A 72,089-nucleotide genomic window follows, 5' to 3' on the forward strand; every position below is an offset into this window, starting at 1 on the left:
AAATGGGATAATAATACCAATGTCGCCAGAAAAGACCCTCCAAAAACACTTGATGAACTAGTAGACTTTCTGTATGTAGTACCTAACACAGTTCCACACGGAAATAGATACAATTAAAAACTTGATCATGGCAATCCAAAATGTAAGAATGATAGTATTGCCTTCTCCTCATCCCTTGGGATCTGTGAGAATAAATGAGAAAATCTCAAGGAGTAAGATTGTTAGGAGAAAGTTGCTTTTATAATTCTAAGGGGTTGCTATTAATGATCATCTTCAAATTAATAATAATAAATCTGATGTTGGACAAAGGGGAACTCATCATGCATAGCTTCATAAGGGAAGCCTATCAAGGCCTCTTTCAGTACACACATGCAGATCTGGACAGGAAGCCCAGTGCCTGAGGTTTTGAAGTCAAGGAACTATTGGAAGGGGAAGAAAATAAAGAGAAAGAAATCAGAAACTAAATTCAGCTGGTCACTTATACAGGGTCTTCTCTTCCATGGCCTCTTGCCTCTCTACCCTCCACACAGCTCATACCAAGTGCCCCTAATATATCAGCATCTCGTAAACATTTGGGAACACCAGAGTTTGCGTTCTAATCACCAGTTTCATAGGCCCAGGGACTCAAACACACCCACACATCCAGAGCTCATTGCTGCTCAGACTCACTCCCCTATGGGAAAGTCTCAGAGAACTGGGCAAACTGGGAGCACATTTCCCATGGTCTCCTGACACAAAGCTGCCTATTCATGGAGCCACAGTTGCAGCCCCAAAGGAAAAAGTCTGGCAAAAGTCTTGTTAGAACAAAACTAGCATCACAACACGGCGGCCAAGGACATGCAGATCTGGACAGGAAGCCCAGCTGCCTTGCTCAGATTTGGGGTAACAACCTCTGCAACCTCCATTTCCAGTAAACAGAAGCATCTCAGAGAGGAACTTTAAGAGTTAAAAGCCTGGCACAGCAACTGGCACATATGAAGCCCTCAGGTAATGACAGCAATCCTCATTGTGGCTATTGTGCTGCTAATGTTTTGATTTTGATTATTTCAAGAAAGAATGTGTGGCAGAGCCAGGCTAGTGTGAAGGAAAAGGAGCAGACGGGTCAGCTGTTCAGATGAAGGGTCTTCCCATATGTTCCAGAATTTGGTCTTCAGTTTGCTCAGAGGGAATCTACTGTGTCCTTAACAGAATTGTATCAGACTGGACAGACCTCCTCAACTCAGGAGATACTGACACAGAAACCAGACACAACATATCCACTTATAGATATAGATTTCCATTTCTAATACCCAAGGTATATCATTGTGCAGAGGAAACCAAGGTAGCCATGGCAAGAAGACTTGGTGGGTATGACATCATGAAGAAATGGGAGGTCAAAAAGATTTACCCAGGTGTGTCCAAAAGCTGATGCTCACCTGGTCTCTGTGTCTCTTTGTCTCTGTCATTCTCAATGCACTTCACAACCTAAGTAATCTGATTCCTTGACATTCATGTCAACCAAAATAATGTCTTCTCCTAGTGCACAGAGCTAAATTTTTGCTCCCCCCTTTCCCAAAATCTGCATAGAACAGTTCCATTCGTGTAGTAAAGGTTTTAAAGTACAAAAAATCTGTATTGGATACCCTGCTCTATCTCTGACAAGCTGTGTGACCTTGGAAGCTTCGCTCAACTCTGAACTGCAGTTAGCTGAGACTATAAAATAGTGACAAGGATCTCATCACAGACTGGTATGGGACCTAATAAGAATATATGTAAAACAAAACAGAGCATTTGCTATTGTAGTTACTATTTCAGTATTAAACCCATTCTTTCTTCCATTTGTGTGGCTCTGGTTCTGAAATAAATACTACACATTGTTTAAATCTAGAGCCATCCTATGGACTCAAGTCACCCAAATACATAACATCTCAGAGGTTGGACCATCTCAAAGTGGCTCAGCTCATTGATTTTTTTTTTTTTTTTTTTTTTTGCTAATTTTTATATATCTTATCTTTAGAGGGTGACCTCATTACCTAGTTCTAAGGACATCTCACTGTAGCTGATTTCTGCAGGGAAAAGAATTCTGAAGACCCAGAGGGTTGCCAAGGACTGAATATTCTGGAAATAGCAAGCAGCTTTGGGTCTCACAAAATATAAGCATTTCTATTTTTCTGCCCAGAGAATTTTCTTTTTCCCTGAGCCAGCCCCACTTTCAAGAGACAATTTCTTCCCATTGCTTCTCTTTGTCATGCAGCCAGCATTAATGAGAGCATTCATGGGATCATCTACAGTGATGTCACATTTTACTTTGGGCCATTCTTCATCTGCTATAAAATCTTTGGATAAAATGTCTCCGATAGCATTTTTTCTCTGTGTCTTTGAACAGTCACTTTCTTTTTATTTCCAAATGTGCAGATGAGCTCTGTTCAATGAGGAAACACATTAGCAGAAACCTCTCTATTCCCTCTAGGTTGCTTGCAACTCTTCCTATGTTTTTAATCTTCGCCGAGCTCCAAAACCAACCGTGTTGAGTGATGTGAATACCAGGTTTCTCATTTCAGCAAGATGACTGGATTGGAGTTGCAAAGATTAATAAAAGGGAAAAAAAATCCACACTCAGAAAAATCACCAGTTTGGGGGGAAAGAAAAGTAGATCATGATAAAGATTAAGAAGGGGATTCAAGAAAGGAAAACATAAAATATTTCCATCTTACCTAGAGGAGTGAAAAAACCACGGTATAAACGGAGCAACGCTGAGCTGCTCTTTAATAACACTGGAGATAAGGAACACAGACTACAAATGCAAAGCATATCTGCAGAGAAACGCAAGGTTGGGGCTTGGGATTCAGATCAGACAGAGAAAAGGGTTGTTGATTTAAGTGGTATGGGAGAGTGGAGAGGTATTGCTTAAAGCAGTAACCAATGTTGTTTGTTTGGGATACAAGCTAGAGAATATTATTATGGCAGAGAAAAGAAGTTATCTCTTGTGAATTGTCTTGAATTATGGGGGGAGCGAGAGAAGCTCACATCGTATGACATTTAGAATTGCAATTTCTAAGCAGAGCGCCATGTCTGATATATCATTTATTGTCTCTGTCTCCATCCTTCCAAAGCCGCATTAAGGACAGATGTGAACTTCACTTCCCTGGGTCTCCATTTTCACGTTGATTTGGAGGACATTTATTTTTCCTTCAGAACAGAATCATATTTTTTCCCCTCTCAGAAGGTTTAGTTCGTCACTAAATATTCAGGTCTGGGAAGCAATTTTCTTTTCTCTTTGTGCATGATTTGTCTCTCCCTGGAACTGAGTCCCTTTGCTTGAAAGTGAGAATCTATACAAATAAAGGGCACAGGTGAAGAGAGATAAATAAAGGGGTGGGTGAGTGGAGAAGAAGGTTTTTCAAGTTTAGATGGAAATTTGCACTTGAGTCCTCCCATTCTAGCTGATTTTACAGGAAGGGAGAAACAATAGTGGTATCTGATCCTGCTGGCTTAGAAGATTCAAAAGCAGATTCAATTACCACACAGCATTCTCCTACTTCCTGCTGAAAAACATTATACATATGTGCAGATTCTCATGGTCGGTCTTTTCAGATGGGGTTTCCCCACTATTCTCACTGCATTTCAGGTGGAAATGAGGTGATGTCCTGTACAGACATTTCAGGGTCATGGATTCAATGAATTTTAGAACTGGAAGGGATTCACATACCTATTTTTTTGGTATATAGAAAAACTGGAGTCTCAGAAGTTAACGGACAGTCAAGGAAATACATCCTCACAAATGACTGCATATGTATATCCACATGTTTTCTTTAGCAGGTTGGAGCTCTTTTTTTTTTTCTTTTTTTTTCCTCCTGCATGGATGTGGGCACCATTTTCCTCTGGTCTTTGTACTGGGTACCAGAAACCAGGATCCAGCTTCCCTAGATGTACCATGCTGTTCTTCTCTCCTCTTACAACCTTCCAGAGGCACTGTGAAAGTGCAGGGGACAGTTGCAGTCACCCTGATCAGCCTAAACAGTAGCCACTGGTAATTTTGGGGAAAATGTCTTCTCTGTTCCAATTGCTCTGCATTCAGCACAAAGGAACAAGCCACTCCCCCCTCTCCTTCTCATAGTCTGAGGCTTTTACAAACAAAAGCCAGAAACGTCTGTTGTCTTCAAATAATTTGTCCAAAATCTGTCCTGCAACTAAAGTTCTAGAGAAAAAGAGATCACAAAACACAAATTAATATCTCAGTAAAGAATTCTGCCACACTTGTCAACTATATCCCTACCTCGGGGACCTGTTTGCACTGTGCTTCTTTCCAGGGATGCTTTGCCCTTTCTCCAGAACCATCTTGCTGTGTTCACGTCCCTCCTCATCCAGAATCCCTCCTTGACCTCCTCACAGGATTCCTACGGCATCCTCAGTGTTTGCCACCGACTTGGTTATTTCCCATCTGACTTCTTTCTTTGATGGTATCCTTAGTTCCCCAGTGGTAGGCACTGGGTCTCTGACCCTTTTTGTATTCCTCAAACTATCTAATACAATAGCAGTCACATAGCTCAGAGTGCGATTTGGGTTTGAATCTTGAGCAAATTATTTCACCTCTTTGAAACATGGTAATAATCTCATATGCGGTTGGTTGTATTTTTTCTCAATAGCTTTTCATCATAACTTTATTGTTTTTCTTCTGATGGTATAAATGACACATTCTTATTGTAAAAAATTCAAGACCTGCATGATACCATAAAAAGAGAGAGTAAAGGTCACATGAAATTTCACCTTCTTTATGTAAGCACCATTAACATTTTCTCAGACATCTTTCACATTCTCTTTATGACTATATATATTATACACACATGACCCTATTCATATAAAATGACTTCACATTTTATACAATTATATGTAAAGCCATTTTCTATAAATAGGGTTATTTCATACATATCTTTTTTTTTTAAAGTGGAGAATATTCAAGATTATTTGCAAAAGTATCAACTCACATTAGTTGAACAAAAAAATATTAGGTGAACTTAAGCTTCAATGAATAGTCTTAAATTAATGAATAAACATTGTCCCCCATAGAATATGGAAGATAAAGCAGGAGATATCCCCTACACCATCTTCCTGTCTCTAGATAGGACTCCAATAATACTACTCCATTTAATCTAGCCCAAGGCCCAAAATATGTGTCGCAAAAGACAAATGAGCATTCTAATTGGAAATCCAATACCCTACATTAAGATTAGATTTCTTCAACCTACTGCTGCTTTCAGATGTCGGATGTATTCTCAGCTTACTGGTTGGAAGCATTGAAAGGGATGAACAGAGCTATGCACCTTGGGTAAAATGTTTACTGAAACTAAAACAAGCTCCACCTGACCGATGGGATTCTTCCCTAGAGATCTTCTAGAAGAGACTCCAGCCTCCAGGACCCAAAAAGAAACTCAGCTTTCCCTTAAATCCTCCCGTTCTCCTTTGAGCCTGCTTCCTCTTGTCCTACCCCTGGTGGAGAGAGAACAATCATTAAGTCGGCCTCCTTTCCCACTTCCTCCCCCACCCTGGCCACACGCACGCCTTTCTGCAGGCCTAATAATTTTGATTTCCCTTCCTCTGCAGGCCCTTTAATCACCTTTTGTGGCTGTGCTCTGAATACTCCCTACTCTACATCCCTTTTAAGGGTCTGTAAACTCCCCAGGCTCCGCCTGCCTTCAACTGCACTGAAAGAAACAAACATTTTACCACCCAGCTCACTCCTTAGACACGAGACTCGGCCATATCTCATCCATTAGTAATGAAATTAAAACAGATGGTAGAAAACAGTCACCTTTTAATAGTGCTCATTTAAAAATCAAACTCAGATCCAGGAGAAATTCTGTTTTCACGATGAGCAAATATGATCCTGGGCTCTGTCCCACACCATGACAACATCCACTGCCTGGCGAGCTTCCTCGGGCTTCGTCCCCCGTCCTGCGCAGAGGCTTAGGTCCACGTGTGAGTTAAAAGGATTCCTTGTTGCCCCTTTGCGACACTCACAATGTGACTAATAGATTACAAATGTCTCTTCCTCTGTGGACCAATCTGCTGGAATCTGATACCTGCTACAGCACATACCACCCCTGACATCCCGTTCACAGACATGCACGTTGTGACCATCTCCTAACAGGTGTGTGTTTGCGACAGAGACACTGATCAGCCAGATGGTGTTGATTGGCAGTGATCCGGGCTTCCCCCATGGAAAGGCACAAGCATCCGGGGCTAGAACCATGAATTTTTTCTTGCTACCTTCTTTTTCATGTCATTTATCACTATTTGAAGTGAAATTATTTATTTTTCTTACTTCTCATTTGTCCTGCTGGATAGTAAAAGGGAGGCCCAGTTGTGCTCATTACTAAAATCAACTCCCTCACCTCCTCCTAGTCTCTGCCAATGTCTAACTTTCTCAGTGAGAAACATACCAAATGGCAAAGCCCTGGCATCCCTGATCCCCTTTACCTTGTTCTACTTTTTTGTTTCATAGCTTCTATCAACTTTTCTCATATTATGTAATTAATGATATATAATGAATATCATTTATTGTCTGTTTCCCCCTGTGAGCTGAAATTCTTGTCTGTTTGGTTCACAGATATATCATAAAAACCTGGAATAATGACTGGCACAAAGAAGGTATTTGATAAATATTTATCAAATGTCTAGGCATGTTGGCACATGCCTGTAATCCTAGGTACACAGGAGGCTGAAGCAGGAGGATTGCAAGTTTGAGGCCAATCTTGGCAACTTAGCCCCTGTCTCAAAATTTTAAATTTTTAAAAAGAGCTGGGAAAGTGTCTCAGTGAGACAGTGTCTGCCTAGCATACCCAAGGCCCAAGGTTCAACCCCCAGTACCGTGGGCATGCAGGCACACAAACAATTACCAAGTGAACAAAAATTCACTTAATCCCTAGTTCCTATAACAGTGCTAGCATGTAATAGCTGTTCAATAAATAGTTCTTGGGTTTATGGTTCCAGCAGTAGGGACTTTGGCTTTTTCCTGGGCTTATTTTCTTCAGAGTTGAAGCTCTTAACCTTCTGATATCTTTCACTCATCTTCCTAAGTCTTACATTAATGGAATATGGTAGGAACTAAATAAATGTTTGACAGATTATTAACCAATTAATAAGTAATTTAATTGGTTTATTCATTGCTACATTAACAATGACTAATACTAATGTTTACCACTCATCTATTCCCCAAACATCGTTGACACTTATTCTATTTACAAGTCAATTCAACAAAAAATTTCCTGAATACCTAGTCTATTTTGATCACTATACTAGATACTAAGTAGGACAACCAACATCAACACTAACAAGTGTTATTAAGCACTTATTTACTACAGTTACCATGCTAAGCATTTCACATGTACGATCCCATTTAACCCTCATAATAACCATACAAGACAGAATTATTGTTAGGCCCATTTTATAAATAGAAACATGTCTTCACTGGTAACTTGTCCAAAGTCAGACACACAGCAAACCATGACAGTAAGTAGGCAAAGTCTGGATCCTTATCCGGCAGCCTTAACCAGTGCTCGTATTTTTGAGCCCCAAAACTACCTGAAGACAAAGAACAGATACCACTTTTTTTTTTTCAAAGAAAGTTGGATATATAAGGGGACTAAAAACATTTTCGAAAGTTCTGAATCATTCATCTTTTAATCCCCAATGCAAACATAGAACATAGCCTAGAATAAGTAATGAATACATTCTTTTTTCTAAAGGAATAAATGATACCAAGCAATAAAAAGAGGCAAAAGTACAAGAGGGAAATATTTCTAGCCAAAGGATGGCGGGGAACAATCCAGGACAATCAGAGTATTTAAATTAGACCTAAAAGACTATGCAGCATTCTAAAAAAACAAGAGAGCCATTCTTAGCAGAGGATGTCTTAGTTATCTATTGCTGTGTAACAAATCACTTCCCACATTTGTAAGTTAAAGCACTATCCTTACATTTCTGTGGGACTGGGATTCAGGAGCAAGTTTGCTGAGCAGTTTTAATTTGGGATCTCTTCTCAGGGGCTGCAGTCATTCGAAGTCTTGACTGGCAAGAAATTCCACCTTCATGGTGACTCACGCACCTTGCTGGAAACATAGGCGGGTGGTTGGTGGTAAAGTTCCTCCCCACACGGGCCTGTCCGTAGGCGGCTGCATGTCCTGATACATAGTGATTGGCTTCTCCAGATCAGAAAAGAGAAAGAGAGAACTGGGAAGAAGCTATCTTCTTCATGATCTAGTCTTGGAAGCCACGTAGAATCTCTTCTGCATCTTCCTCTTACTAGAGGCTAGTTCCTAAGTCTGATTCATATTCAAGGGGCAGAAATTAGTCTCCACCTCTTGAAGAGAGAAGTGTCAAGAATCTGCAGGCATATTTTAAGGCTACCACAAAGGTATCCTGTGAGAAAACACAGGCAAGTCATCCAATGTTCTAGTTAATGGACTTCTATAACCTGGTGACCTCTCTCTTTCTCACCATTTTTCGCATCACCCCATCTATCTCGATGCTTTGATCCTTTGATCTCTGTCATTTTGCAGAGGGGCTCTTTCAACATTTCTTACTCAGTTCATCCATTTCTCTATTTTATTTAAATATAATTATGTACTATATGTTCAGCACTGGAATTACCAAAAACAAAATAAGACATGGCTCTTGATCTCAAGCAGTTTGCAGTCTATTTGATAAATCACATGTGTAATCCATATAATGATCACATACAGTATTCCAAGGACCACATGAGAGTTATACACAAAGTGCATGAAAACATAGAAGAGACTAGATTCCTTCATGTAAGGGACCTTGTCTGGGGCATTAAAGATCTTGGGCTTCATTTGCTATGCAGTGAAGTTTTGGAAAGAGGTGTGTGCCAAGATTCAGATCTATATATTGTTTTGTTTTGCAGTGCTGGGACTTGAACCCAGGATCTCACATTATTAGGCAAACACGCTACCATTGAGCTACATCCCCAGCCAGATCTGTATCTTGAGAAGACAGTTTTGATGTCAGCAGAGAGGATGGCACTGGTGGAGGCTAGGTTAGCAAGGGTATGTGGAATGAAGAGGACAGCATACAAATGACAGACATGTCTTGAGCAGAATTGCCAGGATCTGGTTGTTGATTACATAGGCAGAAAAGAGGTTGAGACTAACTTCTAGATTTCAGGAAGGTGCATGATGGTATCATTAGCCAAGACAGGGAGTATAGGAGGAGAATCCAGGCATTCTGTGGCAAAGAAAATACATTCAATTTCAAACATGTTAAGTTTGAATTGCCTTTAGATACATCGTCGAAGGGTGTGTCACACAGTTGGTTTTAAACATGCAACTGAAGTTCCAAAAGAAATCTCAATTGGAAATACGCATTTTGGAAATACTGGCCTTCATGTGATAGTTAAGCTCCTACTGTTGAAGGCAATTACTAAAGAACTTGTAAAGTAGGAAAGATAGCCAAGAATGGAGCCTGACAGCCTACCAACACATTGACCGTGGTGAAGAAAGAGAAAGCAGAAAAAAAGTAATGAAAAAGATCAAAAGAGGAAAAAGACAGCTAAAAAAATATTCACGCATTCACCAAAAGTCAGCAAATGAAGAGCAGCAGAGATGGAATGTTATTTTCATAGGGAGGAGAAGTGAAGCAGGGTCTATATCATTCCATTCCAATAGAGTTATGTTCTCTGGATTGTATTCTGAGCCCAATCTCCCAGGAAAAAGAAAAAAAAAATGATTTTCATTTTCCCCTTGGGTTTTGCAGCTACTTCCACCAGAGCATGTCAGGAAGGGGCAAGCTACTTTAAAGGGCCAGGGGGAGACCTAAGACCAACACAGCATGTCACCCTCAAGATAGAATGCCAGCGACCCCAAGGATCTGGGCTTACCCATCTTGCTTATTGTATTCAGTGGACCAAATGGCCTCTTGATTCTCAATGGGATAGATGGCCAAAAATTCATAATGTTTTCAAAGTAAGAAAAGTCAACTAATTATTGGTGACACCAACCAAAGAAGAACAAAGTGTAGGTTTATTTTGGTTTATGGAAACCTTCACTTCATGACACAGCATGAACCTCTGAGTATAAAAATCTTAGATTTATAATATTTTTTCATCACAGCAATATTTTCATCATTTATCAAGACCTACCCAAGGAGAATAAGAACCTAAACATAAATTTCCACATTGTAGACCAAAGGACAAACCTTGGAGTTCCAAAAGGCAGAGGAGTGCCATCAAATGGCTCGGTAATTAGCTCTCTGGTGGGTGAATCTGGGCATTTTAGCAGAGCTTTATCAATCAATCTCAGGGATCAGAAAGAACACAGAATCAGAAACAAACTCTAAAGAATATAAGATCCAGCACAAAGAGGTCTTACCAACAGTCAATTCTTTCCCCCCTTAGTGAAAATATGAAAAACATGCAGAAAATAGAAAAGAATACCACCTCTAATTCCAGTATCCTGATATGATAATTGATATATATGTGCTTCTTTTTAATACAAAGGGGAAACCACAACAATTGATTATATTCTTTTATTTCACAAACATTGACCAAGCATTTCTCCACGTGCCAGTTTGTTTTAGATGCTGGCAAATCAAACTCCACCGTGGCCTCCTGTCTGTCACATTCTAAAGGGAAAGCAGACATTGAACAACTAAGTACCTAATTGTTCGACCGCAATTGAGATTGATAACATGAAAAAATAAGCCTAGGGTATTAAAAAAGGCTCACAATAGGATCTCAATTGCTTGCTAAAGTCTGGGTGCCCAAATGTCCCCAAGTTCCCTATATTTTGAGGGACCTCTCCCCTTTGCAACCGGAATAAAACTCAAGCCCCTTGTTAGACTGAACATCCTTTATCTACATGAATATTCCTGAGAAGTTCTAGGGCAGGTGCTTCCAAGTCTTCTGTATCCTCCTGACCCAAGTTCCACCTAAATGACCTTGGGCCTCCCCATCAGCATTTCCCATGCAGCTCCATCTTGCCCTGTTGGTTTCCTCATCTGCACAAGAGGGACCCTTGATTCTCCAAGAGAGATTTTACATAACGTTAACTCTTAGTCCATTTATACAGCTCTAAAGTCCTCCGGAGATGGGTGAGTGGAGGGAAAGAGAAAGAGGAAAACCAAAAGGAATCTCGGATGTTAGACATCATTGTATCAGCCACCCACACACCTTGTCGGAGGGAATCCCCCACCAGGAAGCTCCTTTCCATCTTCCTGGGTCCTTCATTTACTCAGAACCAGGTCCTCACTCACACTCCCTCTCCTCTTCCCAACGCCCCGATGCTCTTTACAAACTACCCATCAGGGAGGCACAGTGGCCAAAAATGATTATACAGCTGAACAACTTCTAACATTCACACCGTCCTGAAGAGAAGCTTAGTTGCCTTAAACAACACTTCATCACACCATCTCTTGAGCACAAGTTCCATTAATATATCTTCTGAAAGAAAAAAAGATGCATTTCTTCTTGAGAATAATTCCTCAACACTCCTAGAATGCAGAAGTGGATCCAGTCATTTTTTTTATTATTGTTTAATAGTAATTTTCCCTTTCAGCTACAACAGTTCATAACTGGGGGACAATGAGCTCTTTGTCGGTTGGGGAGTGGTGTGATCAAGTTACCAATTCCAAAGGTCATTTTGTTCTAAACATTGGGAAAAGATGGAGGCACAAAAATTCCTAACTAAAGTTACCTTTTTATGTGAATAAAAAAAAATGAAAGCAATCTAAATACACAGTAGTAGAGAAAGGGTCAAATGAATTATGGCAAATAATTTAATGGAATATTACATAGCCATTAAAATGATGTGCATTGGGACTTTGGCCAATAAAGGAAACAGATAAGTTACAATATTAAGTCAAATAACGCAGGATTCTGAGTTTCATGTACAACTGAATATCAGTTGTACAAACCATATGTAGTTCTAAGTCCTAACAAACTAGAAAAACAAATAGAGCAACTGGCTTTCTCCTACCCTCAAGAGCAATGATGGAGAAACTAAATAAGAAAGAAGAAAGTAAGTACCTGAGGAAATATCTAAATGCCACTCCAAAGGAGCCTGAGAATGCAGTACTCTTAGTGGAAAAAGGGCAGGGGAAGTGGTGCCATTTTAGGCTACATATTCCAGATCTAGCATAGATAAGTTGGAAGACAGCTTTTATATTCTGCTCCTACTTCTCCAGTTACGATCTTGACGAGATAGTAATTTAACCCATCACCCCTGTGAGATAAAAATCATGGCATCAAAGAGATAATACTATACCAAGGGAGACCCAAAGCCCTGCAGGGGGTAAAAGGTCACGGAACAAAAGGTGGACATGGGGGAGCAGCCTTCCCTGTTCCACTTTAAGGATGAGGGGTTAAATTCAAGACTGATTTCCAAAATGTTTGAGTTTTTATCTACAATAAGAAATATATTTTTCTCAATATTCCTTCTGGGGTATGTGTGAGTGTGTGTAGAGAGAGAGCTGAAACAAATGTTTCACTAAGTAGTACTTAGATTTATGGACTATGATGTGTTCTGATAATTGTGGGGGAAGGTTTGGGAAATTTTAACATCTTCCCCTCGAAGCTAGTAGATCAAAAAGCCATAAGATATACAGAAGATTTAAATAATATAATTTAAACCTTATATTTTTAGATATGGAGAGACTTTCCAACACTATAAAGGATACACTGCCTTTTCAAACACATATGTAATATTTACAGAAGTTTACCATGCAGTGGGCTACAAAGCACATTTAATAAATTCCAAATAGCTAGTGTTATACAGACCACAAAGCTATAAGATTTTAAATTCATACCAAAGGTATAAAATATAGAATTCTATGTCACCTTAATCACTACTGCCTCCACAGATTCCAGGATCCATAGACTACAGGGGGAAAGGATGATCAAAAATTAAGGGAAAAGATCAGTGTAATTCATGTCAGGGAATAATAGGGGATTGACATGCTACCCTATCAAGTTGCCTTTGCAGTTTGGTGAGCTTAACAGGTACCGCTACATGTGAATGGCTTTGGTGCTGAGAACATCTATTCCAACTCTTAATATTTCTATTCAAGTCACATGCTCTTCCTTCTTCATATGTAGTATGGAAGACTCTTTGATATTTACATATAACATGTGTGTGTGTGTGTGTGTGTAGCCTGCATCTAGAAATTTGCATACCTTCCAGTGACATCGGCAGCCATGTACCTATTTTCCTCTGGGACCTAGAAGAAGGCCTGGCTTAGGGAGCACCTGGGGGGTCTGCACAGTGCTAACCAACATATTCTGGATCTAATGCCTATAGTTATACATATGGTGACCATGCATTCTGTCAACCAATCCAAAACATCTCCAGATGAGAAACCAACATTGCCTAAATAGTCTAGAAACATTTCCAGGAAGCTGGAAACTTTCCAAATCACCCTGGTCAGAGGCAAATGTGTCTGAAAAGCCTCTGTGGGCAACCTTTGATTGTTCCCTGAAAAATATCTTTACAAATTTGAAGAAATATTTCTGGCTGATATTTTTTCAAAATAATTTAAACAACAGTGGACTGAAATGACAATTCCCAGGCCAGATGCATAGGGTTATTGAGATTTTTGTTCATACATTCTGATTAAATGAAAATGTGATTTCTCTGAACCCTGTTTTCACAGTCTCTAGACATGGTGTTAGAAAAATTAAAAAGATGATATTATTTTATGAGAAAAATTAAAGGAAAAAAGTTTTTTATTTGCATCAATAACTGTGGCCAAGATGATGCCAGAGGAAAAGAGAAAGTATTAGTCTCCTCTCCCGTAAAAGCCTTGGGACTGTGACTAAACTGGACTGGTACCTTGTGGGCTCAAGTGTGCCACCACAACCCAGAGGAAAGAAGGAGGAGAAGATTGCCTTACTGACTAGTGCATCCAATGGGAAGGGAACAAGCTCAGGAAAGGCCTCAAGGTCAGCTGGTCCCTGGGAAAGCTCATCTCTGATGATGAGACACAGTAGAGGAGACATCAGGGCCTCTGGGAAATGCTCATGCCCGGCCTTTGACTCTCTGGATCCCATTTACACAGAACAAGTACTTCAGTCTCTGGTAACCTTTCTGAGCCCCTCAGAGTGTGTCAAGGTTCCCACCAAATGCAGAACTTTGCAGCTCCTTCTCCATAAGCTTTCCTGCATCTGAAGTTGTTGCCGAACACAAAAGTGCCTCCACGGTGGGTAAAACTTCCACCTGAAGTTCATGTGTAGGGGTACAGCACCTACAGTCCCAAGGCTGAATATGCTGTTCCCACCAGAGCAATAGAACAGGAAAAAAAAAAAATACCAAGTTTCCCCCACTTGTGTAAATGCTGTCCTCAAACGTGGCTTGGAAAGTCACGAGAATGCAGGTGGAGGGAGGCGACCTTGGGCCTCCACCCACAGTGGATGGAGATCCCTTCTAAGAAGGGGGCAGGAGCTAGAACTTTCTTTCTCCATGGAGAAAGCGCTCCAGAAGGTGGGGTTTTTTGCTGTTATCTGCTAAACCAGAAAAGCAGATTTGTGGGTTCATTCATGCATTATTAACTCATGGTTTAAAGACATCTTCAATGCCCTACACACTTAAGTGCCAAAAAACACAAGGGTTTTCGGTAAATATTTAATAAGGCCAAGAGATGAATTATAAAAAAACCCTGAAATTTAACAATTATCAAAATCGATTTTCCAGGGTTTTTGTTATTAGCTTACCTAAGGGTAACCTTCTATTCCTTGTATGTCCCCGCCCCCACCCCGGGAAGGGGTTTGTTTGTTTATATTTCATGTATATAAAATTCATACCAAATGTTCTAAGTATAAAATGTTTCTTGATTATAAAATAAATCCTTCACTGAAAAAAAAAAATCCATGTATCTCATGTATCTGAAAACATGGTACTAAATAGCCCTTGAGTTTAAAAGACACTAGAAGAGAAATGAGAAAATGCTTAAAACCATGTAGCAATGAAATATAATATCCCAATATTTATGTATGGAGCTAAAGAGGTATTTAGAAGGTTATAGTTTGAGATGCATTTCATCAGTAAGAAGTGTGGGTATATATATATGTATAAAAAGGTAAGCTTTTAACTTGAGACGTTAAAAACAAACAAGGAACCAGAGTATGTGTTCCAAGAAACACAAAAGAAAAAAAATAGTGAAAGGTATGTGTGTAAATCAATAAAACAGGTAAAAGAAAAGGTAATGCAAATCTGGTTCTTTGAAAAAATTTAATAAGATTAAACTTTTAGCCAGACAGACAAGGTAAAAAGAGGAGAATTTAAATAAACAGAGTTAAAAGAATAATAGCTTTATGAAATTTTTTTAAATTTTATATATATTTCATATATGTATACATGCATATGCACGTATTCTCATGTATAAAAATATATATTGCCAAGTTGCTTAGGGCCTCACTAAATTATTGAGGTTGGCTTTGAACTCGAAATCTTCCCTGCCTCAGCTTCTGAACACTGAGACTATAGGCATGAGCCACTGTGTCAGGCCAATAAAAGTATGTGTAAAAGTTGTAAAATAATATTATAAATAATCATTGCTCAAGTAATTGAAATGTAGACATAATGAATACACTTTTTCAAAAATCATCATGAAATGCCAAAGTTGGTGCAATAAGAAACGGAAAATTTGACTACACCAATAAGCAGAAAGAACTGGCTGGTCGCAGTGGTGCATACCTATGATCTTAGCTAATTGGGAGCCTGAGGCAGGAGGATCACAATTTATAAAGACTCTGTCTCTAGTCAAAAATAAAAAGTCTGGGGATATAGTTCAGTGGTACAACAGCCCTTCTGGGTTCAATTCCCAGTACCAAAACACAAACAAAAAGTAAGCAAAAAGAAGATAAAATGACAAAGAAGTTAAAAAGATTTTACTGGAAAAAAAGTTCCAGGTTCACAAAGATTTATTGATAATTCCTACCAAATTTTCAAGAAATAGATAATGCCTTACAAATTCTTGCACAAAATAGATTGTTAGCAAACTATCTAGACTACTTTAATAAGGTCAGGGTAATTAATGTTGATTACCAAAGAAAACTTGGTGCCACAGTCAGTTAAAACATTTAGACAGACTTTACCATGTGCCAAGTAGTCTTCTAAATGCTTTCCATATTTTAGTTTATTCATTGTTCATGTCATTCTATCAATTTGGTATCATTAAGATCAATTCCATTACAAACCCATAATGATGAGAAAAGTTAAGCCAGAAAGGTGTACTACTTCCCTGGGTCACATCACACAACTTGTAAGTGGCAAAACTGGAAGTAAAATCCAGAGAGTCAAGTTCCAAAAAAACTATACTCTTAATCACTGTGTCATACTTACAAAGAAAGAAAATAGAGACCCAATTCACATCTTACAAACAAAAATACTCGTGAATCATATCCTCCAGTTTCCTAAACAAAATACATCACAATCATCAAGGTTTACTCTAAGAATGCAAAGATGGTTCACTATAAAAAATTTTTTCAAGAAAATACAACACATAATAGACTAAGTAAGAAAACTGATAATGTTTATCACCAATTTATGACACAAAGTTCTTACCATACTAAGATAGAAGCAAACATTATTAACGTAGAAAATATTTCATCTGAAAACTCACCATTGTGTTTTGTTATTAGAGAAAATTTAAGGGCATAAACAATACAAAAACAGCTGCTACTGATTATAGCAATTCTATAGATATTGACCAATGAAGTAAGAAAAGATCTAAGAGATGTGGAAACTATAAGGAAAGAAATGAAATGGTCAATACTTGAAAATGCTATGATCATTTACACAGAACAAAAACAATGAAATCATTAGGCTATTAAAATAATTGTAAGAGTCCAATGAAGTTATTAAACACAATTTGGACATATTAAAAATAAATAGCATTTTTCTTCTCTAGGAATTGCCAAATAAAAAATGTAATCAAATATAAGACACTACTTGATATAATAAGGAAAATATGCTTATCAAAGAACGAGGTTAGGTGTATAAATGCCTTCAGGAAGGTATTTTTAATTTGTGTTTTCAGGGGTGTTAACTAAGATCTGGATAATAATATTTATAGCATCAAAATACCAATTTTTTCTAAAATTTGCCTGAAAATGAAAATGCAAAACTATTTTTAGTTAGATGCTTCAGGAATCCAATTTATTCTAAAAATTTAAAGGAAAAATGCCTATGAATAACTAAGACAACTTTGAAAAAGTTGAGTAAAGAGTGGAGACCTGCTTTCTAGATATTAAGTTCAGCTACAAAGCCATTGCAATAAAGTCAGCACATAACACGAAAAAACAAACCAATGGAAGAGATTAGAGGGCTCCAAAACAGAGCCATGGACTTATAGGCAACCTGATATATAATAAAGGTAGCTCTACAAATCCGTCTAGAAAGTCCTGATGGAAAATATTTTATATGAAAACTCACTGTATATGTTTTCGATGGTATTTGCTATAGCATGAAAGTATGTGTCCCTCCAAAATTCATCGATTGGAACTTAAACTTCAAAGTGATAGTAATAAGAGTTGGGCCATTTGGGAAGTAGATAAGTCATGGAGCCCTGATGAATGCATTAGCACTCTTATAAAAGAGATTGGAAGGAGTGTCCATGTGCCCTGGGTGTGCCCTTTGCCCCTCTGCTAGGACACGGTATTTTTCCTGTCTGGAGTACATAGTATTCAAGGCACCATCTTGAAAGCAAAGATTGGACTCTCAATGGATACCACATCTACCAGTACCTTGGTTTTGACTTTTCCAACCTCCATAACTGTGAGTAGTAAATTTATGCCATTTATGAATTACCTAGTCTGTGATATTTTATTATATTAGTAGGAATAGACTATGAATTAAAAATAGCTAGTCTAAGATATGAAGGGAAAATAAAAACTAGATCTCTGCTTTATACCTATACAATAGGGTTGCAGGTGGATTAAAGATGTAGAAGAGAAAGATAGCTTAATATAAGATAATGTAGAATGCTTTTATGCCCAGGGGAAAGGACTTCTAATACAAAACTCTGAAAGTTTAATTCATAAGAAAGGGTGAAAAGTGTTTGTGTGCCCTTGATAATAATTAACAGGCAGATAACAGATGGGAGAAAATATTTTTTGTTGTCTAAAAACAAGAAAAAACTAATATCTAGTTTCATAGGTTGAATATTCAAGGAATTCCTAAAATCAATTATGAAAGAACAGAAAATCTAGCCAGAAAAATGAGACAAAGATATGAACTAGCAATATCATAAGAGGTGGTCCAACAGGAAGAACAAGCACATAAAAATATACTCAAATTTGTTTGTATTTATAGAAATGCAAGTTAAAATAACAAGTAAGTATTACTGTAAACTTACCAGATTGGCAGAAATTGGAAAGCTGGCTGGTACCAAATATTGGGATGAATGTTGTAATACAAGTCATCTAGAAGAGAGCTGGGAGTATACACAAGGACAGACACTCTGGTGTGCAATCTGACAGAGTTTGGATTAAATGTACATTTGTCCCTTGGCCCAGTAATTCCACTCCTGGGTTTATATCATAAAACAATCACACACTGATAAAGGAACATGTTCAAGAATATATCATTGAATTGTTTGTAACTAGCAATGAGTTGGAAGCAATTTAGCTGTTCATCACTGCAAGAACAGATAAGTAAAATGTATGGGATGCATATTATACAATAGCAAGCATTATTTAGAAGCAACAAACTATATATACACAAAGCAACATATGTGTGAAAAATGAGTGAATAAAAAGAGAGGATGTGACAAGGACCATTGTTGATGACATGCTGTGGATTGAGGAATCTGATTCATTAACATTTTGCATCAGAAAGTCTAAATAGTCAAGTGCACATTTTAAAACATACAGTTTTAACCTTTACATGTTTTGATATGTACACAATTAAATACAATGCTGTCATTGAAGAATAGGCCATTCTTCATGTAATGATGAATGACCTCCAAAATATTCAAAATGAAATGTACAAAATATAAAATGAACTGTATAGCATGCTACATATGTATTATGCATACATATCTTTGCATATGTACATAATCATAAATATATTCATATATATTTAGAGAGAAAGAAATGAAAAATAAGATTCTGGTATCTAGGGTTGACTCTGAGATGGGAAATTGAGTAGTTAAAAGACAGAGAGGAGAGGGATTTGCCTTTTACGCTACTCCCTTTTGTAACTTTTTAAAATATTTCTGTTTGCATATATTGCTTAATCAAGATAAAGAAGCAATAATTACAAAAATGAAGGGAGGCTAAACTACATTTATACACTGAAACAAAGCATTAGTCATGTGCCCAGATGTCTTTCCTTCCAGACTGAGGCTAAAGATCGGTCAGTTATCTTTGTATCTTCTAAAAACTGTTCCTGCCACCTCATAGAGCTCCATCAATGTTGAAAGAGGGAAGGATGGGAAAGACCAAAGGAGGAAGGAAATCACAATGTGCTGGGTGAGATACTGATTGCTACTTAGTTTCTTCACACTTTTCTGTACTTTTCACGTTTTCAAAATTCGTCCATTTTTTAAGAAAATAAACAACACAGTGGAGGATGGGCAGATGGATAGTGAGAAAGACGTCCGGACAGGAGATTCTGAGAAGCCTAACTTGGCTATTGCCCAGAAGTCAGAGGCTCTGCCCTGACATTCTCTCTCATGCTTGCTGGAGGCTGCCCCACCCATCATCTCGAATGCTGGTCCCTCGTCAGAGTGGATGTAGGGCGTGGACCAGGTGCCGTAAGAACACTAGTCTAAGTTGAGCTGTCCATGGCTGCTTCTTCCTCTCCCCCTTTTCAGCCAAAGTTTGAGTCGTTCTGATTACCTTCTAGAAGTAAAGCAAGGAAGGTGCCCAGCACCCGTGCAGCCGAACGCTGGGCTCCACATCTGTCTCTCTAGCATCCCCCTGGCTGTTCTTAAAGACTCCAGCCTTTAAACATCCATTTGACCTCCTTCTCCTCCAAGTCTTTTTCTCTCCATTTCTTGACCCTCCATTCCATCTTCACTTTCCTGCTGCTCTCCAAGGCTTCACCTTTTCGAGTACCTTTTATGTGTTAAATATTGGACTCTGTTGCCGGGTTCCAGTGAATGTTGCTTAAAACACAAAAGGTTAAGCAGAGAGCAACTTTATTGATTAAACATCCATTTTCTTTCCTTTTGTTTTTGTAAGAGCCCTTGATGTTGCCTCTGATTGACAGCCCCACCTGCACACCTCTGGCCCCAGATTCCCCTTGGTAATGTCACTGAGAGCTACAGAGCAGCTCACCCACTCCACACCAGCCACAGATCCTTCATGTACAGCTTTCAAAGGAAAGGATTTTTTAAAAAAAGAAATGTAGCTTTTCTCTCTTCATCTTTCTTTCTCCATTCCTTAGACAATATTTCCGGAAGTCCCTGTTGAATGAAGAAGAGTCAAATGGAGAGAGGGGGGGAAAAAAGCTTTCAGCAATGACCCCTCCCTTTTATTTGCAATTCTTCAGCTAGCTAGCAAGCCTTTGAATATGCTTTCAAGAAGGTGACAACCTTGTTAAATTAGCTTTTCCTTCTCACCTCTCACAATGTGACCTAAAGATTCCTTACTGCAAGACTAACAAAATTACACCCATTAACAAGCTCGGCATGAGAGGTATGGTACGATGGCGGCTCTGCCCTGTTGTCGGCTCATGATAATGACTACATCAGCTAGCTTTGACTCTTCCCTGCTCTCCCCTAAAAGTGTAATATTGCAAATAATAGGGTACCACATTGCCAGTAGAGAAGAGGATAAGCCTCCAAGCATAGAAGCCAAATGTCCAGTTACTAATACATAGCCAACAATAAATGAGGTCAAACAACTCAAAAAATCCATCTCCGTCTCCCCAGAGCTCTATTTACATCATCAAGTAAAGCCTGTGCATAAGAATCAATCCTCGGGATGATCACTAGAACTAGAAGGGCTACCCGGGGTGTCCCATGGTGAGAAGCACAGTTTTAGCAACATTCTCTATGTGGCTCCTTCTCTAGGGTTTCACCCCGCCACACACACACACACCCCTCAGCTAGTTCAGTCATCTTAAAACAAAGGCAACGAATATTTAAAACTCATCACTTCTTATTTTATTAAATTTTACTATTATCTTTGTGGTTATGGGCATCTTGTGGTCATTGACATCTTGATTCTACATGGTGGAAATATTCTGAGGGCACTACTGTGTATCTCTTCTAATTCTATATTGAATGATGACATGCTGGTAGCTCAAAATCAGCCATGGAACAGTTATACCACAGAAATTGGCAAATGCTACAGATAAGGGCTTCATTTATTGTTCTATTGATTATCAAGACCAGGGCTCAACAACATATGGCCCAATGAATAAATCCAGCTTTTAGCTTATGTTTGTATGATTCAAATGCTGAAGATAGTCTTTTAGTTTTTAAAGGATTATAAAAAGGACAAATATGAGGGGGAAGAAAGAAGAGGTGGGAGAAGAATAATCTGTCTTTTCTGTGAAGGGCCAGATAGTATATATTTTAGTCTTCCTGGCTTTTGTCTCACAACTATATAACTTTGTCATGGTAGTGTCATGGGCATGGCTATGTGTCAATAAAATTTTACTTGTAAGAATAAGTAGTAGGTCACATTTGACTGATGGGACATAATTTGCCAATTCCTGATCAAGAGTCAAGAAGCATTCTGAGAGACTCAATTGGCTCAATGGAATTGACAATAAATGGTATACTATATTTCCTGGTGATCTGTAAATCTGTGCTATAAAGCCTTTAGAGGAGTAAGATTTTATTGGTTAACAGTGGTTAAATATTTAACAGCAGTGGTATCATTGCTCAAAACCCTCTTCCTTTACCAAGTTGGTAACTTGTGCTGCCCTCTCAGAAAATCTTTGCTGAATGCTTACAACATGCAGACACAGGAGAGAAAAGATAGAAAGATGAAGTCCCTACTCTATAAGGACTCACAGTCCAGAACAAAGCACCCACAAGCACCAGATAATGGTGCAGGACAGAAAAATAACCAGAGAACACAAATCCCCAAGCACCATGGGGAAAAGAGATTGAAGAAAACAGTGTTCATTGTTCCAGATAATTCCACAGAGAGAGGCTAAACCAACCCACATAGCAACCCCACGAAGCAGGTGTGATCTCCATATCACACACATGGTCAAACTGAGTTGCAGAGGATTAGTTAGTTTGCCCGAGGTCATAAAGCAGTTAAGGGCAGAATTAAGGTTCAAAGTCAGGCTGTTTTGACACCCCAAACCTTGTCCCTTCACCCCTCTCCCAATTAGCCCCCTTGTTTATGAAAAAAACTTATCATATTCATGTCATGATATATTGCAAAATGTCTCTCTCATATGCTTCTCTTTATAGATTCCGTGCCTCTCTAGTATCTCTACATATAAGTTTATTATCTCTCCAAAAGTCAACAAGTTAATTTTAAAAAATTTGAAGGACATATGTCTCTGAATGGAGCTTCAAAGTGGTAACAATGGTGATTTAAACTGTGGCCAAATTAAAAACTCTGTCATTAAATAACATTAGCACAGGAAGATGTTTGCTCCTTGCAGAGACAGTTCTTTGAGACTCAGAATCAACCATTGTCTCCCCAGTGTCTAGCAGAGGACTGTTGGGCCAACGCACTTGAGGGACTGAACCTGAGTAGGGACTGCAGAGCCATAGTCCAAGCACTCACGTGCCTATCACCCACAGACCTGGCTGTCTTTAGGAGCCCCAAACCTCAGCTATCTGAATCTCCATCCTAGCTTCAGTGGGAGTCTGTTTGATGCAAAGTTGATACATTTATCTGTTCACAGAGATCTAAGGAAATTCAACATTTTCTTAAATATATTGAAAAGGAAATTTCACGATCTCCCTTGGAAATCTCTTCTACAGCAGAGGTTCTTAAATTTTGATGTGAATCAGAATCACCTGGGGAACTTGTTAAAAGCATCTTTTCCTGGTCCACTCCCAGATGGTCTGATTTACTAGGTCTCCAACCAGAACTGAAACCCTTGGTGAAGAATCTTCTAGAGTTTCTCAATTCCTGTGCTGAATAATTTTTTCCATGTTGCCTAACAAATTGATATGCTACAGATCCACAAACTCTTAATCTGCAATTCTGAAATCCAAAAGCTCTGAAATCTAAACATCTGTACATAACTCATATGGCAGCAAAACCTGTTGTGAACTTAACTCCTTTGGGAATAAAACCTGACATGAACTCACTAGAAACTTATTTTAGTCTTTGATTATCTAACTTTGTGTGAATATTCAAACACTTTACTATGGAAATACTGACAAGATGATTTCAAGGTACCACTCTGTACCCACTGGGAGTGTCCCAAAACATATAATAATACAAGCTTCCAGATTTCCTCAAATCATAAACATTTGACTTATTATTTAGCTCCAATTTAGATACAGAACTGTGGACCTAAAGGAAACTCCTTGTAATTTCAGTCACTCCTCAAGAGCAGGGGGCCCCTTGAGCATTTATCTGTTGAACTGCCTCAGTTTCCTTTAAGTGCTTGATCTTCAGATGGCAAAGGCAGAAATTCAGCAAATTGCAAGGAGTATAGGCACTCTTCGCCACCTGTCTGTAGAAGTCCTGTCATCTCCAGGACCATGTCCTAGGCCGGGTAAGACCGGCTCTTGTTTTCTGATGCTCCACATATTCATTGCATGAAAACAGTCAAGACCCTTCATAAGTCCATAGATGCTTTTGAGATTTCCTTTGGTGTAAGCCTTTACCATTCAGTCCCTTTTCTGCAGGTCCAGGGCAGAACAATCCAAAAATGCCAGGAAGGTTAATGGATAATAGGGTTGAATTGGGGAGACTGAATTACAATCAAGCCAGTACCACTCGCAAGGAAACACACACACACACACACACACACACACAGAGAGAGAGAGAGAGAGAGAGAGAGAGAGAGAGAGAGAGAAGGCATGAGGGGTCAAACCAGGAGATGCCTGATGCTGAGTAAGTATTCCAGATGCTAAGTAAATTTTACACTAATGACTCTGACCTTCAAAGTCCTCCATTACCTTGTCTCCACCTCCCTCTCCGATGTTCTGTCCCTCTTCTCTCCATTCACCTCTTCACGCCATGGTTTTTCAGAAAATTCTATTTTCTCTAACCCCTTCTGTTCATGCTGTTCTTTCTGTCTGGAATATTCCTCAAATCCCTGCTTCCCCTTCATCTCTTGGGTCTTCTACACACTATCCCTCACCACCCAGAGTTGTTCTCTGGGTTGTCTCTCCCAGAGTCCACTGCTCAGGAGTGTCCCCCCACACTCCACATCCCCTACATTTTAACTGTACACAAGCCTGAGGCTGTCACTGGAGTCAGAAAACAAACCGTGTGTTCCACCCATGTACCATGTTCCCAGCACAAGTCCTAGAAGTGATTTGATGCCCAACAACAAGTGTGGGCTGAATAAATGAGTGAACAAAGGAAAGAAAAGAGGCAAGAAGCAAGGCAGGAAGGCCAGGCATGGCCCAGAACCATTTCTGGGGACACGGCTGGCACAGGGAAGCCTCTGGCTGGCTGGGCCTTGAGTGGTGAGTGCGCCGAAAATACGCAGAGAGCTCTGAGCAACAACCTGGACCCTGCCTCTCTTACTTCCTTTGCTCTTCTCCTGAAGAGTCCTCCACTACTTGTTTATTTTCTGTCTCTCCCCGGATAGTAGGGATCATATATTTGCCTCCTTCCCCATGTCATAAATCCAGTCCCTAGAGAATGCTTAACGCAGGTAGGCACCGTAAATACTGCTGAATGAGTGGGTGATCCGTGAATGAATGGGTCCATGGTATTTAAACTCTGAGGTTCCAGAGAATCTACGTTTTGAGACCTCAGAGGCTCCCCAAAGAGCTGGTGTCCCAAGCTCCCTCTGAAGTAAGCAAGAAATGATTAATTGGGAGGACAGAATGATATCAATCTGACCCACAGGAATCTATCCCAGCCACCAATCCCAAATTGTTCTTCTGATTAATTACTGAACTATACCAAACTCTCTGATAATTCCACTCTAAAATTTTACTACACTCCAACTGATGTTCTGGAAAAAAAAAAAATCCCCTTCTCATCCCATGTTCATTTCATCCTTCATTCCATACAGTCCCAAGAGAGATTTCTCCAGAAGAGAAAAAACAAATACACATGTTTTCATGAAGTTTTCTGTAATGATGAAAAGCTTCTTGGCAAAGATTAGAAGAAAGAAGGAAGTGGTCTTCTCTGAACCCAACCTAAAAGAAAATGAGATGTCCTTCCACCCAGAAGGTCAAAGGGTATCAAGGAGGTGTCTCGCCTCAGCAAGGATTTGTCTTGTAAACTAAATAACTGCTGGAAGGAGCATCACTTTGCTCACATCGTGATCACTGCAGATCCTAATGAAGAGGAGAACTCAAAACATTTTCCACCAAAACAAAGATCTCTCATAATTTGTATTATACTCTCCTGAACTTCTAGATTCCAAATTCTCCTTACTTCCTCCAGTTAAAAATAAATACGTGAACAACCAAAGAAAGACAGTTTTAAAAGACTTCAACTCCAAAAGAATAACCAGTTCCCCAGAGATAATGCATACAATTCCAGAAATACAGTGGGATGAAAATAAGTCCTTTGATATAATTTTAGTAGAAGTGGGCTCCATTATATCACATGGCCTTTATATGTGAGAACTTTTCTGACAACCCCAATTTTTTACTACCTTACATGTCTGTAGCACATACTTGTCCAAATTTTCTTCATCCATAAAATAGAAATGCTAAAATTCATATCACTTTCTATGAATTTCTGTATATAAGAACTAAATAAGACCCCATAGTAAGCATAAACACCAAAATCACATGAAAATATAGGCACTGGGCAGCCTTTGCAGTTCACACTCGTGATACAGATTGATGTGTAACAATTACAAGTGATGACTCCCAGTCGTGGTAAAAAGTAGAAACATCAAATGATAAATCTAAACATATCAAGAGTTTCTTTGTGATTTTTCTCCATACCTTCAGCCCCCCTTGACCAAAAATAATCCATTTTGTACACATTCATGGATGGTGACTAACTTAAGACTAAAGGAACCTTGACTGACTTAGAATAAAGAGTCCTTCCCAGCACAAAGAGGTACTGAGGTTGATCCAAAAGAACTTGCTATCTGAAGACGTTTCCAGTAGCCTCACCATCACAATCGCAAAAAGTTGGAAAGACAAAACTATAGGAAGAATGAGGTAGAGGACAAAAGGGAATGTTACGTGGAATGAAACCGAGAAAAAATTCTTGATTGTCATGATTGATCATAACAACCATTTCTTTGTGTGAGCATGCAGAAAAGAACCAGACATCTGTGACATTTAGAATCACTATAACAAACCCATATTTTTTTCCTAAAGTCAACTCTTCCCAGGATTATAGCGATAAAATACTATGCACACAAATTATAACACTGGTTTCTCAAACTGGTAAGCTTTAAAAATATATGTACATATGTATTAATAAAAGTAAGGACAAAATAATATGCTGGTGGAAAATGATAAACAATTATCTGCTTTAAAGATATTTACTTTAAATACTCAAAGAATTCTAAATACCTGAGCAGACTTAATTCCATTATGAGGATCCCCATAATCGTCAGCTGCTTAATCACCAAGGAAAGACACATGCTTGGCACTGGATGGCTTACATTTAAACCCTGGATTCTCTCCTTATTATCTCTGTGACTTTTGGCAAGATGCCCAACCTCGCTGGTCCTGAATTTCTGGTTGTAAAATAGGGGCGCGATGACACTTACCTCATAGCACTATTGTGAATAGCAAATGAAGCAATAGAATAGTTCCAAAATACCAGAATATAAAAAACATTTTATGTTCTGCTGCAAAATGGAAGGAGGAGAAGAATATAGAGATTCCTGATAAAGCTATTTATTTAATTAAAGGCTGATCCTTTATTTTTGTAGTATGCCCTTCTACTTTCTCTGCTGTTAAAATCCCCTTTCTGATATTAAAGAGCTGGCAAAGGTCCAGCTCTCTCTCTCTGTATGGTTTCAGTAAACGGCTATTGTTTGGGTTTGTTCTGTCTCATTATTTTCCTTTGTTGGCAAAATAAACAGTTGGTAATTCAGTGTCATTTCCGCAAATTGTCACTGAACCCTTACTGATCTTTGAAATCCGTAAGTCATGGTATCACTGTGGCAGAGGTCTCAGCATGGACCTACGCTATGGTCACCTCAAGAGTCTATTGTTTGAAGACAAGTAGGGGCCACCGGATGGGAGCTTCTCTCCAAACCTCAAGAGAAGAAAAATGGCAAACACTAAGCAGCACCAGAAGGTAGCTTATTTGCTTGAGGGACTAAGGAAACTCAGAGGGAAAACTCATTGAAAGGTAAGAAACAGTTCAGGGAGCATTTCAGTTAATGATCACTAGTGGGAGTCAAGTTGATTCCAAAGTTGGCATGTTTATAACCTATTGCCTGCATTTGGCTTTTCCTTGATAAGACCTCCCTGGAACTTTCAAGAGGGTCAAACTAAATAAAAGTACTGTTTCCCTAACTTCCTTAAGCACCAGAGTTCAGAATAGGGCAGTACAACTTTAAGGTTGAGGAAAGGATTTTTAACACAGAAGAGAGAGAGGATTTCCCCCCACTAGGGTGGACTCACCATGGAGGAACCCTGAGCAACATCACCATGGCTTAGCTGGTATCCATGGTGAGCGGCAGCACCAGTACTTCGGGAATGCAATGAAACCACCCCCTCCACATAAGATCCTTTGATGGGGAGACTAGTAGCCATGGCAACAGGGTGGCATCCTTCAGGATGCTTCCATTCAGGCAGCAGAGCTCACTAAAATAAACCAAACCTGGAGAGGAGACAAATGGCAAACACTAAGCAGCAGCTAGGAGCATACATTTATGAGAACTTAGGAAAGAGTCCTCAGGAAATCCTGAAAATACAACGGGACCAGGAGAGCCAGTGGCAGCAAGGAGGCAGACTACAGAAGAGAGAAATAAGGTCATTACCAGAAAAGTACTCTTGTTAAGGTGCACTGGTGAAGCCATGCCTCTCTAGTCCTGTGACCTTAGTCAAGACTCATAACTTTATAGGGACCCAAAGACCTTGCCTGGAAAACGAAGTAACAACATGTACAAATAACTAGTTCACAGAATAATTTCAAGAATTAAACAGGATGATTTTTTTTCCAAGTGTTTCTCAAATGTTAAAGTGCAATAGAAGCACAGTTGGTCATGCATCATTATGCTGAGAAATAGCATCATCATCAGATATTTCTGCTGTGCAAACATCATAGAGTATACTTACCCAAACAGAGATGGTATAGACGACTATGAACCCAGACTGTATAATATAGTCATCACTATATTTTTGATTCACTGTGAACCAAAACATCGTCATGCAGTAAATGACCATTTTAGTTTTTAATATTTAACAGTGGACTATTATGCAACTTTCAGCACTGGGATTCCCGCAGGAGTAAACCTGTAGTACATCCACTTCAGATCTCACAGCTGAAAGTATGTCTTCAAGGAGAAAGAATGAGGAGGGAATGAGCTAACTGGATTATGAAGTGGGAGGAAAAGAAAAACCCACCCAGTTACACCCAGAGGACCCATAAGCCATCAACACAGGCTGGAATTGTGAAGGAAGGGAAGAAATACGCTATGCATATTCTGGTTACATATAAAACTCTATGAGGGAGGGATTATTATTACTGTTTTTAGATAAGGAAAATGAGACTCAGAGAGGTTCAATGGCACATCCAAGGTCATATAAGAAATAAAGGACAGGGCTGACATTTGTAACCCGGATATTTCTAACTCTAAAATCAGATGCCATTTTCTTTTTTCTCTTTTCTGTTTTCTTTTTTTCCCCCTTCTTGTTGTTCCCTTTCTACAAAAACTACATCATTTACAAGGACTCCAAGATCATAACAATGATTTCCCAAATAATATGACAATAAGTCACTAAGTGTGCCACCAAGCCCCGTGCCTCCCACAGGGTTGCTAGCCCACTCCAAGTCTTTCTGCACACCCAGTAGTTGGCTTTGGTTCCCCATAAAAGGCTCTTCCAGCTATGCTTATACTTGAACACTTTCTAAAAATGCTCTTTTGGGTGGTAAAACATTTCATTTGTTTGCATGGGTGTATCCTGAAAGCACTAAAACAAGCTTACTCAGTTGAAAAATAAACTCCCTTCCCTGGGTAAATGCAGCACATGGAGCCTGCCCGGAAAAGAACTTAAATTCAAGGCAAATAAGCAGAGTGAGGAAGAAATGAGCAGGGCACGGGGATGGGAGCGCCATGCTCTCGATGCCCTAGCACCAATGCGTGTTGTGAGACCACGTTCCTGGTGGGAAGACTCTCTTCCCTTATCCAGCTCTGCGTGAAGTGGGGTGCATGGGGAAGCACATGTGGTAGTAATAGGAAAGATGCAATTCCCCTTGGCTGCTTTTCAAGCATCACTACTTGGATAATTTGGGGACTTTTTTTTCTTTCTTTTTTTTTTTTTTTCCCAAACTTTGAGAGTTCTCCCAGGACTGGGCTGATTATAAGATGAGGATATGTCCTGGACTCTGCCAACAGAGAAAACTTGGCTGAATTAGATGCTTTATTTTTTTTTTCAAAGTTATGCATACTTTTGCTAGGGAGAGATGTGCTTCCTCTGGTCCACCCTTCCCTTCAGAAAGCAAACTCAGATCCTGCCTTGAAAGAGTTTTTAAATCTTTCCTTCACAGGATGAAGGACTTTCAATGTTCTTCCCAAATTATATCCCCAAGTGCTCCTTGTCAAGGTGCCAAGTCAAATGTTGAAGACAATCTCACTTTTGTGACCTAAAATGATGGGTAACTTTCTCCCAATGAATTAAAATCCTACACAATTCACTTATGTTCTGCAGTTCATTAAATAGCATCTGACTGGGGCAGTCCCAGGGTTCAAGGTCAAGAGCAAAGAGCTATCAAAACGATGAACCTACAACTTATTTGTACTGAAGCAAAAATCACCAGGGAAGAAGATAAACCTAAAATGTAATTTAAATGAAGCCAAGTTTTCAACAAAAGAGGCTGTGGGAACATGGAGGAAAGAAGATGGAAGAGCAGAAGAACTGGAGTGACTCTGTGATCCTGAGCATGTCACCAGTCACCAACCTCCGGGCCGCATCTGTAAAGCAGGATTAGAAATGCTTCCAACCTGAGGTTAACACACAAAAGAAATGACCCTTGTGAAAATTCCTGGCTCAGCTCCAGGTACTAAGTAATGCTCAATTATTGCTGGGTTCATTCCATCCCTCTTTATCTGTCTATAGGATTGATGAGGAGATCCAATGAGATCATTGGGAATGGATTAGAAGGCCATTTACATGTGGGATTGTTTTAAGAAAGAAAAAAATACAAGTTCCAAAATCTCAAAAGTCTTCCCATGTTGGCTGCAGCATTTTCCACAATAGTCGAGATGTGGAAACCACCCAATTGTCCATGGAGGGATGAATGGATAAAGACAACTTAATACATGCACACATGGAATATTACTTAGCCTTAAAAAGGAAGGAAATCCTGTCATTTGAGACAACATGGATGAACCTGGATGACATTATGCTAGGTGACATAAGCCAGACACAAAAGAAAAAAAATGCTGCGTTATAGTGATTATAACATGAATTTAAAATAGTCAATAATGTCTAGAAGCAGAGAGAGAGTGGACTGGTGGTTGCTGAAAGCTAGAAAGAAGGAACTGGGGGGTATTAGTCAAAGTGTACAGAGTTTCAATTATACAAGATAAATAAACCACAGAGATCTACTTCAGAACATATTGCCTCTATATAACAATGTCATATTATGTACTGAAAAATGTGCTAAGAAAATCAAAGAAAAAATCAGGAAAAGGACCTGGGATGGGAAATAGGGAAGGAGCAGGGAAATGCTTGGGAGTGATATTGTACAAATTATACTGTTATATTGTGTGCATATATGAATATGTAAAAATGAATCCCATCAATATGTACAACTATAATGCACCAAAAAAATGTGGGGAAAGAAGCTAACAGCAGGAAGATGTTGAGATTAAATAAAATATCTTAAGTAGAATATCCATCATTGTGTCTCAAAATGGAAATGTATCCTAATAAAGCAGTGGAATAATTATTATTATTATTTAGGGAAAAAATGTGCTAAGATAATTGATCCTATGTTAAGTGTTCTTGACCCCCCAAAATAATAATAATGATACAAGGGTTGGGGGAATGATCAGAGGTGATGAATAGATTTACAGCATAGACTGGTGATTGTTTCATGGGTATATACTTATCTCCAAACTCATTGAGTTTAAACATTAAGATACATACAGCTTTGTATTTGTCGATCATACCTCAATAAAGTGGTTTTTTAAACTATATAAGGGATATATGGCAACTTTCTGTACTGTCTTGCAATTTTCCTGTGAATCGAAAATTATTCCAAAATTTAAAAGTTTATCTTTAAAAAAAAGAAACCAAAAACCAAGACCTAACCTAGAGAACTCTCTAGGAATCAGATCTGAGTATTGCCCCAGATCTCAGATCTGACAGATTCAGATGGCTGGCAGACTCCTCAAGGAGAAAAAGAAGCCAAACAACATACACCCGAGCCCTTACATATAGTCCATTAGAGAATCCGGGGGAAATCAATGGAAAGAACATCAAAATTCTAGGCCATGCTGCTCACTCATTCAACAAATATTTATTGAGTGTCTACCACGTGTCAGACATAGTTCTAGGTGCCATGAATAAAGCAATGAACAAATAATAGTTTATGCCCAAATTGAGCTTCTATTTTAGCAGGGAAACAAGACAAAATATTTTAAATATTTAAAAATAACACAAATATTATGATGATAGAAAAGCCAAAGTAGAAAAGGATTGGAAATGTTGGGTTTTGTTATTTTTAAGCACAGTGATCAGAGAAGCTCCCATAGAGTATGGAAAGACCTGAGAGAGATTGGGCCCAAAGAATACTAGAGAGAGAGCGATCCAGAAGAACCCTCAAAAACAGGAAGGCAAGATAATGCCTGTGAATGCAAGGATCAAGGGAGAGAACATAGAAGGTAAAGTCACGTGGCACCGGGCACGGTAGTGCATGCCTGTAATCCCAGTAGCTCGGGAGGCTGAGGCAGGAGGATCACGAGTTCAAAACCAGCCTCAGCAACAGTGAAGCACTAAGCAACACAGTGAGACCCTGTCTCTAAATAAAATACAAAACAGGGCTGGGGATGTGGCTCAGCGGTTGAGTCCCCCTGAGTTCAATCCTTGGTACCAGAAAAAAAAAAAAAAATCACACGGAGCCAGATGAGCTTTTACGAGGTAAGGAGTGGGAAACCACAGAAGGGTGAGCAGAGGAGGGGACTTATCTGACAGCATCACTTTGGTTTATAGATTTAAGGGAAAAAAACAGAAGCAAGAAGATAAGTTGGAAGTTCATCACCACTTGCAATTGATAGGAAACCTACTGGTTCCATGAGGAATTATTTACTTATCCAACCTAACCACAGTGTCTGTAGAAGGGGAAATTATGCCTATAGTATCATCTTCTAAATGTATTTCACCACCTGAAAGTCTGCCATCATTCAAAAAACTGGTGGCAGATGGAGGGAGGTTTGCACAGGTGTGCATTAATTTGTAGGTGAGCATTTGCCCCCGAGATAACACATATTCGTTATCTATAAGTAGGTAATCTAGTCAACCTTCCAGATATTTTGAAATAGACACACCACTGTAATGGTGGAAATTAACTCTCAAGTTTTTGCTGTTGAGCACTGTGTAGTGTTTTTTAAACATCAAAGCATTGTAACGTGGGGGCGGGGGGAGGAGAAACAAAACCACTTCAATGATGTGGCCATCTGATCTGTTTGTCAACCGACTAGATCCTCAAATGTGAACAAAGGGAGTAGAGAAACCTAATTCGTCACTAGTGAAAATAAAACTTGGGCTGCCTGAGTCGCTGAACTGCATGGCAGGAAAGATACAGAGTGAAAGGAATCCTACTTTAGAGAAATTGTGTCTGAGGGACAGAAAGACTCTTTCCAGGCTGAAATCCAGAAGTGTTAAGGGACTAGATGTAGAAGATGTGTAAGTCAGAACAGACTTGGGAGCAGAGGACAGACACTGTTGGGAAATCATTCAGGCAGGAGGTACCCAGGACAAAGAAAGATTCAATAATGAGGATTTCTGTCTGTGGGAAACCAGGAAAATTTCACCAACTCAGGAACATGGGGCTACTCTGGGGGCAGTACAGTCGGAACCTGTTGGTGGGGCTGGAGAATCTGGGAGAGAAGAAAGATTTTTTGTTTCTTCCATGAGTAGGAGACACTTCTGGGGAGCTGTCTTGTGTGGCTTTTGAAGTGATACTGTGCCGATGGAGGACTATAAAGCCTAATAGAGTTTGCCATTAAAAATTTCTTATTTTTAACAAGCTGACTTGAATATCTCAACTCCCTGTTCATACCCAGAATTTCTTTATCTGATCACAAAATGAGTCCTAGGCTAGTGACCAGCAAAGAAGGCACAACAGTTTGCTTTCTGTGGAGAAAAAATACCAGTGAGAAGAAATGCATATGCCCTAGGGGCCAAGGGCATGGGAGGAGGTAGAGGTAATAGTGCAAAGTTACCAATAATTAACAAGGGTAAGTCCATGGAGAAAAAGGGGAAAAGAGGAGATACTTCAGACTCTATAGTTTGACCCCTATGGGTTGGAAACCTAGATCTGCCACTCACACATTTTTTGATCTTAGATATATTACTTAAGTTCTCTGCATCTGTTTCCTCAATTATACAATGGTACCAATAGCTTATAGGACAACTGTAATTATGATGATAAAGCATGATTATAAAGCATATAACAGATAGATAGTGCTCAATAAATCTTCACCTTCTTTTACCTTATTACCTCCAGAGATAATAGGTATTTAAACATAATATAGTTAAATATTAAAATAACAAAATTACAAATGACTATATAATTTGGTTAATCACTCTAACTGATTTTATTAGCAATAACTTCACCTTGGGCCCCTTATTCATCTTTAAATGAGTCACAAACTTTTGTACTGTTCATTCATTAATCCCATAAACATTTATTAAATCTGCACCATATGCCATGTATCAAATGAGAGACTATGGAAGATGAAAAGAACAACATTATTGTTTTTGTCTTCTGCAAGCCCACAACCCATAGGCATATAATCAAAATAATCATCACATCATAACAATCCTTATTATAGAAGAATATACTATGCAGATTCAGAAGAAGGAGTAGCTTCTGCAAGAGAAAAAATGTTAGCTGGTATTTATTAAGCACTTACAAAGTACATAACAATATTTTAAATACTTCACATATGCCAAATATTAAGCATCGTGATATCATTATGAAATAAATAATGACTACGATGATTTTCATTGCGTTTATCATGAAGCTGAGGCACGAAGTCGAGTCATTTGTCCAAGGTTATACAGCTAAGAAAAGACAGCCAGGATTTGAATCAGAGCATTGACTCCAGAACCCACACTGCAGCTGTCATATTCCCCAGCTCCTTGTGCAAGGGCAAGTTGGATAGGTTTCAGAGTGGCCAAAGAAAGTGCCCAAGTGGGAAAGTTCACCTGAGATGAATGACTTATTAGGGAAAGCTTACAAGAGATGAGTGACTGCTCCAACAAGAGTTCAGTGGCAGTAGGCTGAACAGATAGCACCTCTGCCCCTAGTGCTTCACCGAGAAGTAGCCCCTGTCCCTCAAAGTGTATTATCCAGTGGTGCCCCACTGCATGAGTGACACATATCCTTACCACAGTATCCTCAGTTCCATGCCCATCCCCACTTAGAGAGGGGTTTATACGTCAGGCTGCAGAAGCAGTAACATCATCAGCATATGCTTACTCAGCTGGCTGCTCTGACCAGCAACTGTCCTGATGTACATGCAAGAAAGTAGCTTTCCACAGATAACACTAACTTGCCTTCATTCTAGGGTACATAAGAGAAAGCCAACGTCCTTCAAGATAATATGCATCTGGACTTTTCAGTTCAGGCTTGCTCTCATTGGTCTCTTTATTTGGCTTAGTATTTTGTTGCGGGGGAGAAGGGGGCACTCAGGAACATCGTGTTTGACTGTCCCCCTTTTCTTTAGCCATAACACAACAGTGTACAACAGATATTGAGGAATGCTTTACAAAGAAGGTAACATTGGGAACAGCCCCTATGCCATAAGCAGTTTTCAAGTCAGAGTAGGGAAGCGTACACAGGGAAGAGAATGAGCAGAGTATGGAAGTTCAGGGTTTGAAGATGAGTTAGCAGAGTGTATTGGTAAATTAGGGCAATAGTTCAAATACTGGCAGAAGCTAAGACTGATAAAGATGCCTGTCTGATATTCCCTTCTAGATGTTCTTTTACAGTCGAGCTCTTCAAATGGCCCCTCCTGTGCCTCCAAAGCCAATCTTCCCCTGCAGCCTCCTTTAATTCAACAGATAGCCTTGTTGGCTCATCAGAACAAATATCCTACAAGGGCTAATCATGGAACTACCCACTTTTAATAAACAAGCTGTTTTAAAATGCCAACTATTAATGTTATTTGGATGACCACTCAACATTGGGTATTTAAAAATGATTCCAGGCATTTGGCCATGTGGTTAAGAAGGCTACATTTTTGCCATATCATAAGAGGCTACACTATAATTTATTCATTATCACGGTGGAAAACATTACCTAATTTTCCAGGCATTTGATGGGGGTGGGAGTGGAAATAATAAGGAAATAAGGAAAATGCTTGGCTTAAAGAACTTTGGGAACCTAGATTCTAGAAGCCTCTTAGACTAAATTCTAAGGAAGCAAAGGTTAGCTCCCGTTATACTTGTATCAGTTTTTGCCTCTTGGTAAGTCTCTACTAACAGAGGTAATGCAGCAAAGATACGACAAGAGGCAAAGTGTTCTGAACTGTTGAATAAATCATATAACTGGACAGCACTCAGGATGGCCCACATCACTCTTTGCTCATGAGACTTCAAGGTGAGAACATCTATTCTAAGAACAATCATGAAGAGTATAGATCACTTGCTGAAATGGCTTGCTTTCAAAGGATGATGGGGGATTGTGGGAGCAACTCAAGAGATAATATTGAGAGAAGGGTTTATGCTTCGGAATGGATACAACCTGAGTTTATCACATCTGTGAAGAAGGACACTAGGGGAGGAAAAGGTGAAGATACACAACAGAAAGTGGGTGAGAGATCATGCAGTACCAGAAAGAAGACCAAAACATGGCTAAAAATTGCATAATGGAAATGTTATATAGGAAAGGAATAAGGAGACAATTACCCCCTGAGGGGGAGGGGCGGGAGAGAGAGAAAGAAAGGGGATACACAGTGGTTCAAAGGTAAGAAAAAGAGAGCTCAGTGTCGAGGTGCTAGATGACCTCATCTGATCAATAAAAATGAAGGTCGAGTTCACTGGTCTCTATTAGAAAGCTGAGGCTTATCCTTGTCTCTGTCTCTTCCACCGCTCCTCAGCTCTACCCATCACTGGGTCCTATGGACCCTTCCTCCAAAGTGTATCCACAAGAGACTCACATGTCTTTATCCCCAATGCCACCATCACAGTCCAACCCACATGGTCCCTAGACTGGACCTCTTGCAAAAGTTTCCTGGCTTCTCTCCCCACTTTCTCTATTAACCCACAATCTATTCTCCATACATCTACCAGAAAGAGAGTCCAAAAGTGAAAACCAACTCCAACTCCCCATGGCTATTTGAAGACAATAAAAATCCCTTAATCTGACAAAACTGTCTTAGATCTGCCCGTCTGACTGTATGCCATTCCCTCTCAGTATCTGTGGTGCGTCCTGTTGACCTTCCTTCCATTTTTCAGATACACTTAGGCCTTTCTCCAGGCTGCTTGCTTTCACTGAAATGCTTCTCCCTGTCTGCTCCTTTATTTACATCTATGCGGGAGGGCTCCTTCTCTGATGGGAAGCCTCGGGCTAAATGCCTTCTTTTCAAAGTGTCCCTCAATGACCAGCTTGTCTATGAAAATGCCCTGACAGCTACACAAAGGCACGAGTTTAGTGATTAAGAGAATAGACTAAGGAAAGCTCCACCTGATAGCACTTTCACCCCAGTCTGAGATGCATCCTTTCATTCCACCCATCCCAGATCTACCATTTATGTGACTCTCCAGAAGGTAAATTACATTGTTTTGAATCTTAGTTCCCACTATAAAGTGGAAATAAAATAAAGTAGTTATTCAGAGGCTGAATGTATGGATTCAATAAATCAGTAAGGTTAAAGAATTTATAATAGGGTCTGGTCCATATAAATGTTCAATAAGTGTTTATTATTATTGTAGCATTCTGTTTGCTTCCCTCTAACACTGTAGTTTGTATTTTTGTATTTATGTTTATTGTCTGATTGATCCACTATTTCATAAGCTCCAGGAGAATAGGGAATGGATCCATACGCCCAGTACCTGTAAGATGCCAGCTGTTGAGTCAATATTTGATAAATGAATGAATGAATAAGTTCATAGCATTCCCATTACAGTGTGTAGGTTCTGAGAGAGCCCAGGCTGTGTTGAGAGGAGAGCTGAGCTCATTAACCATCATGACCCTGCTAGGTAAGGCTGCCTGTGAGGCCAGGAAGTATCTGAGAGAAAACAGAATGGTTCCCCAGCTTGAAGTCTTCATGTGGATCAACAGAAAACTCACTGAGGATGGCCGTGCATCAGGCAAAAATAGCTGAATTTGAGGTGAAAGCAAAATCAAAATGTAGTTATGTCTACCCTAGTGATCTGGGTTAGAGGACAGATGGAGGCCATGAGGGTTGAGAGGCCAAGAGAGGGAAAGAACAAATATGCTAACAGAATGGTGAGAAATCAAAACTTGAGCATCAGGTAAGGCAGACGTAAAGTAATAATATGCCAAGATGCTAAGGTCACTAAAGAGTTGAAGAGGATCCCAAAGGCCAGTCAATGACAGCCACAAGGATGGGAAATAAACAGCCCAAGTTGCAACATGAGTTTCTTTCTCAAGAACAAAGTTGATGAGTGCTAGTAGGAAAGTTATCCAGAGCAATGATGAAAGCGAAGAAATCACCAGCACTCCGCCTTGGCCCCATGAATTGTAAGAATGGGAGCCTGCTGACGTCAAGATCAGGGATGGAATACTCCCAAAGAATGCATTCGTGAAGGGAGAGGCAGAATGGGCAGCATTTGGGGGTCTTAGGCAGATCTCACCAATGTCAGGGTCGAGGAGATGCTGTGATATTGTGATGGTCATGATCCCCTGAGTCCTGTCCTCCGCTGTAGCACGGGAAGGGAAGCAGGCTGATTTTTAATGTAACCCAGATACCATCTCTGGCTGAATGGGATGTGACCACCTTAAGCTCACTTAACATTTCTCTCTCAATCTCAAACTCTCTCCCCCCTTTTCCTCTAGTTCAGAGGGGGACACAAACGTTCCACCACAAATTGATTGAAGCATCCTTCCTCTAGACCTCCCCAGGAGAGATCAGGAATGAAAGGACAGAAATCAAGTCCATATTTAGGAAGGAGAAAATACTCAAGTCTACTGACAATATCCTAATTCTCTTGGGAAAAACCTCAGGCTGGAATTTGTCTCCGCAGATTCATCAGGAGAGCTTTCCGTCTTTCTCAGCCTTCCTGCCTGGATGGCCTTTTCAGATCAGAGCCAAGACTACAGCCCGCCTCGGCCAGATCATGGGGAATAGTGAGGAGGAATTCTAGCACTCAGTCCTCCCTCATTTTGAGCAGGAGGTCAGGTGAATTACTTGAAATACATGCAAGGCCCTTCTGTTTCCATGGTAACTGCTCTAAGAACCGTAACAATGTCAATCACAGAAACGGTGAAATCATAACTTGAACCCATCTTGCTGACAAAGATATCTTGAGAAGTAGCCACCGCTCAGTGTCAGACTTCTTGCCTCTCGTTCTGGGGAGAATGTTTTGTTTACGTCCAATCAGTTATGGGAATAAGGGGAAATGGTGGTTACTCATTTTTTGCTTCTGCTTCACTGGGCCTACCTCTGTCTGTATTTTGCTGATATGCTTGTAACTCATTTTCCCTGCTCGAAATTACAGATGGAACAATTCATTTTTCCACCTCTCTTTCCTGCATAGGTGTGTAAGTACTTGAAGACAAAATATTGATTTTTTTCCCATATACTTTAAAAAAAAAAAAAAAAGAACAGCTTGTTCATTCTCAATACATTGTGCCAGTTGTTTTAATTCCTTTGTGCCTATTTTGACAAAGCCACCTCACAATATCTAGAGATGAAGTTCTAATCCAATGTCTTTTGTCTGTGCTGAGAAAGAGGGTAAGCATCTCAGTTGACTGACTCTTTACATAGAGAAGTTGAAGAGTAGTGCTTATTTCTTCTTTTCCTGTTCTTTCAAAATCCATACTCCAAATTCTAAAGTGATGTCCCTTACAGGTAACAGAGTAAAATGGCATATTCATAATATCTAGAGCCTAAATGATAATTCTCACCAAAAAAAAAAAAGTGATACACATTATCAATCAAAACTCTGTTGGTTATTTTATTTGCTTAGTTTTATTTTTTTAACGTAAATTCTAGAGCACTCTTACCCTGCATAATATTTTTATCTTTCCTTTATTCTCTAAAGAATCCCAAAGTAAAAACATTTCTGTGAGTTTATTAGAGCCTTCAGTTTGGATACCGAATTGTTACAAAACCAATATTTTTTACATTTTTCTTCTTAATAACATTCTTTGACCCAGAGAGAACTAAAAAATAAGCTATTTGATGTCTAAAATTGCAGAGATAAACTGACATTGTGTTCTGAAGGTGTCTTTTCAAGAGAAAAATGGAATTTTTAAAAAATGTAATCAAGTTATACAGAGCCTCTCACCCTTAGGTCATCAGTTCAGATTTGTCTGAGGTTGGAAAGTTACACAAAGTTGTAGTGGCTGCTGGAATCCTGGTGCCCTCTGAGAAATGAGTTGGAGGTCTCAGGGGAGGTCACTGCTTTGTAGTCACCACCCCGTAATTGACACCCATGAGTTCTTCAGAGAATAACAATTCCAACAAGTCCATAGAGTTGGCCTAAAAATCCTAAGTCAATCCTAAGCTCCCTTATGTTTATAAATTTATGTTCTCAAATGTAAAATCTATGGAAAAATAGAAGTTCTTTTTTTTAAAGTCACTCTGGAAAACCTGTGCCTGGTTTCCTACTTAATTTGTGCAGAGAAGATGGTAAAAATCCTAACGATGAAGATGAGCAAGAAGGAAAAGAGGAAGGAGGACAGATAAGGAGAATGAAAACTAAGCAAACAAGAAAAGGGGTAGAAAAATGAGAAGAGGCAGAGAAAGAGAAAAGAAAAAGGGAGAGGAGGAGTCAGGAGAAAGAAATGAAGTAGGAGATGTGAAATTCCATCACGGCAGTAAGTACAGGTCTTCATTTCAATAGGATTTTTGTTTGCTGGCTTTATCTTCATTGCGTTCTTACAAGAATCTTTCCTGTATAGGAATTTCGTTGTTTTTATGATTGCCAAATGTGCCCTAAAACCAAGATTCAATCAATCTTCTTCCTCCAAAGAAAGAAGTTACTGGGAATGACATTATTTCGCCTTACAATCTTACATGGAAAGATGCCTGGTGAAGTCTCATCTAAGTCTTATGATCACCCCAAGAAAGAAACCCCACACAGATGTGAGGTTAGAGAGAAGGTTAAATGTGTAGTCCCTACAACCCAAATGGACCTCTGTGAACTCCATTTCCACCAGAGGAGTAGTAATTTCAAGAGTGGTTCTTGATTTGTTTGGATTCCATTATTTTTGGTAAATGTATATGAAAAATTAATTTCTTTAGAGAAAAACAGCTCTTTTATTATATGCCTCAAGAACTAAATAACAAGCAGATACACCACAAGCCACAGATATAATATAAATTAATTACAGAGAAATGAGAGTTAGACAAAATTTCTATTAAAAAGTAATAAACAATGTTCTGAAGACAATAGGAACATGGCTCCACCGATGTGGTAGATCATGATCTACCATGATGTGGTAGATCATGGCTTTTGTTCTTTATGTCACTAATTCTTTCTACAGAGAATATTTATACCTCTGACCTTATAATTGTAGGTATTTTGGCTCCCCTTTCTATGGGACAGCTTAAAAGATTGATTTGGAGTTAACTTCTAGTTTCTCTTTTGTCCAGTTGATTCATGTTACAGAACCAATTTGGCTGGTGACAGCCTACTGTCCAGTGGTCATATTTCTAGCAGAATATAGGCTCCATGCACTAACAAGGTTACCATTATCTGAGATGTCTCTTCTCTCCTGCTTCCTCCTGGACTTGCCTGTGTTTAGATAGACTATTTGCACTTTTGGTGTCCAGGCAGGACAATGATTCCTGGGTGGGAATTCTGTAGAGCTCAGAAGAGGCCAGCCACTTTCCAACCTTTCTACCTACTTGCAATAGGTGGAAACTAGAAGATGGATGGAAAGATAGCAATTGACTTATCAGATCCATGATATAAGTATCCCAGAAATAAACCAATGCAGGAGGAAGAATACAGAGAGGCTCAGGAATCTCTGACTTCCTGTACCTTTGAAAGTTGGAGTGAAGATGATACTGAAATAGGAGACTTAGTTGAAATTCTGTATTAGAAACTACAGCTGGATTATCTCTCCTCCTATTCCAATAGAAGACTAGATGTGCATACTCTGATATGAAGAAAGTTCAAACAATAGTACAAGGATCTCAGAAAAAAGACAATACAGGAACAGAAGAAAACAGCTCCAAATAACTAACTTCTTCACAAAGGGAAGAAGGAATATTCTAAGAATAAATCAAGAGAAGGCATCTATTTTCAAAATGCTTAATGTGCATAAAATGAGATATTTTGATATTAGAATTAAGTGAGCAAAAATAAAATTGATGGAGGCTGGGGTTATGGCTCAGCAGTAGAGCACTTGCCTCACACGTGGGAGACACTGGGTTCGATCCTCAGCATCTCACATAAAATAAATAAATAAACAAAATAAAGGTATTGTGTCCATCTACAACTACAAAATAAAAAAGTAAAATCAATGGATGGGTTGAAAGATGAAGTTGGGAAAATCTCTCAGAAAGTATAAAATAAAGAGAAAGAGCTAGAACAGAAGAACAGGAGAAAATGAGAGCCATAGTCTGGGAGGTCCAACACTCAACAAGATTTCAAAAAGAAAAGAAAAATAATAGAAGAGGAAATTCAGGGTCATTCCTTCCCTTTCTTGAATAATAGCACACGATAATAAAAGCACACAATCACAGCCAAATAGCTTTGCTGTCCTGTCCTCTAGAATTAAAACTGGAAACCCTACCTTCACTATACACATTCACTTCAGTTCAAAATGTGAGCACTTCTGTTAGTATAATCCCACCTCGTCTCCTGGCTTCCAGTGGGGTAACTAATTAAATGTGTGGTTCACACTCTTATTAATCTCCTCATGAAATGGTTGTTCAGCCATACCTTAGTGTTTTCCTCTGAACAAGGGTTTTGTTTTTGTTTTTGTTTTGTAATGATTATTTTTATTGGGTTTTTGTTTGTTTGGGGTTTTATTGGGTTTTTGTTTGTTTGCTTGCTTTGTAATATGCACAGGCTGAGAATTTTTCAAATCAAGTTTTGGTTCATTTTTTTTACTTAACAATTCCCTTTTCAGTTTATGTCTCTCCTGTTTCATCTTACTAGAAGCAATCATGACCTAGGATGCACCACTTTCAACATTTTGTCTAGAAATCTATTCTGCTAAATATCCAGCTTTCTTGCTTGTAATTTATTTCTCCTGAAGAACACTAGAACAAAGGCAAGTTCTTTGCCACTTTATCCCAAGAATCACCTTCCTCTGGTTTCCAATAACCTGTTCCTTGTTTTCATCGAACACCTCACCTGACCTTTAATATCCATATTTCTACCAGTATGATTATTCTGTTCATGATTCTATAAGAAGATAGAGATGTTCTTTTTAGTTCTTTTCTTTCTGAGCTTTTACCATAATTTCCTTTAACGTCCATATTCCCATTAACAGTTCCTTTAACTGCTGTCATCTAGACTTTTTCTAACATGCACTACAAAACTCTTCCTGACTCTACCTATTACCCAGCTCCAAAGCCATCCCCAGGTATTTGTTACACATCTGACTTGGGATCAAAATCATCTTAGTCGGTTTGGCCTACCATAACAAAATATGATGGGCTTGAGGCATAAATAACAGACATTTTTTCATAGTTCTTGAGGTTAGAAATCCTAAATTAAGGTTCAGGAAGGGTCAGTTTCTGCTAGGGCACTCTTCCTGGTCTTTGGATGGCTTCCTCTCCCTGTAACTTCACTTGGCTGAGAGAAAGAGAGGTCACTTTCTCTTATTCTTCTTATAAGGCCACCAGTCCAACAGATCTGATCTCATTTAACTTTAATTACCTCCTGCCTTCTGAAGATCCATCTCCAAATACAGTCACAATAAGTGTTAAGATTTTCTCACGTGAATTTGTGGAGAACACAATCAATCCATGGCAGATGATAAGAATGATGTCATCAAAATATGAAACTGATAGATTGAGAAATCTGAATATAAAAGAAAGAGGTATATATGTCCAGCAAAGAGTTTAGGGATAAATTAGTGAAAGTTCACAGAACAACAACAACAAAAAAATTGTATTATTCACTCTAGGGAAGTGAAAAAAATCTAACTCTAAGAAAAATATAATCATACTACATGTAAATAATATTTACTTAGTCATAATTATGTAAATGATGAGTTTGTTTTTAGAGCTCAGGTGCAGATGGTTGAGTTAATCCTACACCTCAATCCCCAGCTCACTAGCAGTGGTCTTAGCACAGTTGCTCTCATTTATTTATGTATCCCCTTAAATTCCCACTTCTCCATATGCAAACATCCTGATACAGTTAAAGTATATCATTTCTATTTATATGAGTTCTTTTTAAGTGTGTACTATATTCTTTGCATGCACTTTTAATTTTTCACGTATTATTTTGCTACTGTCTTATTCTTTTTCTTATTTTTTTTCACTCAGAAGTAGTTTCTAGATCTATCCATAGTGCTCTGTCTTCGTTTACTTTGAACTGCCATAACAGACCATGTAATTTTAAATGAACAGAAATCTTTTTCTCATAGTTCTAGAGGTTTACAAGTTCAGGATGGAGGGACAGGCAAGAGACCTTTTGCCACTATGCTATGGTGGAAAGCGGAAGGGTAAAGGGAAATCAAGAAAGGAGCAGGGGCAAGCTCATCCTTTTATAAGGAATCCAGTGCAGCAAGAATGACCTTAATCCATTCATGAGGGTTGTGTCCCCATGACTGAAACACTCCCACTCAGCCCCACATCACGCAGATTAGACCGCATTGGTGATCAAGTTTCTGATATGTGAACTTTGGGAAACAGTCAAACCAAAGCATTGAGTACATATCTAATTCACTGTTTCTAGTTCACAAGCATTCCTTAGTACGAAGGCATCATATGTACTTATCTGGTCCATTATTGAACAACTCGATTGTCTCCAACTTCCAGCTACTATCACAAAATGGGGTGTAGGACACACATCCCAGTATGTGATGAACTTGACTAAGGGATGATGGAGAGCTCTTCAGAACTGCTGCTCTGGTCTACACTTCCATTTTATAGTTCTTGTATTGCCACCTGCCTGCCAACCACCATTCAACTCTTCAATTATCACTCATCTTAGAAGAGTAAAGTCATAGTTAGATGTTTTCTTTTTTAATCACCAGTGTGCTTGAGCATCTCATTTATTTGTAACCATGTGGCTTTTTTCTTCCTTGAATTGCCTGTTCATACCTTGGCCCACATTTCTACTCATTTCTCATCTTTTCCTTTTTGACATGCAGGAATTCCTGATGTAGTCTGGAATTTGGTCTCTTTTAACCTAGAAAAATAAGCAAAGAAAACACAACAACATTAATAATTCCATGAAAATCAAAAGTTGCACAGGAAAGAAAATTTAATGGAACTCACTACATGACTCAAATGTGAATGATAATTGTGTAATCTTAATAATGCAAACACTAAATCTTGATTAACAACAAAAAAAATTACCAGAAATTATGAAAGGAATAAAAGTAAGTGGAAGATGTAGAGAATAAGAACTAAATTCTCATCTTTAATGGTAAGAAGACAATAGATAATAATATTAGAGGTGGGGGGACTGGCTTATATCCCCAGAAAAGGATATGTTAGAGTCCTAACCCTCAGTATCTCAGAATGTGATCTTATTTAGAAAAAGAATGATTTATACAGAGATGATCAAGTAAGAATGAGGTCATTAGGTTGGAAACTCATCCATTGTGACTGGTGTCCTTATAAAACGGGGAAATATGGACACAGACAGATATGCACAGAGAGAAGGCTATAGAGAAGACACAAAAAGAATTCCATCTGAAGTTGAAGGAAGAAATTGGAATGATAGAGCTATAAGCCAGAGAATACCAAAGATTACCAGAAAACCACCAGAAGCTAAGGAGGAAGCACAGTTTAGATTCTTGTGCACACCCTCAGAAGACACTCACCCTCTCGACACCTTGATCCTCTAGCTCATGATCTGCTATTATGGAAGTCACCCACTTTTGGGCTTTGTCACAACAGCTCTAAGAAATTAATATGCTAACTTAAAAATAAAAATTAAGAAATGGGTAGAATACACATGATATTTTAAACATGGAGGAAACATAAACATGGTTGCCTTTGGGAAGTGGGAATAGGAGTAAGAACAGAGAAGGAATAGGAGGCCAGAGACAGCACTGTTTTCCATTATAAGTCATGTAAAATCACTTGGCTTTTTAAACTATGTGTTCTTGCAATGTTTATAAAAATATATCTCTAAAAAGTCATCTTGCCATATTTTAAGTCCCTGAAGCATCTTAGGAAAGATAATTTCTATATTATTACTTTCACAACATCAAAGACAACATTTTTGTTCTAGTAAGAAAATGTTGGTATGCAGGGTTCAAAGTACATTGTTGTATGGCTTCCTGGCCTTACATATTATTGAACAAGTCTTGGACTTGGGCCTAAATTCCAGTTATTATTAATGGGCAAAAGCATTTACATTTCAAGAGTTTGAATGGTGAGCAGCCAAGTAATATGGAAAGAGCACAAGGCAGATAGAAATAGATTTGAGTCCAAACAACCCCTGCTGATTAAGTGGTATGGCTTAAGGCAAGTCAATATAAGTCTCAGTACCTTGATTTCTTCATCTGTACAACTGGATGATCAGACAGTACTTCATGGGAATTTTGTGAGTCTTAATGAGAAATTCTTTTCACAATGCCTGGTTCCTGGTAAGCACTTGATAAATGATAGACATGTGATTTTGATATCCATATTCAGAAGCCTTTCCAATCTGTGCTGGCTCTATCTTCAGCCACAGCTTGAAATTCTCCCTTGTACTCCCACATCCTTTGCTCTTGGTTCAAACCATTAGTCAGTTTTGCTCACTTCTAACATGATTATGTTAAAGAACAAAAGTCTCTAGTTTTAAGTCCTAGATCTGCAACTAACTACACTGCGAGCATTGAGTAGTTCACTTAAACTTTCTGAGTCTCAGACTCTCACTTGTAAAGCAGGTCAAATAATATCTGTTGTAATGATTAAATCAAATGAAGAACATGGGAGAATCCAGTAAAATGGTGTGTAAAGTCTAGATATTCAAAAGCTGATAGGCAAGCTCATTTCCCAATATATAAAATTAAATAATGTTAAATAAACACTTCACATTCCTCAGCTATCTCATAGCAACGTTTTGTGAAAATTTCAGAGATTGTCCCACCCTTCAAAAGGATATTTGAGAGACATGAATGTTATACTGGATTATACATAAATTTCCAAACCCTTTTGCTTCATAATATACCAAATAATTGGATTTACACAGTGCTCCAAGTAGCACAAACTGTTCAGGTTACTATAATTGAATTAATTTCCAATGAAATCCAGAACTTTGCAATCTTGACAAAGTCTTTTATACTTATCTAATTTGAGCAAACTCTAGTATTTAAGACATCTGTAGCAATGCTTAAAACGAGCACATTTTGTTTGGTACTGCCCACCTTTCAAAAACAATCCAACTCCTAAAACTTCAAATTTATAAAACATCTAAAACTGCCATCACACAACGATTCTCAAGCTCTTCTGTGGATCCTTTCAAAGGGTGATCTTCTCAAGCAGCTTTTAAATTATCTGATTTAGGAAAATCTGTCTTGCACACAAATCTTCAGGAACGCAGCCGTCACCCAAATGAAGAAGACTGGCCGTCAGAACAAGACCCCCACTCCTGCTTGGATGTCCATTATCCTCGTGAGCAGTGGCTGAGTTTAAATCACACACTCCTGCCTGAACAGTCTGGTTTCTGCTCGTCCTCACCATTGCCGTGGTGTCCTGTCGGGGAAAAGACGTAGGGCTCTCTGAATAGTCAGTTCAGCATTCTTCTAAAACGCTGATGCAGCTCCCTCGGCTAAGTGAATGCAATATTTCTGTGACAACCTTCCATAATCCCAGGAGCAGCTCCCTTAGGTCAGCAGAGGTGAGAGTGGTTCTCTGTCAACTAGGAGAGATTACTCCAAGTTTCATTTGTAGCTAGGAAGAATTTCTCCCCACCACCACCCCCCTTTTTTTTTGTTGTTTGAATAAAATCCACAGCTAGCACAAAACACCGAAAGATATCTCTGCATCCATCTTCTCTCACAGTTCCTCCATGCCTGGGATAACTCCACACATCTGCTCTATGAGTACTAACTAATACAACATGGTCAGCCATTCCAGCACACTCAGAATTATTTTGATGCTGTGTTGCATGGGACTGAATTCCACCTTAGGTTATTGTTATAAAACAACAAAGATACAGATATCTCTTTTTTATTTATAAGGCACCTTGATGAACTTTATCTATATCATGTACTTTTTACAGAGATTATATAAAGTAGAGATTGTCTCACGATACAAACAGGAAAATTAGTTTCTGAACATGGTCCTCTTTGTTGATGCTACTCTGCAGAAACTGTACCCGGCCACCAGTCAACATTTTGATGACACATGAAAAGATTAGAGCAGAGGGAGGTCATGTGCCCTCATAAAGAGAGTGAAGGCCAGTGTCTCATTGGTGGGTTTTTCCTGCCCAGGAGAATGTAAGCCACCCTAAAACTTAAAGTCTCAAATAATTAGTGAATAACAAAACACAAATACTCAGCAATATATTTACAAATGCAAAGCCCCTGATAGATCTAGTCTACATGGGCTCTGGAACTAGACAAACAAAGATGACTCCGGTTGTTTATTTAAGGGGGTAGTTAAAGGCAGGGATAAGGTTGCAAGGGCAGAGTCTTGCTTCCTGAAGTCTAGTAGTCAGAAGGTTGATTGGCATATTCTCAGGTCTTACCCATCTCAGGTGCTGTGTGGGATCTTTGGCAGAGCTTGATGGGGAAGTTTACCTGCATCAAGGGGTCAATCCCTGTGGGGGGTGCCCCACGGAGTTCCCAATGCCAGACTTATCCACTCACTAGGCTACTATGCGCAACACATTCCCACGCACAGCCCACTGATGGCTCATGAAACCCTCGGGTCCCACTTACTCCTGTGGGAGCCACCGCAGCCCAGTGGAGGTTCCCATCCTGCCCACACATGTCCACTTAGGATGTATGTCCACTTAGGAGGGAGGAAGGCAACATCCAAGCTGTCAGGACTTTAAAAGTTCAGGGCTATTCAGGCCCACTGTGTGAAGATGAGACTGCACTTTAATTATGAGAACTGACATTTATCGAGCACTATGTACCAGACACTAAGTGTTTTCCATGCATCATCTTATTTAATTCTCAAAACAAACCAGCATAATTGATGCTATATTGGCCCCATTTCTCAAAAGAGGAAACAGATTAAATTGCTTACCCAGGTAATCCCAGAGCCTAGACTTCAGATCCCTGTACTCTGCTGTTCTACCACTATCCAGTCTGCTTTTTTCTTTTTCTTTTTTTTTTTTTTTTTTTTTTGTCTACAACAAAATGTCCACAAATAACTCTTGATGGTCCCTTCAATGCTCTAGCCAGGTACTAATGTGGGCTTAGACAATATCAGGCATATTTTTAGTTCTCAAAGGAAATTGGGAGCATCCATCCATCACCATTTGATATTCATAAAAGAAACAGGCTACTTCAACATTTTGCCTGGTATTTCACTATTTCCATCTTGGCTTTCCATAGCACAAGACATACCTGAGATCAAGATGAATTTTGAGAAAATTGTGTACTTCCATCACGGGTGTCCAAATTCAACCTTTGGTTAGATTGCATTTTTTATTCACATCTTGAAGCTAGATGGGCCTACAATGTGCTATTGATTTAAAGAAGAACAGTTTTTGCATTGGGAAGCTGCACTGAGAGGTGTTAGGCAGAACAAGCAAAGGCAGTACACCAAGCGCAGTATTAACGTGAGCTGAGTCCTGACCGTGAGTAAGAAAGGAGGGTATTCACAGTCAATGGCAAGCTATCACCACTTCATCCAGTGCTTCTTGGTGTGGCTTTAAGGTCTGTGTAGAAGTTATCTGTGGAAACAAGGAGAGGAGCAGGGAATCCCAGGCAGAGTTGTGGCCAAGGAATCACTGGAACAAAAGGCGGTGCTGGGTAAGTTGGAGGACATTTAAAAAAAGATTACCAATGGATGCGGAAGATGGCACAGAGCCCTGAACTATGATCACAGGAAAATGAGACATAAAATATTCCTATAGGGTTGCTATTTTATTTGCAAAAGTTCAGGGAGGGTGGGGTCAAGTCCTTCCATTTGAAGCTACAAACTTTAGTATTTGGCCTCTAAATTCCATACTCTATCCAATAATAATAATTAAAAAAAAAAAAAAAAAACAGACTGCCATGGGAGGTTGGAAAGCCCAGAGAAGAATCCAGGGGAGGAGCTCTCCGAAATGTTTACTTCTGGGCCCTGAGTCTTTGGAGTTCTGCACACAAGAATAAGAGATCAGTAGCCACACATTGGAATCCACTGCTCTTAGCCACTCTTGTCTCCATCCGTGTTGCCTCTCTCAGGGTGTGTGCATGAGGAAGAAGCCTGAAGTCAACTTCAGGGTTCCCCTCACTTGCTCATTCATTCCTTTAATTTGCTTACCCTGAGGCTTCTCTAGCAAGGTTTATTTACATCTATTTTTATTTACTTACATATATATTTGTCATTGCACAAAGATTTGGAAGCCATTCATACATGCAAAACAATGTTAAATTAATCATTTCTAAATCATAAAAACAAAAAATAAGTTGCATTACAATAAAAGAGATGCCAGAGGAAAAACAGAAGAAGCCAGTGACCACCGTGGTCAGCGCTGTAAATTTTGCTTCCTGACTTAACTCTAAACTAATTTTTTCTTAGAAAGCATCCTACCGGGGGGCTCCGGAAGATGCAGTGAGTACTATTAGCAATGAGATCTGTGCAGGCCTCAAATGCGATAGAGGGTTGCATCCAGCAGCCCTCACTGTGACCTAGCTACATGTAGTCTTAGCATCTATTACCCATGCTTCTTCCTGCTCCCATTTCCTCCTTCATCATGTTCCCTTCCTCATCTGCCCCTGCAAGTACCCTTTCCTCTCTCTCTCTCTCTACGGGAGCTCCTCTGTGCCCCAGAGGGCATTTCACATTGAATGCCTGCTTTTCTCCCACTTGTCTGTGACATATTTTTCAAATTAGCACTTGGTAGCTTTGAGGGAAACCCAGACATTGTAGAGAAGAGAGTGAGAGGCCAATTGGAAAAAATTTTTTTAAAAAAAGGCCTGCTCTTTTCTCAGCTTGTTATTAATTTGCAATACAAGCAAAGAAAAACAAACACTCAGATTCTGCAACTGATATAAAAGTTTCCTAGCTTGATGAGGTACCAAAACTTGGTCTTCCCCCAGATCCTCTGCTATTTACAAGCAGAGAGCTGTTTCTCATTCAGAAGAGGCATGGCATAGCAGCGTCCTCCTCCTCCTCCCTGTCCTCATGGCTAGGTGGACTGGCAGCAGCTGGACAGACAACGGATGAATGGAATGCTCAGCCAGAAGACCAGGGCTCCATCTGCACCGGCCACATCAGGGCCTGGGCCTTGAGAGACGTCTGCTTCTGAAGCGGCACTTTTAACTCTGAGATGCCTCCCTGCTCCTGGCAGCAGGAGAGGACCCCCGAGAGGCCCAGCTGATCTTCATTAGCAAATGGGAAGATCTGCACTCTTGCCAAGACCCTCCTGTGGCCTCTTTCCAGCCCCTCGTGAGGACTGCTCTGGTTGTGACTGAAAACTAAAGATGGAGTAAGGGCAAAAGGGGAGATATTCTCTTAATAAATGTTGGGAATGGATGGAGAGAAGCAGTGTCTCCTCTTGTCATGAGAGTTGCATTTAGGGTCCAGCAGGTGCTTTGGAGGAAGGAGTCTGGACTTTGTAGTCAGAAGACCCCCAGACTGAGCTCTGGCTCAGGCAATTGCTAACAACGTCCTTAAGCAAGTCCTTTTAACTTCTTAAACCCTAGTGTCTTCCTCTCTGTGAATGGAGACAGTGTCTCTGTATCTGGGAAAAATTAATTAAGTTAGTATTTGTGAAAAATACACCTTTATTTTTGGACCGGGGATTGAACCCAGGGCACCCAACCACTGAGCCACATCCGCAGCCCTTTCTATTTTTTATTTAGAGACATAGTCTTGCTAAGTTTCTGAGGCTGGCTTTGAACTAGCACTCCTCCTGCCTCAGCCTCCCAAGCCGCTGGGATTACAGGCATGCCCCACCGCGCACAGCTGGTGTGGATGCTTTTAACTAAGCACTTTGCAAATTCCAGTTGCTATTAGTGTAGGGACAATGTTCTTCCTCAAAAATGCTGATAATGTCAGCAGAAGATCTGGGTTCCAGACACTGTCAGAGCTTCCAGCTCTAACAATGACTTACTATCTGGACTATTTTAAGCAAAAATATTTATTTGAGCCTCAGTTTCCTACAGTAAAATTATTGACAAAGGAAGTCACCTCAGAGCACAGGATTGTTGTAAGAATCAAGTGAAACTAAACCTCAGGAAGTACTTTGGCAACTGTAAAATGCGAGACAAATATTAGTTGTTAATACTATTAAGCAACAGCCTAAAGGCCTACATTCTGGCGCCAGCCCTGCACGTGTCTTCGCCCTTGGCGCTTTCTCAGCTGAATTTATCACATTCTCCTACAAGCTGTCTCTTCCCCCCTGACAATTATTTAATTCCTTTCTCAGTAACCAAGTTCCCTGAGTGGAGCCCCAGAATCCATAGGGAAAATGAATCTATTCCAGTCTTTGGGGGCCTTATACCAATCAAGGTAAAGAATAAATAACTAAAACGGCTGAAAGAAGACAAAACGTAATGTAAAGGATGTACCTCTGGTGTTGGAAGATCTGTACTGATGTCAGCACTGGCTGTGTGAGCCTGAGTCTCCTGGCTCCCCTGAGCTTTAGCTTCTTTTTCTGTAAAATGGGCCCGATTATAATACCTGCCTCCAAACATTTGAAGTGAAGATTAAATAAAGCAATGTCTGTCTACCCATGGTGTTGCACAAATGCTGTTATCACTGTTACTCAAATGAACCAGCACCTTCACCACAGATGGCTACTGCTTCCTGAATGTTGCTATGTCTCCTGAATGTTGCACATGAGACTTTATATGTGTCATCGCATCTAGTCCTCACACTGGGAGGTGGGCATCACCTCTGTTTTACAAAGGAGAAACCTGATGTTCAGCAAGGCTCAGAAAGTAAGTTGTAGAGAAATTGCTGGATCCCGGGTTTGTCTGATTCTTGCCTGATTCAAAGCCTATATTCTTTCCACTATTTGATTTACTTTTACAAACTGATATAAAATGATAACTTCTCCAGGTTCACTCACTACAGTGAGAGTGGACCTTCTGAAGGTGCTCTCTGCTCACAGTAGATTCTCAATATGTGTTTTCTTATTTGGCTTCCCAAAGCAGACCCCAACACATAGACTGAGAGTGATTCCAGGAAATAGCAGTGGAGGAGCAGAGATAGGAGATAGTCAATGAAAGGTTTCTTGCCAAACAAGAAGGTGGGGAACTCTAGGATCACCATAGGAGATACACCTCAGAATTCTCTTTCCTTTAAGCAAAAAATAATAATATTTATACAGAAATCTCTGTAAATAATCTTTTAGTTCTTCTGCCTTGCAATTCACAAAGGCAACACACATACATATAGACAAATAGACACACACACACACACACACACACACACACACATACACACGCACTCATACACACACACTCCTCAGGGGAGGGAGGTCTTCCAAGCTTAAGATACAGATACTCTGGAAACTTTAGCTTCATAGAGTACACAAATGAACCAAAACCAAGTTAATGAGAAGCAATGGTAGTGTTGAGGGTAAGAGAAAAAAAGAACCAAGGAAAGAAAGAGGAAGACAAGGTACAAAAAATTACCCAAGCTCTTGCTTGAGGATTTAGTAGGTACTGTCCTTCTTACGATATGATGTCACACACATTAAGATACCTGGGGCAGATTCGATTATTGTTGCATTTTTTTGTTTTCTATCCAATACTAGCATTGCAAATCTACACCTCTTGCCATGTAACTTTTGCAGTGTCCTCCTGATTTGAATGGGATGTACTTCACCCTGGAACTTGGGACTTAATGACGTGACTTGCTTTGGGTCAATGGGATGGTAGCAGATACCACCCAAGCAAAGCAAAGTCTTAGAAAGTGTTGCTTATTTGGGCTTTTGCACTGTTACACATAAGGCCAGAGTTGTCCTTATGGTTGCAAAAGACAGAGAAGCTACTCCAACCGAGCCCAGCTGAGATGAGCTGACCCTAGGCAGTCACAGACACTCGAAAGAACCTCTTCAATCACCCAGCGGAGCCCAGCCTGAGTCAACCTAAATACACACCAGCAAAAAAATAAAGAATAAATGCTATGGTCATGTAATACTGAGATTTTTTTTTATTGATATTAAATGCTCTGAAGTTATAGGGAACTTCTGCAAAAGCTGTACTTATTTATTTTCTGATAACACCAAATATTCTTCCAAAAACTATACAGTTGTTGGGGTTGGGGATGTGGCTCAAGTGGTAGCATGCTCGCCTGGCATGCGCAGGGTGCTGGGTGCAATTCTCAGCACCACATAAAAATAAAGATGTTGTGTCCACCAAAAACTAAAAAATAAATATTAAAAAATTCTCTCTCTCTCTCTCTCTCTCTCTCTCTCTCTCTCTCTCTCAAAAAAAAATGTAGTTGATATGTGTTTTCCTTGAGTCACTACTTAAAATTATTTGTTTACTTGTCATCTATTATCCTATCACTGATCTGTGAGCTTCATGAAGTCAAGAAACCCATGACTGTCTCAAAGCCCCCGCTATCCCAAGTGTTTAGTACAATATTTGTCATATGGTAGCAGTTGAATAAGGTTTGTGGATTGAATGAATCAGTTATTGTACTATGTTCTTCATGCAATCAAAATGGCACTCCAATTACACTCAGTATATTTCAGAGACAAATATTCCCACACAAATATAATTAATTTCTTTTATTACATTGTAGAAACATAGAGGAATAAATAATTCTAAGTGGAAAACTAATGGAAGATTTTGCTGAAATAATGTGGTGGGAATCACTATTTGTTGATTCAGAATGAGCAGAAATCTCCCTGATGGAGGAGGGAAGAGAGGGCATTCCAATCGAAAGGGACAGCATGAATAGAAGTATGGTACGGGCAAGAATACCCAGTGGCTGCAGCATAGCAGTATGTGTTGGGAAACGATGGGTAACAATCAACTGTGAAGAACCATAGATGGCATCTTAAAAACGTATACTTTGTCCTCTAGAAAATACAGAGCTGTCAAAGATTTCAAATGATACTATTAACACAATCCTATAACTTTTACAAAGCTCTTTAAATAGGCAAGCGGATAAATAATTGGAATTATTACATTTTCAAAGAAATTTTGCCCATATGTGTTAGCTTTTTTTTTTTTTTTAATTAATTTTTGTGTTAGCTTTTTTGTTACAGTGATCAAAATACCTGACAAGAACAACTTAGAAGAGGAGAAGTTTATTTTTGGCTCGCAGTTCCAGAGGTTTGGTCCACCGTAGGCCAATTTCACTGCTCTGGATCCAAGATGAGGCAGAAAAAATCACGGCAGAAAGACACAGCAGGGGGAAAGAACTCAGTTCAGCTCATGGTGGCCAGGAAGCAGAGAGAGCAAGGGGAAGGGGCACAGGAAAGATGAACTCTTCTAAGGCATGCCCTCAATGACCACTTCCTCCAGTCACATCGCACCTGCCTACAGTTGCCACCCAGTTAGTCCTTTCAAACCACAATGCACTGATTGGGTTACGGCTCTCATTATTTAATCATCTCACATCTGAATATTCCTGCATTAAGACAAGGAATTTTTTGTGGGGGGGCCTCTTATATCTAAATCATAATACTGAAGTTACTATTATTCCAGAAGTCTTCCTTATCCTAGTAGAAAAATGAGCACTGTGAGTTCCAAGATCCAAGTTACATATGTTGCTTTAAGTCTCCTTACCCTCTTTCCCCTGACCCCTGCTCCTGAGTTTTCTACACCCCTACCCAACACCTATTACACGGACCCCATTCTAAATTAAATCTGATACCTATTCAAATCAAATTTTGGCCATCGGCGGAAATGTACAGACTTTAGAATTCTTATTGCACAGTTAAAATTGAGAATCTTAAAGGTGAATGAGGCAACCTCACTTGCAAGCCACTGGGGAGAAATACCCACGGGTAGAAGTCATAAGATTAATAATCTCCCCCACTGAGCATCTGTTTTCTGATCTTAGAATCCTCAGGGTGTTAGACTAAGGAGACCTAGTACACACCAAAGTATGTAAAAGCCATAAATCATAAGTACAAGGGCTTAACTAAAGTCACATGTGGCAGGAAAGATCTCCTCTAATGATCAGTATCATCATCATCAATATTTACTAAGGTTTCTCTCAACATGATTGCAAGCTGGACAATATAATGTTGTTTGTGGTCACTCACTTACAGCCTAATAGAAATTCTAAGTCTCTTCTTTTATGGACTGTGCAAGTGATCCATTGAATCTTAGGAGGGAAGTCCTATGAGGTAAATACAGACATCATACACTGGAAACAGTCATTCTTATGTACTCTATTGGCCCAAAGAATCAGAGAACCAGGTGTTTGTATAGAAGATGATCTCACATTAATTAGTCTGTACCATTGGAGGTTGGTAAAATACAATGTCCACTGGCATTTGGACCAGAATATGTTCACTATAATGAGCCCCAGTTCTAGATGTGAGAAAAGGTTTAACTATATGTAAGAAGATAAAGAAGTCAAAGTCAATCCATGCCACTTGCCAATACAAATATAGTCTACAAAGATATACCCTTATTTGCAGAAAAAATGAAAGACAAATCCAATAGAGAGCATGAAAAATAAAATTGCAACTAAAGGAAAGGATAGTATCAATACAAATACTCAGAGGAGTCTTACTTTGAAAAAAATATTCAATGAACCAAAAGGAACTTTTAGTAAAGTACAATGAATTTCCAATGGACTTCAAGATGGCATGACGGAGAACAGGCCCAGCGGCCCACCGGCGTGGTAGACACATCACCCCAATTGGAGGAGGGGCAGAGCAGAGCCGCCACCCGCGCCTGCAAGGTAGGCAGACCTGCAACCTGGAGAACAGGCCCAGTGGCTCACCAGCATGGTAGACACATCACCCCAATTGGAGGAAGGGCCCAGCTGCCGCCCACAAGGTAGGCAGACCGCGCGTCCCGGAAAAGGGGCCCAGCGGCCTACCGGCCTAGTTAAAATATCACCCCAATTGGAGGAGGGGCACAACCACCGCCTGCGCCTGCAAGGTAGGCAGACCTGTAACCTGGAGAACAGGCCCAGAGGCCCGCCAGTGTGGTAGACAGATCACCCCTATTGGAGGAGGGGCCCAGCCATTGCCCGCAAGGTAGGCAGACCACGCGACCCAGAGAAGGGGCCCAGCAGCCTGCCGGAGTGATAGACAGATCCCCCCAATTGGAGGAAGAGCACAGCTCCGCCCGCCCCTGCAAGGGAGACTTTGCAAGAGCAATATAAATATATAGGGGGGAAAATTCAATAACACAACAGTTTCAACAAGCAGAAAGAAACGCGAGCAGTATGAAAAGACAAGGAAAGAAAGGACCACAAGCAATGCAGGTCAACTCAACTTTAGAAGAAGTAATATCTGCAACAGATGGAATGTCAGATAAAGAATTCAGGATTTACATGCTTCAGATGATCTGGAGTCTCAAGGAAGACATTAGACAGCAAAATCAGACAATGAAAGACCACTTCGACAATGAATTACATAAACAAATCCAAGAAGCAAAAGATCAACTAAACCGGGAGATAGAGGTTATAAAAAACAAACAGAAATCCTAGAAATGCAGGAAGCAATAAACCAACTTAAAAACTCAAATGAGAATAGTACCAGCAGAGTAGAACACTTAGAAGATAGAACATCAGACAATGAAGACAAAATATTTCAACTTGAAAAGAACATAGACAGCTCAGCGAGACTGTTAAGAAACCATGAGCAGAACATCCAAGAAATATGGGATAACATAAAGAGACCAAACTTAAGAGTCATTGGGATACAGGAAGGTATAGAGGTCCAAACCAAAGGAATGAGCAATCTGTTCAACAAAATAATATGAGAAAACTTCCCAGACTTGAAGAATGAGACAGAATCCCAAATCCTAGAAGCCTACAGGACGCCAAATGTGCAAAATCATAAGAGATCCACACCTACACACATTATAATGAAGATGCCCAACATACAGAATAAGGAGAGAATTTTAAAAGCTACAAGAGAAAGGAAGCAGATTACATTTAGGGGTAAACCAATCAGGATAACAGCTGGTCTTTCAACACAGACTCTGAAAGCTAGAAGATCATGGAACAACATATTTCAAACGCTGAAAGAAAATGGGTTCCAACCAAGACTTGTGTATCTAGCGAAATTAAGCTTCAGAATGGAAGATGAAATTAAAACCTTTCACAATAAACAAAAGTTAAAAGAATTTGCAGCTAGAAAACCATCTCTTCAAAACATCCTCAGCAAAACATTACAGGAAGAGGAAATGGAAAATAACAATGAAAACCAACAGTGGGAGGTAGTACAGTAAAGGGAAAAAATAATCAAAGAGGAAAAGCAAACCATGTTAAGTAACATAAATAAACAAATATGGCTGGAAGAACAATCCATATCTCAATAATAACCCTAAATGTTAATGGCTTAAACTCAACAATTAAGAGACACAGGCTAGTAGAATGGATCAAAAAAAAAAAAAGATCCAACAATATGCTGCCTACAGGAGACGTATTTGATAGGAAAAGACATACATAGACTGAAGGTAAAAGGTTGGGAAAAATCATACCACTCATATGGACTTCGGAAACAAGTAGGAGTGTCCATACTCATATCAAATAAAATAGATTTCAAGCCAAAGTTAATCAAAAGGGATAAAGAGGGACACTACATACTGCTCAAGGGAACCATACACCAACAAGACATAACAATCATAAATATATATGCCCCAAACAATGGTGCAGCTATGTTCATCAAACAAACTCTTCTCAAGTTCAAGAGTCTAATAGACCACCATACAATAATTATGGGAGACTTCAACACACCTCTCTCACTACTGGACAGATCTTCCAAACAAAAGTTGAATAAAGAAACTATAGAACTCAATAATACAATTAATAACCTAGACTTAAATGACATATATAGAATATACCACCCAACATCAAGCAGTTACACTTTTTTCTCAGCAGCACATGGATCCTTCTCAAAAATAGATCATATATTATGTCACAGGGCAACTCTCACACATTATAAAGGAATAGAGATAATACCATGCATCTTATCTGATCATAATGGAATGGAACTGGAAATCAATGATAAAAGAAGGAAGGAAAAATCATGCATCACTTGAAGAATGAACAAGACAGGGATGCCCTCTCTCACCACTTCTGTTCAACATAGTTCTCGAAACACTGGCCAGAGCAATTAGACGAAAGAAATTAAAGGCATAAAAATAGGAAAAGAAGAACTTAAATTATCACTATTTGCACATGACATGATTCTATACCTAGCAGACCCAAAAGGGTCTACAAAGAAACTATTAGAGCTAATAAATGAATTCAGCAAAGTGGCAGGATATAAAATCAACATGCATAAATCAAAGGCATTCCTGTATATCAGCGACAAATCTTCTGAAATGGAAATGAGGACAACCACTCCATTCACAATATCCTCAAAAAAATAAAATACTTGGGAATCAACCTAACAAAAGAGGTGAAAGACTTATACAATGAAAACTATAGAACCCTAAAGAGAAAAACAGAAGAAGATCTTAGAAGATGGAAAAATATACCCTGTTCATGGATAGGCAGAACTAACATCATCAAAATGGCGATATTACCAAAAGTTCTCTATAGGTTTAATGCAATGCCAATTAAAATCCCAACAGCATTTCTTGTAGAAATAGATAAAGCAATCATGAAATTCATATGGAAAAATAAAAGACCCAGAATAGCAAAAAAAAACTCTAAGCAGGAAGTGTGAATCAGGCGGTATAGCGATACCAGATTTCAAACTATACTACAGAGCAATAGTAACAAAAACAGCATGGTACTGGTACCAAAACAGGCGGATGGACCAATGGTACAGAATAGAGGACACAGAAACCAATCCACAAAATTACAACTATCTTATATTTGATAAAGGGGCTAAAAGCATGCAATGGAGGAAGGATAGCATCTTCAACAAATGGTGCTAGGAAAATTGGAAATCCATATGCAACAAAATGAAACTGAATCCCTTTCTCTCGCCATGCACAAAAGTTAACTCAAAATGGATCAAGGAGCTTGATATCAAATCAGAGACATGGCGTCTGATAGAAGAAAAAATTGGCTACGATCTACATACTGTGGGGTCGGGCTCCAAATTCCTATAGCACAAGAGTTAATAACTAGAATCAACAAATGGGACTTACTCAAACTAAAAAGTTTTTTGTCAGCAAAAGAAACAATAAGAGAGGTAAATAGGGAGCCTACATCCTGGGAACAAATCTTTACTCCTCACACTTCAGATAGAGCCCTAATATCCAGAGTATACAAAGAACTCAAAAAATTAAATAAGAAAACAAATAACCCAATCAACAAATGGGCCAAGGACCTGAACAGACACTTCTCAGAGGAGGACATACAATCAATCAACAAGTATATGAAAAAATGCTCACCATCTCTAGCAGTCAGAGAAATGCAAATCAAAACCACCCTAAGATACCATCTCACTCCAGTAAGATTGGCAGCCATTAGGAAGTCAAACAACAACAAGTGCTGGCGAGGATGTGGGGAAAAGGGTACACTTGTACATTGCTGGTGGGACTGCAAATTGGTGCGGCCAATTTGGAAAGCAGTATGGAGATTCCTTGGAAAGCTGGGAATGGAACCACCATTTGACCCAGCTATTCCCCTTCTCGGTCTATTCCCTAAAGACCTAAAAAGAGCATACTACAGGGACACTGCTACATCCATGTTCATAGCAGCACAATTCACAATAGCAAGACTGTGGAACCAACCTAGATGCCCTTCAATAGACGAATGGATAAAAACAATGTGGCATTTATACACAATGGAGTATTACTCTGCATTAAAAAATGACAAAATCATGGAATTTGGAGGGAAATGGATGGCATTAGAGCAGATTATGCTAAGTGAAGCTAGCCAATTCCTAAAAAACAAATGCCAAATGTCTTCTTTGATATAAGGAGAGTAACTAAGAACAGAGTAGGGAGGAAGGGCATGAGAAGAAGATTAACATTAAACAGGGATGAGAGGTGGGAGGGAAAGGGAGAGAGAAGGGAAATTGCATGAAAATGGAAGGAGACCCTCAGGGGTATACAAAATTACATACAAGAGGAAGTGAGGGGAAAGGGGAAAAAAACAAGGGGGAGAAATGAATTACAGTAGAGGGGGTAGAGAGAGAAGAGAGGAGGGGAGGGGAGGGGAGGGGGGATAGTAGAGGATAGGAAAGGCAGCAGAATACAACAGACACTAGTATGGCAATAGGTAAATCAGTGGATGTGTAACCGATGTGATTCTGCAATCTGTATACGGGGTAAAAACGGGAGTTCATAACCCACTTGAATCAAAGTGTAAAATATGCTATGTCAAGAACTATGTAATGTTTTGAACAACCAACAATAAAAATTTTTAAAAAAAGATTAAAAATGGCATGATGTGTGTAAAACAAAAATAATAACTACAAGAATATATAAATGAATAAAAAAGGACTAAAAAGAAAAATAAATGGATAATAGGAAGTGCTAGGCAGTTAACTGAGATTAAAGTAGGAGCCAGGCAAGATTAGAAAGCAAAACTGGAAATGATATCTCAGAAATTAAATAAGCATTGTGAAACATTGAGACAAACTGACTTCCCTAAGAACCCAAAAGCAGAATAGTAAAAGTTTTAAGTAAATAATAAAAAGATAAAGTATGTGATTATACAATCTAAGAATAATAAATTATTCCAGAAATCTTGGGTAAAGAAAAAATAACTTATAGAAAAACTTGTTTTTATAAGCCCAAACCCAGTTATCTAGAATTTTTGTTAATTATATAAGTAAGGAAAAAAACTTCCCAGGAGAAAAAAAGTAGTCATCTTGAAAGACACAAAATTCAGATTGGCCTTAGAATTTTACTCTGTAACACTAAAATATCAGAAGGTAATAGAGCAATATCTATAAAGCTTTGAGGGGAAGATACTGTGAAATGAGGCTTTTGAGCCCAGGGAAATCATTTTCATCTGTGATCCTTATCCTGCATTATATATAATATTGAAAGAGCCCCCTAATTGGTGACCTTTCCACCCATGTCTCTATCTCCAGTCCATCTTCCTATCTTTTATATTCTGATCTTGCTTCCTTGATGCAAATCTTACAGAGCTGTGTGACTTTTTGAAGTACAGTAAAAGCGTTATGTGTACACAGCTATTCACCGTCTACCTTTTTTCAACTTGACTGTATGTAAGAACTTTTTGTTTTTATAATTTTAAAAAAGAAAAAGGAAATCTGCCAGGTCAACCTCATTGCCTACTGAAGAGAATGCAAATTTTTTTGCAAACCTCTTCATAGTCTTAATGTGCCTCTCCAGTGGCACCTTCTGCCCCTTATTCTTACCCATCTCCCCGTTCTGTCCATGAGTTCCTTACGGTTCCTTATGTGCACCCTTTTCTTTCACTGTCCTTGTACCCATATTCTTCCCTTGCCTGGGATCACCTTTCCCCAGCTGGCTTCCTTAGTTTGCAACTATTTATCTTCAGAGATCAGAACGAACATTTTGTCTTCATAAAAAGCAGACTGTTCCTCTACTGCCCCCAAGGTTCTTGCTTCACACTCTTCTCCAAGTACACATCACCTTGTGCCCTATTTGTGTTCTTAGCACCCACAGCAACATAAGTGGGCACCTGGAGGACAGGAACTGCTTTCTTCAGCTCTATTTCTATCTGGATTTGTAGACCAGAATTTGACACAGAATAGGTGTCCATAAAGGATCTGTGGTCTCTACAGGAGTAGGAGACAAAAGGGAGTTAGAGACAAAAGGGAGTTCCAAAAGAAGAATTTTGACTGAGGTAGCATTAAAATTAATTCATCTTGTAGCAGCTGAGTTTGTGGACAAAGAGGGACTCCTCTGATGTCTCAGACAAGTTAGGTTCTGTGGCAGTAGCAGCACAAGCTACATGACTTAGGAGGTCCAGTGCATAATGAGAAATCAGGGCCCCTCGTCCAAATATTAAGGTTTTCAAGATAGCAACAGCACCGTATTAAACTAAGTATGAGATCCTTTTAATGTAGGCAACTGTGTGGCTACAAGCTGTGGTTTGAAGATGGTTTGTGTCTCCCCAGTGGTCCACTTCCACGGTATACTAGGAGGTGTTGTGGAACCTTTAAAAGACAGGGCATACTGGAAGTCTTTGAGTCTTTGTAGGTGTTCCCAAAGAGGGGATCATGTGACCTATCCACCTCTCTCTGCCCCTGCCTAGAGATGCAACTGCTTTCTCTTCCACATATTTCTGCCCTGATATGCTGCCATACTCACTAGAGGCCAAACCAGTGAGACCACTCAATCTTGAACTCTGAAGCTCCAAAGCTGTAACTTAAATAAAATAAAAACTTTGCTTTCTATAAATTTAGTTGCTTCATGTGTTTCATTGTAGTAATTCAGAGCTGACTAACCTAATACCTAAGAGACCCACCCACGAAACCAGTCCTAGTTCCCAAGGATATCAAGCTGACTGAGACTTCCCAATTCTCTACCAGTTTCCCTGAGTGGTGGCAGTGGTTATCTGTCTATCCTTGGTGATGTATTGACAGGGAGTGGGAACACCCAAGTGGAAATTTACCAAAGCTCTTAAAGTCACTCTGAGACTTAATATGTTTTCAAAAACTGCCTTTACCAAGACACTGCTGAATCCGACATCTAGATACTGAACACAGTCACCAGTTCTCCCAGTATCAGAGTATTACCTACAGGTTATGTGATGGCACATGAATTGCAACAAGACCACAATGACTCAGCCATGATAAGACCTCATCTCTCATCTCATACTGGATAAGGATTAAAAATAACTGAGCGCAGCATCTTCAGAGAGAATAAGACACTTTCATGTAAGTCAGTCTCCTCATTTAAGAATATTGAACATGCTATGTCATTCTAGTAATCCAAAGACTCTTTATATTGCTCTGCATAATCTTTTAAATGGTTCCTTCATGCTTTAAAATCATTATTTTTATTGTCATGATTTTGTTATATTTTTCTCTATCATATCACCTAATATTTCATTATGTAGATAAAATCCAGTAATGCTTTTATGTTTATTATGTATGAATATTTTACTGAACTCATTAGTTCTAAGGGCTTTAGAGTTAATATTCTCAGGCTTTCTAGGAATATAAACACGTAAATAGTCATGACTTTGTCTCTTCCTTTGTAATACCCAGGTTTCTTATTTCTGTTTGATGTCCTCTTCTATGGCCCAGAACTTTTAGAAAAAAAATTTATAAAAATATCTTGTTCCTGATTTTGATGGCAGTGAGCCCAATGTTTCACTATGAAGCATTACCATGTTTATTTTTACATAGTGCATTTATAGCACATTGAAAACATCCTACTCTTAGTTTAAGAATTATTTTACAAAATCTGGAATAGCATGTTATAAAATGCCTTTCCACTATCTGCTAGAATTATCATATAACTCGATGTTTTGCCTAGAATTATGGATGTATTATGTTAATCAATTTCATTCCATTTTGAAATAAAGAAAATATCTTCATAGTCCCAGAACAAACCATATTTAGTAATGACAGATAATTCTTTTGATGTACTTGTATTCATATTGTTACCATTTTTTGGATCAAATTCATAGTGAAAATGGTCTATAGTTTTCTTTTGTAAACTATCAATATTATGCTGCTCCAAAACATTTATAAGATCTATTTATATTGTGCATTAACCATGCTGGAGAATTAAGTGTGAAATTATAGGAATTACCATCCCCACATTGTTCACTTCTTTGATGGAAGCACTAATCACTGCAAATTTCCCAAAGACAGAATACTGCTTTGATTTTATTTTTTTAGCAGAAAAGGAAAATTCCAGGGGTTTCCACTTGGCCTTTTATACCATTTCATCCATTTCTTTAAGAATCACAGAGCCAAACTGAGAATGCTCCTAGACTCTGGGATTATATAATCCAACTATACAGTCAGGAAATAGAAAAACACCTATGGAATCAGAGTCCCACTCAGCTCTCTGCGAGGCTGACTTGAAACAGAACTCTATCTCCTGAGCCCAATAAATTTCCACTCTGAATAGTTGAATGCAGTAGTATCCTGGCTTCCCAAGAATTAATGCAAGTTCAGAGTACTTATCTAATAATCCTAGAAGATTCTGGATATTCTTCATCCCCCAGTGCATAATTAACTTGTAAGGTATGGTAGGACATTTTGGGGAAGATTAGGAGGAAGACTTTTTCGTGCATAGCTGTGTTGTTATGGTAGGGTCAGCAGTATGTATACAGACTCCTCTTTAGTCAAGGCACGTGCCAACCTGCCTTGGGTCTGGGAATTTGGTTAGTGGCAATGATCTTTTCAGTAGCTCATGTCAGGCCATAGTTCATCAGATGGCCGTAGATCTTTTTCTTTCTTCAGTCATACAAGTCAAGAATAACTTCAGTGTGCTGCCTTCCATTTTGATCCTGGCCACTAACCAAAGATCTGCAGGTTCTGATAAGGGGTATGACCTCTGACCTTGCTCCCTGTGGTTGGTAAGTGCCATGAAAGGGTCTCTTGAACTCTGAATCTTCTCACACCGTTTTCACCACCAGTAAATGCCGATTTATCCCAGCAGTATCTTCTGCCTATAAAGAATAGGCTAGGAGTGCTCTTGTTTGCATTAAGTAAAGGAGATTTTGTATCTAAACTTCATTTGATATAGGACAAAACCATTAAAAAATACCCTAGTTTCAGCCAACCAACTAAATAAGAACTATTACCAGTTGCTAAATATGGCTCACTGAATCTAGAATTTCTGATAAACACAGCCATATCAAAGCATTCAGCCATATCTAAAGTTATGTTTTTCCTTCTTTGATTGAGCACCCAGACAAGCATTCTCACACACATTTTTCAGAGCTTTGCCAACATAAATTGGCAAATCTCTACCATTCTTTTGGTGTTGAAGTCTTCTTCTGGGTTAAGTCTCCCGAGACGTGCTGGATTCTAACTTTAAGTCTGTTTAGAAATGGGGAAGGACAGAAGTAGAAAACAAGGAAAATTAACTTACCCTATAAAATAATTCCCTCAGCTGACAAAGTTACAGTATCATCGAGTAAGATATAACCAGCATCAGCAGTAGCATGCAAGAGCGAGGGGGCTATTTGGTTCACAAGGAAAGCAGAGAGGTGGGATCTCCATTTCGTGTCCTAGTGTTTCACTACTTCCCAAGCAATGCACCAGCTTTCCCCACAGACCTTATTAAGACTATGCATTCAGTTGACATGGTACCTTAGTAAGCCACACTTTGTTTGGACTAGCAAGAGGACAGACACTAAAGTTTCCTGGGTTTCTGTTCATTCATTGAGCCAAGACATCTGAACAGGTCTTTTTCTTTAAGCTACCCAAAGCCATTAAAAGCGCACACTCTCTCTGACCACTCTTGTGTTTCACTTCCTCTCCACGCCTGGCTATTTTACAGTGATGGCTACTCGATTTCCTGAACCCTCCACTGGGTACTTCATTCTAGGGAACCGCGGGCGGTACAGTAATTCGCTGCTTTATAAATGCATTCCAGGCACTGCCAGTTTCCCTGCTATCTTGAGCTTCTCCACTTCATTCCCATTTACAGCAGAGGAACAATCCCAACTGCACACGTACACGTGCACACACATGCAGATCCCTCCACGTACAGGGACACACGCTTCTCTACTTTCTGAGGGTCCTTTCTTGCAATCCTCTCCTTTGACAATTTCTGTACCAGTTAGAGTTCTTGGTTGAAAACAACAGAAATATTTCCAGATGAGAGTAACAAGCAAAAGAAGTGAATTCAAATCTATGGTACAAAAAGAACCAGTGCAAGGCTTGAGTGTATTTGAGAGGTTTTGTCAAATAGAATTGTAACAACAGAAATGAACCCCAGAAAAGTGTAATCAAAGAAGGCTTTAATTAAAAGGATCCTGCATGGCTCATAGGATTAATAACTTAGCTAGAAGACCAAGCCCATAAACTAAGGGAAAGTAGGTATTCTAGGACACAGCCAGTTTATGGTCATAGACACTGCTACTGTCATCATTGGACTCTCAAATGCCACTCCCACCATCCCAGAATATTCCAGAATATTCATTTTAAACTGCCTCTGCATCTTTCCCTGATTCATTCATAATCAAAACTCTGAGATGACAGCTTGCACAAGGCCTTGTTTGTAGGTTCAAGGAAAGCAATTACAATGGCATCAGCTTACATTATGGGGCATGATCCTACCTCCTGTGAGAACTCACACAAACACAGGAAAAGAGTCCAGAAAAAGAGCCACCTGTTTTACCACCACCATAAAATGCTTCCTGCATGAAAAATTCCTTTATTTTCTGTGTTATAGAAAAGAATCTATGTAAATGCCTGTATGTGGTATATTCAAGGATGAGTAAAACATGACCATTGCCCTCAAAGAACTTATAGCCAATATTAATTTGATTATATTTCTCCTTGCAATCTAATGTCAAGCAGAATGCCTGGCACAGAGTGGGCTCTTAGAAAAACTTCCTGAGACACAAAATGGAAATTCTCATTACAAGGTTCATTTAAAATATGGTTTTATTTTGGGGGGGGGTTGTCCTGATTTAGTGACTGCATTGTTAAGATTCTTCTAAAAGAACCAAACCCAAAATTAAAGCCTGGGCTTTAAGAATGATCCCTACTTAGGGAAATAGGGCCAGGAAATCTATCAATTATAGAGGAATTGGAGAAGTCAAATGCTCCTATCAATGTCTCCCTCAAAAATGGGTAATTTGAATGTAACAAAGAGTCAAAAACAGTGAAAATTAACTAGTGTTTTGCCTGAAAGGACAATAGAAAATGTTTTTACATTTCCTAAGCATTGTTAATGGGAACCCCAGAAGGAATGTAGGAAACTCTTATAATAAAAATTGAACTAAACGATCTAATTTTATAAGCATAAGAGTGACTGCTAAGGGCGAGTCCATCTACCATTTGTCAGAAGCATGTTGAGATTTGGAACCATCAAAAACTAAACCACCCAATTCAGCCAATCCTTGAGATGAAAATTATAAATATTCTGGTAATCATAAGACGCCCTTTAATAGTGAGCATATGTTTATACAAGATACCATTATGGCCCTGTTTTCTTAACCAAAGATTCTCAACCCAGGCACCTGAATAAGAATGCAAGGCCAGAATGAGGCAGGAAGTGACCATTTCAGAAATCTCTGGGTAACTGTGGGCTATGGGAGTGTTTTCTTAAGGCTTTCTTTTACTACTGCTTTTTAAACTTCTTTCCCCCCTCCCCCACTAACTGGTCCAGAAGGAAAATTATAAGGTGGAATAAAAAAGAGATGAAAACTCTCAGCAAAATGATGACATGTCAGTCCTTTTAAAAGATGCTTGGAAGACTCTTTACAATGGCCCCTGTTGATTTTTAAGCATCCAAAATGTGCAAATGGTTGCATTATTTTTCATCATGCCAGAAACTGTTTGCATTTTTATTTTTGTGGGGCAGAAGCAGATGAATTCCTAGAAAAGAAGCTGGCACCACGCCATGTTTCAGAAGCCGATGTGGGTGAGAATCCAGAAGGTGATAAGCAAGTGTATTGTGTTACCATTTGTAAATAACTTTGTTGACATCCACCATCCCACCACAACCCTAGAAGGTAAATAATTAAGATCCCAATTTAACAAGAGAATTCAGGAAGAATAAGTGGTTTTTCAAGCACCAGCTCTATGTAACAAGAGTTGGCCTCAACACGGAAACCAGAATTGCTTTGTCCAACATGACCACCTAAGTAGGTGTCACTTCCCCCATCGTTGTATTCCTTTGAAGGTCCATGCATGGTTAGCTTTTCCCAGCCAAAAGACCATGTTTAGAGAAAGAGAAAAGATAGCTACACCTCCCACAGAAAACTCCAAATAAGCTTTGAGAGTCCCCTTGAATGTAGAGACTTACCTCTGACCCACAGAATATGAAAAAGGGAAGGAAATGTCACTCCTGTGATTACACTGATTTATGTAAGGAGATTCCATCTACCCTGTTCGTATGCCCAGTCTGGCTCTCCTGCTGACTTGAAGAATGAAGCTCCTCTATTGTGCGAAGGACTAAGTAGAGGGTCACATGGTAGGGAATTGCAGGTGGCATTCAACCAACAGCCAGTGGGAAGCCAAGACCCTAATCTCCTTTAGGCAGTGAAGAAATGAATTCTGCCAAAATCTGAACCAGCTTCTCCAGTCGACCCTCCAGATCAGAACACAACTAGGCACACGCCTTGATGGCAACCTTTGAGATCCTCAGCAGAGAGCCTAACGGCGGTGCCTGGAAACCTGACCCAAGAATACAACAATATAATAAACTGCATTGGCATAAGCCACTGTTAACTTTTCATCACTGTGACCAAAATACCTGAAAAGAGAAACTTAGAGGAGGAAAAATTTATTTTATGATTTCAGAGGTTCAGGCCATGGTTGGCTGACTCCCTAACTCTGGACGCAAGATGAGGCAGAACATCCTGGTGGAAGGGTGTGGGAAGCTACTCAGGATATGGCACCCAGGAAGCAAAGAGAAAGAGCTTCTCTCATCAAGAACAAAATATAAGCCCCAAAGGCATAGCCCCAGTGACCTACTTCCTCTAGCCACACCCTGCCTGCCTACAGTTACCACCCAGTTAATTCATATCAGTGGAGTAATGATTGGGATAATGATTAGGTTACAGCTCTCATAATCTGGTCATGTCACCTCTTGCATTGGCTCACACATGAGCATTGTGGGGGCAGGGGGCACTTCATATATAAACCATAATAGCCACTTTGTTGAGATAACTAAGGCAAGCAGAGCTGGACTTGAATCCAGGTTCCCCAACCACAAACCTTTATTTCTTCAGTGGCATGAGTAAAAACTGAGCTAAGTATATGTAGCTTATAAAATGTGAACCCGACTGAGATGGGACTCGGCACCCTCAGTGAGACAAGTGTGGCTCACTAAGGCAACTCTGCTCATTGACACCTCTCTCATGACCATGAGAAACATACCATGAAGAGGACCAGACTCATCTGTCTCCTCCCTCCATCTGGACACATCCTGGCACAAGAGCTACAGAAGCCAACGTTCTGTCCCTTCTTTGGACTGATTTGGACACCTCCCATCTTTTCCCTCAGCCTCTATCTTTCTCATCCTTAAAACAGAGGACATTAAACAAACTTTGCAGGAAAACAAAGGAATTTAGAGCTAAAACACATATTAACAATGAATGGAAGCGGTCACTATGATATATTATCAATACCCTTTTCTCCATTTTATAAACATCAAACCAAAATGACTTGTTCAAGACCATACTCTAATTTCGTGAAGCTGGGAGAGGAGCCCAGATCCTCCAGTTCCAATTCTAGAGCTTTTCCTACTACATTGCCCCCTAATTTTTGAAAAATGTTCAGAACACATTTAGTTTAATTTATGCTAATTTGAAAAATAAATATATTCCATTCAGCTCTTTGAGGAAAAAGGGTTGCTGTGTAATGAAACAAAATATTTGAGCTGCCTCAAATCCTTTGTGGAAGAGGTCAGAATAGAAATTCATTTCCAAAGAAGATGGGAATCCCTGGTTTAAATAATTACACCTAAAATAACCACCACAATTAAGCAGCTCCTTAGCATCAAGTTTCTGGATTTTGGCAGAGGCAATTGAGTTTCCCTTGAATTTTTCCATCCTAGTTACAAAACAGGATTAATTGAATCACTCTGACCAAGTTCCTCCTGCAGCTCTGGGGAAGACTGCTACCATGGGCAGGCATACATCTGTAACAGAGTATTAAGGCTTTATCCACAAATCCTCAAGGGACCACCAATCGTCACAGACTCATATAGTCAACACATTCTAATTTAACAGCAACAACAATAAAAAGTCTGCTGTTCTGACATTAACACAACCACATATGTATCCACCCAAATGAAAATTGTCTGCTGAATTCAGTATCACACTCATCTCTTTTATTCCAGCCAGTTAGATACATATGAGGCAGGTGAGACGTTCTGATGTCTCTGTGTTGTCAAGCAAAGCATCATATGGGGATTTGGACTAGATCTCTTTTCAGGTCCCAGGCAGCCCTGGGAGCCCATAATTCAAGTATGTATTTTTACTATTCCAGGATTCAAACCACAAGTCTATGGGGGAAACAGGATTGATAAGAAAATGCATAGATTCTATTCAAGTGCTGCTACTTTGAATCACACAGCTAGAGAAGTTGGCTAAAGGCACTTATGCCTCATAACTCTACTATACTAACTACAAGCACACAAGCATTATATTTTCTACCCTAAGAAGAAAAAGCAAGAAGAGGAGAGCCACCAAATCAGGGAGAAATAGAGGTGACATTCAAAGGCAGGCAGAAAGCATTTTCAAGGTTCAAAGTAATCAAGAAATGGGAAACCAGGCCATTAAATAATGAACATACATGAAACAGCAATAGTAGATTGCTAAAACTCGTTAATATTAATTAATATGATACCTCTATTAGCAATAAATTGCATTATTAGAATATATTCCCATAAGAGAAATGGTAAGGGGACAAATCAGGCCTCCTGGGAAAGCCGGCATGGAAGTAGAAATGGAGGGAAAGAAGAGGAGCAAAGACAGGGAACAATTATGCTGCATCTGTTTCTTACACATCAGCGGGGGGCACTTTTCCCTAAATCAGTTGAACAGTCAGTGATGTGAAAGATGAGGGCTCGTTAGGCAGCCTGCAGACAGCACCTGAAATGGTTTGTCAAACAGTCGTGCCTCTGAAAATCAACAAGGAACCAGGAGGTGATGCTTCACTTACAAGGGGAAAGGCAAAAATAATCGAGACCCAAAGACAGGGCAACCAGGCTTAACACTGACTCATTATGCTCAGCTCTATGGGAAAAAAAAAAAGACAAAGGAATAGAATGGCAGAGCAGAAAACAAAAAATTATAATAGCAACAAGAAAAGAAGGGGCAAATATTTTTCATATACCTATCTGAGACCTAGTGCTGTACTTCCTCTCTTTTATTCATAGCAATCCAACAGGGTAATGTTATTTCCATTTTCAGGGTTAGTAAATCTCACAAAGGATAATTTGCTCAAAGCCACTCAACACTAGATTCAAAGACAGGTATGTTCTGCTCCATGGCCAAGCCTCTTGAACATAGCGAGGCTGTTTTCCAGAAGGTACAAAA

This window comes from Callospermophilus lateralis, chromosome 2 (genome assembly GCF_048772815.1).
Source record: "Callospermophilus lateralis isolate mCalLat2 chromosome 2, mCalLat2.hap1, whole genome shotgun sequence".
Lineage (NCBI taxonomy): Eukaryota > Metazoa > Chordata > Mammalia > Rodentia > Sciuridae > Callospermophilus > Callospermophilus lateralis.